A 72089-nucleotide genomic window follows, 5' to 3' on the forward strand; every position below is an offset into this window, starting at 1 on the left:
CCAATATCAATGTCAATGAACATAGCACATGCTACACTGCTAATACACATCAGGTAACTATGGAGTCGGGTGTGTGCAATACATCCAGGACACATATGCCAACTTGCTGGCACTCCTACAAAAAGCCAGAAACACCTGTTGATTGTTAAGTCTACATGACATGCCCTGAAATTAGCTGGTGGCCAGTCTGAGTGAAGAGCCACAGATATCACCGGAGTGATACACAACCACATAGCTGCATTGGAAGGATGTCATCTCATCCACACAGCTGACTGCTAGGCACACACACAGGTCACATGGAATGTCAAATGTACATATCAAACACATTGCGATGAAGGGGTACACGTGACAAGAGAAAGACACAGCCATTGAGACAACGCAGACATTTATGACTGGGAAAATATGATGTCCGATGCACACAGACCCTACAGCGGTGGGAATCCACATGTGGCATGGTGTGCGTAGATGTGTTCCATGCCCATCTCCACACAGACCCATGTTGGATGCACCAACAGCAGATGCAGTTGACGGAACACTGACATCAAGCTCATGGGAACACATGACACACACCTGACATAGTCACAAAGGGGCACGCTGATCGTGACATGTCAGTTGATAGAGTGTCCCTGTCCCTGGCATCAGGAGACAGGTGCGGGTGTTGATGACTGTGCCATCCCACTGCTGCTGCTGTGTATGACACAGTTGGACTACAGACACACATGTGGCAAGTGTCAAGGTGATGTGTGCCACATAGTGCCCCATCACACATGACATGTGTACACAGGTCATCACACATCAATTGTGCAACTAGATGATATGAGCTGTGCAATATCACTGACTGCCACACCTAGGGCCTGCACATGACAGTATGCAATGACAAGTACTTGATGGACATCCTTGTGCGACTCGTAGCCCTCCATTCCTGGCATGTGTGCGCCTGTATTACCATTGTAAGCGTGTGAAATGCATACCTCTATGTGTGAACTAGTGCTTACCCGTACGTGTCAAATGCACTTTACTACTAGTGCGTACCCGTGCGTACCCGTACATGTGAACTAGTGCGTACACGTATCTGTCAAACGCACTGTACTATTAGTGCGTACCCGTACGTGTGAACTAGTGCGTACCCGTATGTGTCAAACGCACTTTACTACTAGTGCGTACCCGTACGGGTCAACTAGTGTGTACCCGTACGTGTCAAACGCACTTTACTACTAGTGCGTACCCGTACGTGTCAAACGCACTTTACTACTAGTGCGTACCCGTACGTGTGAACTAGTGCGTACACGTACATGTCAAACGCACTGTACTACTAGTGCGTACCCATATGTGTCAAACGCACTGTACTACTAGTTCGTACCCGTACGTGTGAACTAGTGCGTACCCGTACGTGTCAAACGCACTTTACTACTAGTGCGTACCCATACGTGTCAACTAGTGCGTACCCGTACGTGTCAAACGCACTTTACTACTAGTGCGTACCCGTACGTGTGAACTAGTGCGTACACGTACATGTCAAATGCACTGTACTACTAGTGCATACACGTACGTGTCAAACGCACTGTACTACTAGTGCGTACCCGTACGTGTGAACTAGTGCGTACACGTACATGTAAAATGTAATTTTCCTACTAGTGCGTACCCGTACGTGTCAACTAGTGCGTACCTGTACGTGTCAAACGCACTTTACTACTAGTGCGTACCTGTACGTGTCAACTAGTGCGTACCCGTACGTGTCAAACGCACTTTACTACTAGTGCGTACCCGTACGTGTGAACTAGTGCGTACACGTACATGTCAAACGCACTGTACTACTAGTGCGTACCCATATGTGTCAAACGCACTGTACTACTAGTGCGTACCCGTACGTGTGAACTAGTGCGTACCTGTACATGTCAAACGCACTTTACTACTAGTGCGGACCCGTACGTGTGAACTAGTGCGTACCCGTACGTGTCAAACACACTGTACAACTGGTGCCGTAGGGGTACGTGTCAAACGCACCGTACCTGTGTGTGGATTTCAAAATTACATAGGGGACACATAAGGGACAAGTATTAGGCCCTAAATGCATGCTGGTTGTCATGGAGACAGAGTTTTCAGTTGAAAAGTGTCGATAAGGTGTCCTGGAACAGTCAGTTGGCCACAAAATACAATGTTGCAAAGTGGTTGTTGACTTGACATGATGCTCAAAATTTGAACGATGCGAATGCTGTCATTGGTGTATGTTTGAAGGGATTGGAGTAAACGTACAATGCTAATGAGTCTGACCAATCACTATGTACTCCTCAAAATGAATGCTCCTCAGCAAGACAGATATAAGGCAGCCAGAACCCATGAGAGGGCACTTGCCTGCACAACTTTCCAGTCGACCACACTGCTGCTGTCTTTGCTTCCTCTGGACCATGTCACGTACTGTGGAGAGGGCCCAGCTATTCACCCAGGAGGAGAATGAGGCCTTGCTGGACTGCATCCTCCCACAGTACACCAAGCTGTATGGGAGACCAGGGGAGCAGGTGAGTGCTGACTCCACTACCTTTGCCTATGCACCTGTTGTGTGACTGTCAATATTGTGTCCAGGTGGGACAGACATGCAATGTTGTTTAGAGTGGGTCCCGCGGGGGGACATGCTGATGTCTCTCATGCAGAGCATGAGGTAGTTCCTGTGTGCACTCCTCACTTGCATTGTGCTTACTGTGACTTTCACTGCATAGTGCATGACACTTTCAGCCTGGCAAATCCTTGGAGGCATTTTTTCCTATTGTCCTGAGGTGATTCAGTGGTCCCCCCAGTGTAACAGGTGACTGTACCCACAGATGTGTATGAGTTGAGTGGACCTGTGGTGAGAGTGTCCAAGTGATGTGTACGACCTCATGGACATTGATGTGTGTGAATGTTCCTTGTCATGTGGGTGAGTGTCTATGTGAAGTGTTGCACCACAGCTGCATGGAGGAGGCAACAGATCGACCCATCTGATGTAACAAGTAAGCCGTGCTGTGTGTCTGACTTGCAGAGCTAGCATGACACCTGTGACACCCCACTGGCAAGTGGCACATGTGCAGAGTGAGGGTTGTATCCGCTGTTGTCAATGACAGGCGAGTGATCTGTGCTTGGGTGTGTCTGTCTAGTATGCTGATGGTGCATCAGTGAAGTGGGACATGTGACTGCTTGGCACGTGCTGGCCATCAGCCTGCTGTTGTATGTGCTGCACAGTGTGTGGCATGATCAGTGAGTGTGTCGCACCCCTCATGCGAACCTGTTGACTTTCAATGCCATGTAGTGAATTGGGGCTTGCACACAGGCCAATTTCTTATTGTGTATGATGTAATTCCTGTCTGCATCCTATGCCCTGTTCAACATTTCAATGATGTTCAAATGTGTGTTTCTGGGACATGGAGCAGGTGTATTGATGTTGTGTCACTTTGTCATCCTGACAGGTAACTGCCTACGAGAAGGGGGTGATCTGGAAAAACATCGTCAGGGCCGTGAGATCTGCGGGGGAGCATAGTCGGCAGCTGCCACAGGTCCGCAAGAGGTGGCAGGACATCCGGTGCTGGACCCGGCGGAACGCCCGGGTCTAGCTGGGGCTCGACAGTCCTCGCCCCCACGGTGGCCGCCGACGCCTGACCCCCCACATGAGACATGTCCTGGCAGTGGTATTCCCTGAGCTCAATAGGCAGTTACAGGAGAGACTGCAGCAAGGAGGGGGTAGGTACATGGCTGTTTGTCGTGTTATGTGTCACTAGCTTTTGGAAGTGCTATGTAGCCTGGATACACTCCCAGAGTTTATATGTGCAGTGCATTTTCTGTTCCCCAATGTCACCTGGTGCTCTTTTTCATCCCTTCCCCTCCTTGACATATGTCCCCTGGTCGGTGTGTAATCACATTTGCACATGGTCATCTAGGGTGACAGTAAATCTAAGTGCAGATTGCTTTCTGCATCATGTGGGAGGGTGGTCTGTGATTTGTGTTGGTACCTTGTCTGTGCCATGACCTGTTCACTATGTTGGGGGTCCATATTTGTTGTCACTGATGATGATTCTCAACATAGGAGTGTGAGCTTTCAACTGAACACCCTTGCAGCATGCATGGCCAATGTTGTGGCCTCAGACATGATGTGCATGAGTGGGAGATATGCATATTGCCATGACGGTTGAACATGGTACAGTCAGCTCATTCCAGGACTACGGAGCAGTGTGCCCACTACAGTCTCCTGAGACACCCTGGCCTCCTAATCATGTGTGTCATCCAACACTGTGCACATTCTCTGTGGGTTCAGCATTGGTCTGCCTCTGTGGCATTGTTCCCTGGCCTAGTTAGTATTTTGCAAATGTGTGCTACATGTGTCCACTGGACAGGGATATACCATTTTGCTTGTGCATACTCACACTGGGCAGTGCCTGTGTGGCTATTCACAACAATCTATTGATGGTTGTTTGTCACAAATATGTATTGGCAGCCCAACGGGGTGATGTTGGGTCAATGAAGCTATTTTTCCAGTACAGTTATTGTAACCCTGAATAAGAGGTGTCACTTCATAATCTGTCTCAATCACATTGACTCAGGTATGGGGTGGGGTGTGCGGGAGAGGCATACATGTGCAACCCTGATTTTTCATTGCCAGGTCTGACTTGTGTGTGAGACTTGGCTGTACAAAGAATCACCCTGCAGTGCCCCTGTGATGCTGGCCAGTGCTTAATGTTCGTGCTTTGCAGCCTGTGTCAGTCTTTTAAAAACATGATTCCTGCTCATACATTTTTTGCACCTGTGTGTGGTTCAGATGCAACGCAGTTTGGACTTTGTGTGCTGACATCTGTGTGTACATTCTGGCTTGCCATGAGGGTGTCCCCACAGTACAGCTAGGCTTTTTTTCAACTCAATTGTAGGCCCATTAGCTTATGCATTGTCCTGGGTGTGGACATGTGTGTCACTCAAGATGACAGGCAGTAGGTCAGATGTGTAGCCAACTGTGTAATCAGGTGACGGATGGCCATGTGACAACTGACATAATTCAAGTTGTTACTCTAAAAAAATTGTACCTTGGCACTCACAGCACTTGTCAACAGTTCTTCATGTTTTAAATGTGGAAATTTTATGATTTGTGTTAAGAACACTGATGTGCCTGCATGAAAAAAGTCTCCCAAGAAAGTGCACACCAAACGACATTTCCACTTTCATGGAACACACTGGCACATTTTCTAAGAAGCCACTGTTAGAATTAAATGGTGTTGCAGATTCTCCATATACATGTTCCCACAGTGGTCTTGATTTAGTGAGACTCCTTTGTTGTTGGTGATACAAACTGACGAGTCTCAAGACATCAAGACCTCCGTGGGCCCATGTATATGTACTTTCTGCAACACCATTTATTTCTAACAGTGGCTTCTTAGAAAAGGTCACAAAACACACAAATAACCTCTTGGGTCTGAGCGACCTTAAAACATGAGCATGGGAAAAAAAGAATACTGTAATTAATCTGTGTCTAGAATGACAGTGCCGTTGGTATTGGAGATGCCGACGTATCTTCAGGATACCAAACATCTATTGCGCCTCCTGAACGAGATTACTTTTGACCCTGAGCAAGAATTCTTGGTCTCCTTTGATGTAGAGGCTCTGTATACTTCTATACCACAAGATGAAATGCTAGCAACAGTTGAGATGCTGTTACAATCAAAACCAAGAGATAGCATCACCCCAGTCCACTTCATTATGATGTGTGCACGAATGGCAATGAAGGAGAATTTATTTAGATTTGAAAAGGACTTGTTCTTGCAAACATCTGGAACATCTATGGGCAGCATTTTCGCGCCGAGTCTGGCAAATTTATATGTACACGCCTTTGCACAGTCCTTTGTGCTTAAAGAAGATAATCCCTTCAGAAGCCATATACGCACTTGGAAACGTTACATCGACGATGTGTTTGTTGTTTGGGGGGGATCCCCAGATACCATCGTGGCTTTTCATACCTGGATGAACACACAGAACCATTTTTTGAGATTCACAGTTGAATACTCAAATATCATCTTACCATTTTTGGATATTCAAATTTTTCCTGAGAACGGAGGGCTCAGTACAGAACTTTATCGTAAACCAACAGCCCGGAACTCGTTATTGTCTTTCGAAAGTTTTCATCCCAAATCCCTTAGGGAGATCCTTCCCTTTGGTCAATTTTTAAGAATAAGGAGGAATTGTTCATCTATTGACAAGTACAATGAACATGCTAAACTATTGAGTACTCAACTCAAAGAGCGGAATTACCCTAATAAAGTTATCCGCATGTCCCGAAAAAGAGCTGCCAACAACAATCGGGAAGCCTTGATTGACTTATCCAGTCCCAAAGAACCTTCAGATAGACTTACTTGTGTGAACACTTACAACACTCATTCTAACAAGATCAAGAGTAGTATTCTCAAACACTGGAAGATTCTTAACATTGGCACAGAGGTTTTAGCTCCTCCACTCTTTGCTTTCAAAAGAAGTGCGAATATTAAAGATCATATTGTACACACCAGACCTAGAATTACGCACAGTGTTAGAGAACAACAGTCATTATGGGGGTTGCCACCTGTGATAGGACATTACCCTTGTGGTTCTTGTGCAGCCTGCCCACAGACTTCACATATGACAGAAGTCGACATCGGTACTGTTAAACCATGGTTTTTAAAAAAACACACCAACTGTAATAGTGATAATGTTATTTATCTTATTACGTGCCCTTGTCCCATGCGATATGTGGGTATGACCACATGAAAGGTGAAAACAAGAATCCTCGAACACAAGAGCACCATTCGGTGCAAGAGGAGAGCAACTAAAATGACAAATCATTTTTGGGATTTCAACCATCAAGCAGATGACCTTCGTTGGACAATTTTAGAGCAACCTCCCATTCCTCAACACATCACAGACATCTCTAAATTCTTGTTTAGAAAAGAACAGCGGTGGGTGTTCCGTTTAAAAAGTGGCACATTAGGATTGAATGAGGATATTCACTGGCTGTCCCTATAAGGTTGTGTGCCCTTCATTTCAGATAGTTCATCATCTGAAAATTAAAAGAACCGATGATTAACTATTTCTCTGTTCATAAATTGGGAATTGTCCTAAATGACATTAGAGGGTCGTGATCTCCATAAAGATTATATTTCTATAATATGAGACCTCTCTTTGCTCATCAACTGAGTTCGCTATATTTTGAATGATTCTCTAACTCGATGTTGATAATGAAGAATGACTCCTGTCAACATTGCGATCTTTGTGGTTATTGGTCCCTTGTTTGTCACCTTGGGACTCTGCTAAAGCTCTATATCAATAAAGTTTGCGCTCCGATTTTTTCTTAAAAAATATACTTCCATCTGAGTATTTTGGTCTTATCCAATGATTATTTGTTCATGCAGGCTTACCATTATTGCCGCTTGGTATTGGTTGTCAGTCTTTACATCCTGACAACTATATGCCTTTGTAATACGCATGCGCTATCTCGCAACACTACCCCTACGAGTTAGCGTCAGAAACGAGACAGGCACTGCGGGTAGATACCCATGGGGTCCTGATTTACTTTCACGGAGCCAATGTCATATGGGTATTTAACATCACTTCCACCACCCCGTCGGTACCTCCGGTTGCAACTTCTGTACTACGACGGAGTACCGACGGAGAGGTGAGTTCAGGAGTACTAACGCGATGCAACACTGCTTTTAAAGACTGCTCGGCTTCGTGGTGTGTGCGCTTTACAATACACATCTGTTGGTACTTTTTCCCGGTTTGAAGAGATGTACGTGTCCATTCCTTATGAATTTCATCCTGAATCTTTAGTCGTTTGACTAACATTAGTAAACCTCAGTTGAGGACAACTATGAAGTGTTCAGCTCACTACTATTAGTTTTCCTTTTGACCATTACGCCAAAAGATTTTGTCGTGATTTGCTCAATCATGAATTCTCAACCATGATCTTTTGAGGTCAATTAATGTTATTTGTGCCATATTGTATGCCTCTTTTCTTGATCAGTTCTGTTGGTGAATATTCACATAACTCACATTTCCTTGCACCAATAAACAGCAAAACGTACTGATTAGCCTACGTTTGCTTATCTTTTCAGAGCGGGGCTCCCTTTCCTGAGTTGTAACCAGGTTGAGGTGGGCATACTTGTCCTACAGATTGGGTGAGTCATTATTACTTGAGCTTCTAAGAGGACTCGTTAATTAACTATGTTTGAGACATCTATACTATTGCCTTAAACATTACCAATAATTAGAAAAGGGATTTGAATACTTACATTGTTTCTTTCTGTGTTTCTGTGTTTTTGCTTTTAGACAAGTTCCAGCGAGATTGTATCCGCAAGAGCATAAACTGGTTTGGTCTTTTTCAAACTTTATTTGCACATGTGTTACACTTCTTAGCAGCAGCTTTGTTTTGGTCCTGATGAAAGCCACACATACTCTTGAGATGGTTATTGGCTGAAACATGTTGACCTTTGTCATCAAGCAGTTTTCAATAGTTACTGCCTTGCACTGTTTTTTATCTCTGGCAGGGCTAATGAGCCAATAAAAATTATTTTTCACTAGCACTAGCCAGTTTTAAATCACATTCACCTTTCTTCTATTTTTTTGCGCTGCACCCTCACATCACACAAGTGCTCTTCTTTGGGATTTTAGCATCCTAATTCTCCACATTATTGAAAAACATCCCTGAGCTCCCACCTCTCAGTGCGGTGGTTGTAGCCCTCAGTGGGACTAGGTTTTGGTGAGTGAGGGCATTCATCCTGTAAAGGGATCCCTTTCCTTTTTAGGGCACTGTCATTCTAGACACAGATTAATTACAGTATTCTTTTTTTCCCATGCTCAGGTTTTAAGGTCGCTCAGACCCAAGAGGTTATTTGTGTGTTTTGTGATTACTCATGGGGTAAAACTTCTTGCAGGTCTTTAAACCTATTCCCTTGGACCCCCCATTCCCTTTTTTGTGTGTTATCTTCTTAGAAAAGGTGCCAGCTTCTTCAATGACAGTGTAAATGTACTTTTATGTGCACTGCCTTGTGCAACATATTTCATGCAAGCACATGAGTGTTCTTTTCACGAAATGGCGAATTGGCACATTCAAAACATGTAGATTATGTAAAGTATTGTGAGTCCCAAGGTAGCAACATTTTTTCGTTTTGTGTTCCAAAGTACTTACAGGTCTCTGAGTGTGGTGACACCTTGAGTATTGAGGTGTGTTAGTTTACGTTGGGTGCACCACTACTGTTTCTTTCAGGGTAAACAAGAGGTGGCATGACTTTTTTTTTTACAGTTTTATATAGCGCGAACCAGACCCGTGAGGGTATCAGAGCGCTTTACAGGATTGAGGGGGGAGTAAGACGTAGGGACGGGAGGGATCACACTGGGAGAGAAAGGGATACAGGGGGAGATTCAATTTCAAGTTCAAGCTACCTGAGGGAGAAAAATTAAAGTATGCAGAGTAACAACACAAAACAAAGTTTCCAATCCACGAGGTGCATCCTAGCTGCAGTTGACGCTACAAATGGGATAAAAAGTTTGAGCAGGCAGTTATAGGGCACACGCGGCAAGTCTGAAAGTAAGGGGTTCACTAGATGAGGTATTTTCCCATTAAGAAAGTTTTGGTCTCCCTCTTAAAGTGTGCCAAGGACGGGAGTCTTCTAACGGCGGGTGGGATAGAGTTCCAGATTCTTGGAGCGGCTCCAGAGAAGGCTCGATTGTAGGTTTTTTTCTTCCGGAATTTTGCTGGCTGCAACAGCAGGTTTTTGGCAGATCGGGAATTTCTGGCCTGTCCGGATATCACGAGTTTTTGTGCAAGAAATGTCGGTGAGTGGATGTATGACGTTACAACGCATGCTTTTACACCGCATGCCGTTACAACGCATTTTTTACACCGCAAGATCTGTTACAACGCAAGCCTTTACAACGCATGCTTTTACAACGACGTACACTAGATGGAGTGCTGACATTAGAAATGTATAATTTACTATTCTAACTCCAGTCCACGTTGCAGTAGGGAAGGTGTTTGGATAGTAAAACTACACTATTTCTAATGTTAGCACGCCATCTAGTGCATTTCGTTGTAATGGCATGCGTTGTAATGGCATGCGTTGTAACAGATCTTGCGGTGTAAAAAATGCGTTGTAATGGTAGTGCGGTGTAAAAGTTGCGTTGTAAACGTTGTATACCGTTCAGAGCTTTGAGGTGGGGAGAGATGTGGTCAAATTTTTTTGTGCCCGTTATGAGTCTGGCAGCGGAGTTGAGGCAGGCTTTCAGTGGGGCCAGAGAGTTCTTGGGTAGCCCTGCGAGAGTAGAGCATCCATATTCAAGCCTGGAGATGACAAGGGCCTGGGTAGCCATTTTAAGGTCGGACCTCTCGAGGAAGGGTTTTAGGTTTCTTAGGTAGCTCAGGTAGAATCTAGCCGTTTTGGCCATCGCGTTTATATGGCTGTGCATATTCAAGCTGCCGTCAAGGGTTATTCCCAGGGATTTTGCAGAGTCAACAATGGTAGGCGGGCAGTTTAGTGCCGTGATTGTCTTGATCCATTCCTGGATGTCTGGGTTAGGTTTGGGTGGGGAGATCAGAAGGAATTCGGTTTTGTTGGCGTTGAGTTTAAGTTGGTTGGCAGTGAGCCAATGAACTGTTAGCTTCAGTGCCATGTTATTGCTGTGCTCACCAGTTCACAGACACTAGCTTCTCAGTGTATTTCTCATTCAAGTTGTGGCCTTTTGTGTTCTTTTTTTCCTGGTGTCCAAGTGGCATAGTGGATCTACCAACCTTACAGTACAGGGCTTACATATGTGCGGAGTTATTGAGCTGTTACTCATGATGCATTGCCTGATATGCACTGTGACCAATTGTTCTTGTGCTCATGTGTCAGATGTATACAGGTGACTGATGCATTTCGGTTTCTTCTCCTTGTCCACAGCATCATCATCCGCAACCGAGGGAGACACCTGCATGGACCTGGAGGAGGGACCCAGCGACAGTGCCACCAGTGCTGTGGATTCAGAAGGACCCAGTGGCACGGAGGGCGAGGGGAGTCAGTCGGAGGACCTGTCTGGAGGCGAGAGCAGCTACGATGCCGACGGGTCCGAGGCTGACCTCCTTGAGGAGGCGGAGGCTGTAACACCAACTGGCAGCATCCCCACATCTGTCCCCGCCTCTTCCATTACCATCTCCGCCCTCCCAGTTGCTCCCGTCCCTTCTGTCTGTGCAGAGGCCCACCATGTCTCCTTCGGCCCAGGCACCGCACCCCCTGCCCCTGTCACCCCTGCTGCCCTCAGTGAATAGTCTGTGGACATACTGCGTCAGTTGCAGGTTGGGCAGGCATCGTTGCTGAATGTCCTCCATGGACACACTCAACTGCTCACACAGATGGTGTCGTTCATGGAGGGCATGTCAGCAACGGTGTCTGTACAACGCAGGTTTCTGCGGTCCATGGACTCTTCCCTGACGGCAGCAGTTTCTCTCCTGCAGCGCTCCATCCCCCCCTCTACCCCAGACCCATCCACACTGCCCTCTCCCATGCCTGCCCAACGCACACCCAGACAGTCACGGGCACGCACCCCACCAGACACATCCAGCACACCCCCAAGTAAGGCACAGCGCACAACTCCTGGCATGCACACTCAGGGGGATGTAGGCACACCCACAGGGTCTGGGGGCAGACGACATACAAGCAGTCACAGTTGCATTCCGCAGTCCTCACAACCCTGTTCCTCCAAGACCACTCCCCTTAGCTCCCCTGCCAAACTCTTACCCAAGGAGATCTATATGGGTGGGCTGGACCTCGCCCCCACTGAGCCACCACCCCACAAGCGGGCGAGGAAGTCCCCGGGCACGGGAGTTGAGTGCCCCACCATGTCCACCCCCTCCCCCAAGAGCGCTGCACCCCATCCCTCACCCACCACACCCTCCGTTGGCCCTGGGGTATCTTCAGGTGCAGGGGTTAGGATGGACGTCCTAGCAGCAGTGTGCAGCGCCGAGCTTACCTCCAACTTTGGCGCTGCCCCACCCCCTGTGGTGGAGACGTCTACCCCTGCACCCACCACACCTACCCATCCCCCTCATGTCCCTGCGGTGCCTGGTACTGCCACAGATGATGCCCTCCCCCCGGTCGACAAACCTTGAGGTTCCTTCGGCAGGCAAGGTAGGGGTGGACGCGGTCCCCTACGTCCACCCTTGGACTTGGGAAATGGACTGGCCATTGGCCTTTGTACATAGTCTCATTTTTTTTTTTTTTGGTGCTGAATAAAGCCTTTTCTTTTACTTTCAACACTATTGCATTTCAGGTACTTGATGTTGGTGGTGAGGCTCCTGGAGTTGGTGTTCTGGTAATGTGTTAGGGTTCTGAGAAATGTTTTTGTATGATGGTCATGAGGTGGACCATGGTATCTGTGTGCCGTCACAATGTCTCTGCAAAGAATCATTGGTAGTGTGTGTTAATTTTGTTTAGAGACATTGTCCCAAGGAGTGTTCTTTCCTCTGTGGTACCTGACATCTTCCCTGCAAACAGTTGCATAATTGTTGTGCTGACTTGTGTCAACATTTCCTTTGTTGGTGAGGGATACCTTCAACAATGGCCATGCCTGCTCACCGATGTCTCCTGCTGAATCGTCTGTGCCATCCTTGCTAGTCACTGTACTTGTGTTTTGGGTATGTAGGAATGCCTTCAGGGACAAATTGGCCCTTTTCAGCACTATGCATAAGTGTTATCACGGCCTACCACACAAATGGTACTTGTTATGCAGGGTATTTGGGCACCTGACTCACAATTGTGGGCACACCTTGGTGGCTGGACCAGCACATGAACATTCCTATCACTCCTGGGATGTGCGTGACAGTGTGTGTTCCCTTTGGCTATCTTAGTTTTGTATGCAGTTACATGACTATACAGTCTGTTGGCATGAAATCAGGGTGTGTATTGTGCTGCATCCGCCATGGGTGGGTATGCATGTGTTATATGTCCTCACACCCACATGTGGTGTGTCATGCAGTGTGTGAAAGACATCCATCCTCCTGGGAGTGGGACACTGCTGTCAGTGATGTGTTGTATTAGCACTAAAATCATAGTCCAAAGTTAGGGATGCGTCGATACCACCATGTAGGTGTGGTCATCTGATAATGATGTACACCCCCCCATAACTCTGTCCACTGCTGGGAGTCATCTGCACCCACCCCTCATATCTCTGTCCACTGCTGGGAGTCCTCTGCACCCACCCCTCATATTGCATGCCACTGCTGGTAGTCATATGCACCCACTCCCATGTCTCTGTCCACTGCTGGTAGTCATATGCACCCACCGCTCATATGTCTGGACACTGCTGGTAGTCCTCTGCACCCACCCCCATATCTCTGTCCACAGCTGGTAGTCATATGCAGCCACCCCTCATATGTCTGGACACTGCTGGTAGTCATATGCAGCCACCCCTCATATATCTGGACACTGCTGGTAGTCATATGCACCCACCCCTCATATGTCTGTCCACTGCTGGTAGTCCTCTGCACCCACCCCCATATCTCTGTCCACTGCAGGTAGTCATATGCAGCCACCCTTCATATGTCTGGACACTGCTGGTAGTCCTCTGCACCCACCCCCATATCTCTGTCCACTGCTGGTAGTCAAATGCAGCCACCCCTCATATGTCTGGACACTGCTGGTAGTCATATGCAGCCACCCCTCATATGTCTGGACACTGCTGGTAGTCATATGCACCCACCCCTCATATGTCTGGACACTGCTGGTAGTCTTCTGCACCCACCCCCATATCTCTGTCCACTGCTGGTAGTCATATGCAGCCACCCCTCATATGTCTGGACACTGCTGGTAGTCCTCTGCACCCACCCCCATATCTCTGTCCACTGCTGGTAGTCATATGCAGCCACCCCTCATATGTCTGGACACTGCTGGGAGTCCTCTGCACCCACCCCCATATCTCTGTTCGCTGCTGGTAGTCATATGCAGCCACCCCTCATATGTCTGGACACTGCTGGTAGTCCTCTGCACCCACCCCTCATATTGCATGCCACTGCTGGGAGTCCTCTGCACCCACCCACGCACCCCCTTGGAGCAGTACACTGCTGGCCTGGACCTACACACACACCAATATGAAGGTAACATGCTGGGCCAGTCCTCTAAGCCACATTCCTGGTGTGTGTACGCCTTGTATCCCAAATGTACTGGTGCCGTAACGGGGTACGTGTGACACGCACCGTACCCACGCATTCATTGCGTGTGTACGGTCCATATCACAGTTCTACTGTGCCGTAGGGGTACGTGTGGTACACACCGTACCCACGCATTCATTGCGTGTGTACGGTCCGTATCACAGTTCTACTGTGCCATAGGGGTACGTGTGGTATGCACGGTACCCACGCATTCATTGCATGTGTACGGTCCGTATCACAGTTCTACTGTGCCGTAGGGGTACGTGTGACACGCACCGTACCCATGCATTCATTGCGTGTGTACGGTCCGTATCACTGTTCTAATGGTGCCGTAGGGGTACGTGTGCAACGCACCATACACATCCACTTCCGTTGTTGCGGTACGCAGGGGTTGCTGGACACGCCCCCCCAAGTGACCACACCCTGGTGGTAATGTATAGCCTCCATATTATAGGTTTGGCTTTGAGTATGGTGTTTGTGTCCTGCCCCTCACCCCCACCCTGGCCCCTGGGTGTTATTCTCACCTTCTGCGGCGTGTGCGTCAGGTGCGGTGCACCATGTCGTAGGCCAAGAGGACCGGGATGACACGTACGACGGGGTTCATGGCGTGTACGTCGCGTACCGGGACTCCGTTGCGTAGCGGTTCACGTCGAACTCTGCTTTTCCGGCTGTGTTTGACACCCGTAAAAAAAGAGCCGTACGGAGTGACGTAGGGACGAATCGTACTTGCTGGGCTGGAAACCGCTGCCTGAATACGTCCGAACGTCGCGTACAGGCTGTTCCGGATCAGAATCGTAGTTTGTTTTTACCCGTGTGTTCTTTTGTACGATTCGTACGGATATAGGCTTTCTAGGTTGTAGGGACAGTTTACCGGGTACGAGTCGTACTGAGAAAACGCTCCGTACGACAATTCTTACGGCCTTTTTCCAGGATTGGAATCGGACCCTTAATGTGCTTTTTACTCACAATGTGTACTTACACCCTGAAATATAAATACAAAAAGGTCTCCTACAAGGGAAAAGTTGTTAGGTAGTGGATAGGTGAAGTGAAAAGAGGAAAATCAACAGTTATGGACATCACATAAAACAAATTTGCTTCTCTAATGCACTAATGCTCTATTTTTCACATAATTCAAAGAAACATTTCAGGGAAACCAAGTGTCCCATTACTGTTGAAGATCAGTACACTATTTAAATGCAGTCATTCATCCATCACATAACTGCAAATCATTTCCCTGTGTTCCGGTGCAACCTGCCAATCAGAAGCTCCACCGATTATACTCGGGGAGGGTTTCTTTTTCTGGGGAAAATCTGTATCCCATCCTGGCACGGGCTTTTCTGTAGTGGATTTTATAAGGCCTCCGAAAGGCCTAGCCACTTGTCAGTATTTACTGACAGAAAGTAACTTAGGGGCATATCAACAACAACTGGCGATAATTATCACTCAGCGCTCTTAGCGTGAGGATAATTATCGCCGGCTAGCGTGAATTTTGATCGCTGAGATAGCGTGCTATAAGCAACGCTTATCTCAATAGCGATAAAAATCTACACGCTAACAGGCTAACGTGAGATTATCGCTGGAAACCCAGCGATAATCACACGTTACCTTGTTGATAGGGACAGGCACACTTAGCCATGATATCCTCCTTCCATAGGATATCATGGCTAAGACGTAAAAAAGCAGTGTTAACCGCGGTTAGCGCTGCTTTTTTTGTCTCTAACAGGGTTAGCGACATTCTTGATAATAGGAGAAATGTCGCTTAGCGACATTTCTCCTATTATTTAACTCTGGAACGCCCCCTTTGTATCTCATTAGAGATGCAAGGGGAAGCGTAGAGTAAAAGGGTGCTAACATTCAAATTTGTGTGTTAGCACCCTGTTGTTGATAGGGTGCTAGTTTTATCTCTGCTTTTTTGGCTTTTAAAGCCAAAAAAGCAGAGATAAAGCCCTTGTTGATATGCCCCTTTGTTACTTATCAGTCTCCTGTTTTACTACATCTCAAATGTGTAGGTACACCTCAATTAAAGCAAGGTGCCCCACTTCTGACGCTATTCTGTTAGGGAAATAATGGCCACCCTCCCAGGAGCAAATTAATAAAACTCACCTGACAAAGCAGGTTTCTCACAAACAGGATGATATGTGTTTATTGGTACCCGTGCATGCATCATTGCTGATCAGCAAGGAAGAAGTCAGGTCTCCTGCCTTAGTGGCTCTCAGCCTGCTTCTTCCCAGAGTGACTGGTTTCTTGGTGTTATATACATTGTCGTAAGGCCATGTCAGCAGAACTAGAATAAGGCACCAAGCCAAATATGGCTAACAGGGATGTGCAAGATCTGCGCCATGCCAATTATAAACAGCTAGATATGGGCAAACCATGAAAGGCTGGGTCGGCACTGTGTAAGCAAATTGAACAACCAGATAAGGAAACTATCATGAAGTCAGGACAAGCAAAGTGACCTCTAATGTGGCTCATAATAGCTGTTGAAGCTTGCCCAGTCAAGGTCAGATAGGAAGCCCTTTGGTGCTCCATGCCTCATGTTAGTGTGATATATCTAAGCATGATATCTTTGACGTGCATACATAAGAATTTATATGAACATTTATATATATATTTCAACACAGATGGCCAACAATTTGCGGTTGACCACGAGTACACCTAACATAGTCCTTGACAAGGTGAGCAAAGAGGTTGCTGAGGGCAGAATAGTGGGTCCCTTTCAAAATTGTCCACTGTGTGCCCATTAGGAGTAGTTCCCAAAAAACAATCTGGGGAATTCCACTTGATCCACCGCTTGTCGTGGCAGGCCGAATGGCTCTGTGGTGAACTACTTTATTGTTGCCAATGATACAAGGGTGGAATATGCATTGGTTTACGATGCTCTATGCCTGATTCAGGTAAGTGGCTGTGGGTCTTAGTTGGCCAAGTGTGACATTAAGTCGGCTTTCGGGCATTTTCCCATTCATCTGGAGGATTTTCCTTTGTTGGGAATGCAGGTCGAGGGGGACATTTACGTGGACAGAGTGCTGCCTAAGGGTTGTGCCATCTCATGTGCCCTCTTTGAGACTTTCTGTACCTTCCTTCAGTGGGCCTTTGTGAAAGGTAGTGGACACTGCAACACATCTCACTATCTGGATGACTTCCTTTTCGTGGGGAAAGCAGGGTCAGGGGAGTGCCTCAGGGCTCTGAGGCATTTTGAGGTCATAGGAACAGCTTTCATGGTCCCTTTGGTGCCTGAGAAGACTGAAGGCCCCGCAAACGTTCTGACATTCCTGGGGATTGAATTGGACACACTGCACATGGTGGCTAGGCTACCTAGGGCAAAGGTGTAGGAGATTCAGGCTTTCCTGGCCAAGGTGTTGGGTTTGAAGAGATTTGAGCTCCAGATGGTGCAGAAATTGTTGGGATTCCTGAACTGAACTGAGCTTGTAGGGTGGTATGGGGAGGCCAGACTTTTTGCAGATGGTTGGGCCTGGCAATGACGGGGCGATGCGTCCTCATCACAGAATATGGATTTCCAGGGAAGTGCGGGCTGACTTGCAAGTTTGGAAGTCTTTCTTGCAGGACTTCAATGGGGTATCCATGCACTTTCTTGATGATAACACTGTATGGCAGGTTCAAATTTTCTCCAATACATCAGGGGCTCAAGGTTTTGGTCTCTTCTGGGATGGCCACTGGTGCACTGAGGACTGGCCAGGGACCTGGTTGGCACAATGGCAGAGCATTGCCTTCCACTTGGACAATATGACCGTGGTGGAACTGGTTAACCGTCAGATGGCAAGGGGCTTGAGAGTTTTGCATTTGTAGCACAGATTCATGATGTTGTCCATGCAACTGAACATATTTTTCAAGGCAAGGCCCTGGGGCCAACAATTCTATCACTGATTCCCTGTCTCTTTCACAGTGGCAGCGTTTTAACAGTTTGGCACCTGGAGCGGAGACATGCAAGACATCAGTCCCGGGGGATATCTGGGATTGGGCGGCTTGAGAGCATTGAGGCTAGCCGAGAACTCTTTAGCTGTGGCCACAAGAAGAAGCTATTGTCTGCCCTGATGTGAATTTGTATAATTTGAGGGCCATTCCAAGAGGTGGTCACCCACAGATGGGCGGAGCAGGAAAGGAGGGTGATGGGTTTTGTGTTGTGTCTTATTGACAGAGGTTTGTCGCCTTCCACTATAGCTGGTAAACTGGCTGGATTGTCCATTTATGGGAAGATGTTTTGGGGGTTTGATCCTGCGCATTCTGGGAAAAGTTCTGAAAGGTTGGGGCAGAGAGAGGTCTGGGAGTGATAAGCAGTTGAGAGAGGCGATCAGTTTCGAGCTGCTCCGTGACCTGCTGTGAGTTTTGACTGATTGTGTTGACCATTTGTAAGTTGCACTGTTTCTGCTTTGCATGATATGGATGTTTTTTGGCACCTTTCAGGTGTCTGCACTTATGGGGTTGAAGCGAGAGGGGGCGTTTTGGGAACTGAAGTGTGTCTGGAACGGGGAAGGTTTGGCATTTGGCTCCAAAAAATCTAAGACGGATCAGTTGGGGAGGGGCACGTGAGTTTGGCTGCAAAAAAGGGAATTGTGCGGAGGCATGTCGTGTTTGAGAGTGGAGTGATTTCGCTGTCTGGTCTGGGCTCCGGCAAGCGGAGGACTTTTGTCATGAGAATGGAACTAGGCTTACCTCATATCCCTGTTAAACGTGCTTCAGGGTGTGCTGTGGTGACTAGAGAAGAATGGGCTGCTCTATGAGACTCACTCCTTCCAAATTGGGGCGGCCACTGTGGCTGCTCGATTGGGTTGGAGTTGGTCACAGATTCGCCACATGGAGATCGAGGTGCTGTGAAAGATATGTACGCTAATAAGCAATCAGTTAAAGGGGGTCGAGTTGGTAGGAGGGGCTGTTGGGAGTACTCGCTAACATTCTGCCTTTCTTTGCAGGGTGCACAAGCGGCCCCAGCGTGACAAAATGTCCACATGGTTGGTAGGACACTCCTTTATTTACTGGGCAGATAATATGCTGCTCACCAGCTCTACGGACTTAATCTGGGATTTCCTAGCAGTCAGCATGAGGTGCACTGGTGGGGCAAGAGTGGTATGAGATAAGGCAACTTGCCAAAATGGGGAAGCCTGGACATGTTGCTGCTTCATTTAGGTGAAAATGACTTGGTATGGCTTTCTGGGCTCACCCTACTACAACACTTGCAAAGAGACTAAGGGCCCCATTATGATGGCGGGCGGATCGCCACCGCCCACTGGCGGTGGCGATCCACCCACCATCACTACCAGATTTACCCCCCGCCATGGCGGGGGGTACCGTAGCAGACAAAATGTCCGTCCCCTGCTTTACCGCCGGTCGGCAATCGTCACGATTGCCAACCGGGCGGAACTCAGGCATCGCCATCCATATTATGATGCCTGGCGGTACATGTCTTTCCATGCCGGCGATGCCGCCATGGAAAGGCAGGTGGGAGTTGCTGTGGGGGACCGTTGCGGACCCCGGGTGGGTGGGGGGGATGGGGAGCTGCACTTGGGGGGTACCTATGGTACCCCCCTTCATTGCCATGCACAAGGTGGCAGGCACCGCGCGGTGCCTGTCCCGTTGTGCATGGCAATGCACAACATGCCTCTTTGGCATTGCGGCGGGTGCTGCTTACAGCACCACCTGCCGCAATGTCAAAGATGCGGGATGCGACTGCCAGGGTGGCGGTCGCATCCTAATTGGCGGTGCAGGACCGTTGCACCCCTACCGGCCGGTCCCAGCACCGCTAGGGTGGTGGGCAGACTTTAATGGGGCCCTTGGTGTTAATACAGCAAAAGTTGGCAGGAGTCTGCATCGTATGGACCGAATTTGTGCCCAGCCAGAAATGGAGGGGGGCTTTAAAGCATGTAGCAATGGATAAGGCCAGACAGAAAATGACTCGGGCAATGAAGGTCTTTTGCGAATCACATGGCATGTCAGTATTGTCGCATGTGGGAATTCTTGAGAGGGAGGCAGTTTTGTATTGAGCGGATGGGGGTCCAGCTGTCTAAAATGGGCAATGCATATTACTTGATGGAGTTGCGAGACTTGCTGTCTGTATTATGGTGTGAATCGATATGGTGCCACTGAATGTGTCCTTTGCAGTAGGTTTGTTAGTGGGACAGCAAAACACTTTCCAGGGGTTCTGCTGGGTGACAGGAGAGTAGGGGGGGTGGGGAGTCAGATACGGGCCTACCCACCCCTTTGGGGGTGGTGTATGCAGGAGAATGATGGCTGTGTTTAGGAGGCCCTGGGATAGGGCAAGTAAGTTCTCAGAAAGGAGAATGAGTCTGAGGATGGAATTTACTGATGGATGCAAGAGAGGAAGAAGAGCGATGCTACTGGATGAGTGAAAGTTGGGGGAATGTATGAATGGGGTGAGGGAGATTAGTAGACATTGATTAAGAAGTTTTATGCTGTTTTGAAATGTTTGGAGGTATTGAAAATCCTGTCCTAAATAAATGGCCTTTTTCACTTTCATGGAAGTGACAAGTGGTATTTGCTTCACAATGGAGGGTCCTATGGGAAGCTGGGCACAGCCTCGTATTCCCATGGGATCGTTTGTGGGGAAGAATGATGTGGCAGGGTAGGATAGAAAAGTTAGTGGATGGGTGAGTGGTTAGTGTAGGACTACATATGGGTCAGCCTCTCTCTGGCTCATGCCCCCTTGCGCAAAGGCTGATCTGTTTGCCACTCACCCATCTGGCTGACGAGGAGCAGATGCTGGGGTACAGCATTGAGGGGGTCTTTTTTTCCATTGGACGCGATGATTAGGATGGGTTGTTTGGGAAGATTAGGGCAGGAGAGTGTGGGGGTGGGAAGTCAGATCCGGGCCTACCCACCTCTCAGAAGGGAGAGGGGTGTATGCAGGAGAACGATGACGGTATGCAGGAGGCCCTGGGATTGGGCAAGTAAGTTGTCATTGGGAGGATGCATGGGGAGAAGAAGGGAGAATGAGTCTGGGGATGGGGATGGGAGGAGCTCATTGGTGCAAGAGAGGAAGAAGAGTGATACAACCCGGATCGTTGAAAGTTGGGGAATGTATGAATGGGGTATGGGAGGTAAGTACTGAGACTGCATTAGTAAAAACCACAGAAGGAATAAGAAGGACATTGGGTAGTGCAGGGTCAGCAGCTCTTATTTTATTGGACTTATCCACAACGTTCGACACTGTGGACCATGGGCTACTGGTCCACCGTCTGAACGCCATAGGAGTTAAAGACAAAGCCCTTGCACTCCTATCATCCTTCCTATCTGGGAGAACTCAAACTGTGACCGGGGTCATTTTAAATCTTCATCTTTTACATTGTCATGTGGGGCTCCCCAGAGCTCCTCATTGTGCCCAACTTTATTTAATATATTTGTCTCGGAACTCTCCTCCTTGATGAAAAGTTTCAACGTAAGTTCTACCTCCTATGCTGATGACACCCAGCTGGTTGTATCAGTAGTGGACAAAGATGCCTCCGGTTTTTTAAGACTATATGACTGTATTATTGCCATAAGCAGTTGGATGAGCAGGCATGGTCTAAAGCTGAAGTCGAGTAAAACTGAGGTTATATTTTTTGTCAACCTCTTTCCAGCATGGTCTCCTGCCTTGGACGATAAGCTTAGATATGAAGCCCAGGTATCTAAGGTAGTTTCCTCTTCATTCTACATTATTAAAATGTTGAGGTCTCTGCACTTGTCCTGTCAAAGTTAGATTACTGCGATGGTTTGTACATGAACCTTCAGGAAAAATTGCTTACAAAAATCCAATCGGTTCAAAACGCAGCAGCTAGATTGATCCTGGATATCCCCAAATTTCAATTGGTTTCTACGGACATTCAGAAACATCATTGACTTCCGGTCCGAAAAGCAAATTAAATTCAAAGTGCTCTGCGTGGCCTATAAAGCCTTGCACAGGGAAGGACCGGAATTTCTATGGAAGCTTTTTAACTGGTAAACTCGAAACCGACACCTTCAGTCTGCCAGTACCAGAATGGTCACCACCGCAAGATTCAGGAAGGTGAACTGGGGATGAAGAACCTTTGCCAACAGTACGGTCAGGCTCTGGAACTCTCTTCCACCACATCTCAGGGCCATCTCCACCCTCCACACTCTCAGAAAGGAGTTAAAGACATGGTTGTTTAACAACTAGTGGTCCCCGTCTCGGCATGTTTATGTTCAGCAAGCGCCAAGACACCCACGGTATATAAGTCTGTTTAACATAACATAAGTAGAAGTTGATTAAATGTTTTACGTTGTTTTGAAAAGTTTTGAGTTATTGGCAATCCTATCCTAAATAAATGACCCTTTTCACTTTCATGGAAGTCTCAAGTGGTGATTGCCTCACGATCTAGCTTTTAAAACAAGTAGTACAACACCAATAGTTTTAACGTTTGCCCAATCAGACCACGCAGGCTTACCAATCATTTCTTTTTGCATTTGGTTGGCTTCTGTCTCCGCAGTATCGCAGCGACACCACGAGTAGTGCTGACCTATGCCTTTAGGGCTCTAGTCTGACAGATAGCAAGGGGAAGGAGGATGAGGAACCTGCTGCTGCTTGGCTCTAAGAGCCTGATCACGAGCCTAGCCAATAAAATATGTGGAATTTAAATTTTGAAAATGCAACATTAGGCATTTTTTTTATAAAGTGACGCATTTCATTTTAGCAGATTACATTATACAACTACATTGAGTATTAGATAATAAAAGTGATGGCTTCTATTTCTAAACATGAATTTAGACATATTCATGCCCTTACCCTCTCTGCCCTGCCTTGTGCCCTCTATACACGACCTAGGATGATATCATAAATAGAGTAAACTCAAAGAGATGACCGGTCCCAGGATGCGTGTTTCCGGTCCAGGGAAGACATGGCTTGGCAGTTTGGGCTGGACTGTTCCATGAGGCATAGGGTCAAGACTGATTTGCATATAGCTGGGTCTAAACTGGGGTGGCGAAGTGAGCTAAAGAACGATGATGGATTCAACTCAGATCTGTGACTGGGGGTGAGTGTCTGAAAAGTTTAAGCGCTTCGTCCATCATACCCTTGTGTTTGCATCATAACTAGAGTACCATTATCGTCCTTGTACAAGAGAAGGTTTGTACAGCGCACATCTGGAACTGATGTAGTTTAAGCAGCTCTCATGTGATGATCAAAGAAAAGGAGGCACAGTGAAAAAAGAAAACAATGAATTGCCTATGACCACTCCTTTTGGTCAGGTGGAAGCAAGGATTGATGCAAATTTTCCTGGGTTCACACTTTGTAATCCAGCCATTACATGGTTATCTCTTTTTTGCTCCCGTTTTAGAACCAAGCTTAATGTTTTAAGTTTAATTCATTGAGACATCAAATCAGTGTGTAGTGTTAAATACATACACATATTAAATGTTAAATAAGATTGAAGCAACAAGCCTTGCTGAAAAAGAATAGAAAGTTAAGGGAATCCGAGTATGCTATTTTAATATTTATCTCACAGCTTCCCCTCAAATTAACATATGTGAACGAATTTAATACAGACTCAAAACCCCAGTGATGGAAAATGCATCTATTAGCAAGCCAAATGTTCTGGGAAATACAACAGAGAAACATGTCTTCACATCTACACAAGTAAAGTGCAGCGTTCAGCTGTCGACAACCTGATGCGATGCTCTTACAGTGTGTGCTGTTTTTACTACCTTCATGGGCAGGGGCAGCTGAACCAGAGCCTCATAGTGATGTAAAAGTAAAAAGATCACAACTTAACACTGGACAGCACATCTGCTGTAGGACCGGGTGGGTGGAAGCCTTTGAAAATGAGGCTTTATTATGGCTCTGCTCTTTTTGGCTTGAGTTTCAAAGAGGACTTTTAGTTTAGCCAGAGCCAGGCTTGAACCATGCTCTAGTGACTGGGCATCCAGCAGTCTAACTTAGGAGGGTGGAACCAATCACACACATGTCCCCCACCGTCCAGGTAGTCTTGTTAGCTGCTGCAAACAGGGGTAAGGGGCCAGAGTTCTTCTTAAATATTCTATGTGCTACAGTGCCAGGCAGGCATCATATTGGGGTGGTTTAGTAAGCCCAGAGACCTTTGTTTCCATCACACGGCTGCCCTTTTAGTTTAGGCATATTTCTTCAGACGCCTGCAGCATTGTACAGGTGAAGGAGAGGAGAAAGTTACACAAGGAGAAATGGAGAAGTTCTGTTTAGGAAGGTAAGCTAATGATGCAGTGTTATCTACCAGGTATGTGCCTGAAAAGGCTGAGACCCTTCATTCTGGAACTTTTCTAGAGACACACTCTGATGGTTCTTCTTAGCAGCATGAAAGTGGGAAGGGGAGGAAAATCGTTAATGCACAATCAATTTAGGAATAACTCTACTTGATGCATAATAACCAGAGGACAATTGAGGAAAGTTAGTTGAATTTATCACATAGCTAAAAATAACTGAACATAAACACACCACAATACGAGAGTGTAGAAATACAAAAGAACAGCATGATGAAGCCAGATCTACGCACCCAAATAAGACTGTGCAGCATGAACAAAACTATTAGCTCGAGAAGTAAGATACAGGAGATGAAGATGCAAAAGTCCAAATTTCCCTGCATCAAGGTTTGGTATACAAAGAGCATTTAAATCTGTCCCTACTCTATCACTAAGATGACGTTCCTACGTTAGTGAGTAACCATTTTGAATAATGAGAAAAGATGTCAGTCGTGGAGTCTTTCTAAGAAGTCTCTCCACAGTTGATATGGGTCAAGTAGCAGATAGCCACTATCGCAAAAGAAAGAGCTCATTCTGAGATGCTCCCTCTCCGAAGGTAAGAAAGTTGTGGGCACTATCCCTAATTCCAACAGCCAACTATTCACAGGTATGATTCCCAGGGTGCAAATATAACAAGAAGATGAGAGGCAATATGATCCTAGTAGAAACATCCAAATTTTAATGATATTCAAGCCACTGTTTTCAATGTGAGCAGGAAATTTTAATTTTAAATTCTTCAATATCATGTGGACACAGCCAACGCATTTTGCCCTAGAAGGGCTTCTTGAGGGCTGTATGCACATATAAAAATACACATGTATATGCCAATTTTAAACTAGAGTACATTACAAAGACATATACATAATTTAGACATTTTCACACAAATTAAAAAACACATAACAAAGTGTAAAAACCAACTTTCAACAAAGAAGGAAATATAACAATCCAACGGATTTAACAAATTCATGAGACATACATTAAAATACATTTCTTTATACAAATACATCCAAAATATGTGTTTCAAAATCTATTTCCATATATCTTGTGTCCAGATCTCATATGATACACAGAACAAACAAGTGCTCATATAGGGTATTACCTAAAGTAAAAAAGAAGAAAATCCCTTGATAGCTTACAGAACGTTGTATGCAGAAAGAGTTTAGAACAAAGAAAACCTACGTCTGAGGAGGTTCCAACAAGCGACCAACCTGGAAAGGGTCTAAGTAAATAAAACACCAACAGGTGCACTCTACCACTGTATAGCCCAAATAGTGAAATAGAGCCATTTAAAAATAGGCTCGGGATAAAAAATGCCAGATCTCTGCCACAGTTCTTCAATTCCTCTTAGTATTCCTAATACGGTTGTTCTTCAAAGATTAATAATCACAAAAGTATAAGATGAGGAAACCTCTACGTTAAGTTTTATGATTCCCAGGGTGCACTTCTCACAGATACATCACAATGGGTACAGTCATATGTGTACTTTTCCACGGTGTTCTCTATGTACATCTTTTGCAACAATTCGTCCTTGGTTTCCATGCAAACCCAGCTCTTTCCTCGATTGCCTCCGAGCCATGTAATTGTAACTTCTTCTTTACTTGCTTAGCTGCTAAAACAAGGACATTACTTTGCCTAAAGGAATGCTTCTCCACCTTCAATGGAAAACATGAGTAAGAAATGATTCCACAGTGCACATGAATTTTAGAATATTAATCCTAAAGAGAGAGTTTGTCAGGGATTGCATTGCAGGCCTACAGCTTTGATTAACATAAGAATACATCACTTACACATTACGAGTCTCATAACTACATTACATTTCGAATAGCACATTTACCTAATTATGAAACACCTTCTTAATAAACAGATCCATTACATGAGTAGTGTCAAAACTTCACAACACAGTTTCTTCATGTTAAAGTTTTCTACTAGTTACATTTATTTCCTATTTTAGTTCCTCCTTCTACTTGAGCACTCCATCTGCAGCCTCTGCATCACCTGCATCATCTACTGCTCCCTACCACCTACCTCTTGCCTCCTGCATTTGCCATCTTTTTCAACTTTTTTTTTTCAACATCCTTCGATTTCCTTCAACGTCAACAGCAAAATCCCATAGCACATCCGCATTTGATGTACCTCCGCACTTCAGTACTGCAGCACTAAGGTTTGTCACCACTGCACCCAAAAGACCCTCCTTGGAAGCTAAGAGAGCTAGCGAGGCCTAGCAAGGTCAACTGAGCTATCACAGCCCTCACCCCGTACACCCAAATAGATCACAGGACAAACTCTATTGAACCAACTGAATCGACTGAACGACTCAGTCATGAGATCGTTCAGAGTAAGAAAAGCCCCAACACAGACAAAACCGCAATCCTCGTCAAGACCACAACCCAAATCAAACAAACAGAATATTGAGGGCAGTAGAGGTCCTAGAGACATTAGCCCACTGGACTCTGAACTCGAAAGACATAGGAAATAACGCAACAAAATTTGATGTCACACAAAACAGCTCAATGGTAAATACAGCACACAGTCCTCTGAGCAGCCTGCACCCCATTGTTTACAACAGTAACGTCTTCTTGCCCTTGGAAGGCAGCCACATAGCTGTAGCAAGGGACAACAAAGGCATCACCAACACAAGCCTGGTAGAACAGGACCTAATCGGGGTAGAAGGAACAAGGACAAGAAGAAACCCTTGCTTATTCCAGCCAAAAATATATACAAAGTTATCCTTCCTGAAAGATCCCGGAACTGCAATATTCTCAAAAAGCTCTACTATAGAAGGGCTGCAATCCCCTCTCTGCACAGCCCAGACCACAAATTACATCCACTGGCAGTGAAGGAAACCGCAGCACAAATTTATCTTAAAGTCAGTCTTCAAAAGAGTCCTCAATTCAAAACCAAGGGACACTATCCAGCAAGGCATTTAGTTGAGGAAACAAGCATGACATGTATAAATAAGGCGAGTGGCTGCGATCAGTTGGATCCCCCACTTGCTCTCCAGAAGGACAACAACAACGTGCACCCCTCCTCATCACAAAATAACCAATTGGAAAGCTCAAACAACGTTCAAATTATTAGCCCACACTCTCAACTATTCAGGTCATCATCTGGGGACCCATTGAAGTTAGCAACATCAATTCTTGTCCAGCAAGGGGGTTCAGGACATGGTTCAGAACCTCAGAATGCCCAATTCTCTAACTACACAGTTGAGAACACCATAGGCGAAGGTGCCTGCTTTTTACCTCAACAAATGAGGTCTGACACGGAACTGACACCAAAGTTTCAACAATGCCTTTTACCTGCACCAGACCAACTGGAGGACCAAAAACAAAGCAAATCGGTGCCACCACTAAACATCTCTCTCCTACAGACTTCATCACCTACCAGCTTGGATGACAAATTGCTTCATGCAGGCTCACCGGTCCCACGAAACAACACACCCAGCGCAAGGACAGCCGCCACAAAATGTGGATCAGTCTGCCTCTAACGGCGACATGTCCTTCCTAGCCTCCCAAGAGTGGGAAGAACTAGTCGCCTCTTACAGCCATTGGTCCAGTAATTGTCCAAAAAACGCACAGACAGGAAAAAGTGACACTTGTCACAACAATAACATTTTCATTTGGGAATCACTGCTAAGTACTATGCAATACTCGACTGCGGCTTTGCGATATCAGTCACATAAAATGGACCTGTAGTTCACAGTTCTACAAACCCAAGCTGACTTTACCTCGGGGATAGATAGAAAGCTAGGCGAGTTGAATGGTCTAATGAAGAGAGGGCAGGAAGCTGTCTCCAAAACACAGCTAGTACAACAAGAGTGCCTATGCTCTCCGATTGTGGACAAACTACAAACGCTTCCAACAATATTGGCTGACTTGCTGTCTGATCTGAAATTAACAACTACATTCCAAAATACAGACAACAACGCGACATCTTGAAGGAAGACACAACAGTAAAGAGTCCACAACCACCAGTGCTAACATCACCAAATAGTGAATCTTTATCCGAAAGAAGCAGTCCCTTGCAAAGTTCTAAAACAGAACCATCATGTAAAAAAGGGCTATCAAAAAGTTCTGGACGCAAGCAAAAAAGGAAAGGCAGGAACAAGAAACCCACAGTTCAGGGCCAATACTCAGCCATCTGTTTGAAGATTGGTTTAACCACAACAGAATTACTAAACGATGAAATATTAAATACAGAAGAGCCAGCTCAAGAAAAAAGCACAAAAATCTCGATCGCAAGTACCAAATCCACTAAGTTGCAGCAAAGGACTTCTTACCCCCAGTACGTCTTAGCGATAAACAAGAAGACAAGAACGAACAGACAGGGAACCCATCTGACAGGATTTCTCCCCCAACTGCCTTCGTCCCGGAGAAGCACCCGGCAAGCATTAACACAAGGCAAGAGCTACCAACAACCACATTGGGTAGAATGGTGTCAATTGAAGGAACACACCAAACAACAATAACGCTAGCCACAAACCCTCGGGATGCTCAAAAAGAAAGCCCACAATCCTCAAGTCAAAACCAGGAGCAAGATGCCACAGTGCACGACACAGTTTGGGGTTCATCTGACCAAATGAAGCACTGAAACCACAGTCACAACCCTGAAACAACCACAGCAAATTCTCCTTATCAAGGGCTTTTTCCCAACATTGCAAACAATAGCACAAGCTTACTTTACTATAATGGGGACACTCCTGCCCACAGAGTAACTAACAGCGACAGCTCACAGTCCCAAGATCAGGCAACACTCATGGCTGCAGGGGTAGACACTATAATATTCCATCCTCAATATAAATCTAGAGGTCGTGTGGATATACTGAACAGAGGTAATATTCTACAGCTCTTACATTCCATCATACCCCTATCAAACATTGAATCCCCTGACTTATTGTCAATAGAATTCCTGCCATCCAACACTATCCAGTGTGCAGAAGCAACAAGAAGAAGATGGCAAAGCTCAGAGGTTGCAGGCAGAATTCTCCTGGAAAGAGACAGATTCTTAAACTGGGGGATAAGATTGGAATCAATCCCAAAACCTTTATATCCAACTTCTTTTCTTAAAAAATACACAAACAACCCAAGTCAGATTACCTTTTCAGTTCTGAAAGTAGCAAGGAGTAGAACACCAGGCCTAACGACCAAGGCAAATTTTACAATCACCCTCATAGTCCTCCTGACTCATTGCCTCCTCCAGCATTTAACAATTGGACCGGTACACATCGGCAAATAGCATCTGCATGTCCAAATTGACAGGCGACAGTCATAGCACAGTCCCCACAAACAAAACGCAACGGAACCTCAGTATGTGTCTGGAACATTAATGGCCTAGCTTCCAAAATGCATGACCAGGAGTTAATAAAGTATTTGAAAACCTTTGACATTATCCTTCTTCAAGAGACCTGGGAAGATAAGCCAATTGATCTGCAATGTTACACCACCTTCTCATTTCCGGCGTGCAAGGTATCAGCCTTTGGCCGCCGCTCGGGGGGGGCTTACTGCTCCTCGCCTCAATAACTGAAATTGGAGACCTTCTTCCCGTTACTATACACTTAACACCACCAAGCAGTATTCAAGCTGCAAAAGTAACACTCATGCTTAATCAGTTCAAACAGGACATAATAATAATGTTTATGTGCAGCCTAAACATAAATCAAAGGCAGCGAAGGAGTTGCTAGCAGAGTTACAGAGAGTAAAGAAGAGTCAACAGATCTCATCATCGTGGCTGGTGACTTTAAAATGCACCTCTTGGGGTTTATTCAGGATGAGGATCTAACGCAGGACCTCTTGGCACATGGGGAATTCCAACACAAGGCCAAATAGAGTGTACCAAGCCTTCAAGGATTGCAAAGAACCTACTCAGGGGCCTGGAGCACATAAATATGAGAGCTTTAAACAGTCGGTTTAAAGACGACAACCCACCAGTAGCCACGTATCACTCCCCTACCGTATCATCACATCTAGACTTCACCTTTACAACTCTGACTCTGTTTAATAAAACTGCTACCTTCAAGATTGGCAATAACGAATTTAGTGATCATCTCCCGTAAGAGTTGAGTCTTCAAACAAGATCGTGCCACACACCAGAAATTAGCAACTCCATCGTGCTGGAGGAAATTTGCATCCTTAAAAGAATAAGGTGCAACTCAAACAACATAGACAAAATAACAGCAACTGCTAAAGCTCTATTCAGCCAAGGAAGTGCCAATTCTACCCATCCACTGGAAAGCTGGGAGAAATTTGTCACATCCCTAGGAGATAAATACTCAAAAAGTAAAGGCCGGAAACAAGGGAGAGTGGTAGCTGCTCCAATCGACGCATTAAAGAGCACTGTTACAAAAAACCTCAAGCAAGCTATAAATCGAACCCTAAAGCAACAACGCAGATCTCCAAATAATTAGAGTCTGCAAGGCCCTCTCCATGAGCCAAAGACCTCATTAAAATGGAAAATATGGGAGAACAAAAGGGCAAAGGAAAATGAACTATGGGCAAAACTTATGTACGAGGCAAACCAGAAAAATAGCGGCAAATTTTGGCAAACAGTGAACAAACTGCATCATGGCATAGACTTCAACTGAAGCTACCTGGGCTGACTATCTTTCTAAACATTTTAATGATCAAGAACTAAAAACAGCAATTTCTTCAGCTTCTTTGATTCATCAAAAATCTAACGAAAGCAAGAAGAAATCAGCACCACCCAAGTGATGCGGGCAGTGAACCACTCAACCCGTCGCAGCAGGAGACAGCTCTCCCACTAAGCCCATACTGCCCATCTAGTGTAGAAGACGTGTAAAATGAATCCCTGGTCGAAGCAATAAGAAAACAAATATCCAGAGGTAGGCGGGCAGGAGCACCGGGCCCAAATGGCATACCACTGTTGCTATACAAACAGGATTCTGACTTTTGGAGCAACGCACTAGTCCCAGTCATAGGACATGCTATAAATACTACAGCAATCGCAAGTTAATGGAGAATCTCAATCATCAGTCCTATATACAAGCAAGGAGTGAGATCTGATCCCAAAAACTATCGTCTGATAGCCCTCATAGATACCGAGGCTAAATATTACGCGGGGATTGTAACAAAAGTCTTGGTTAGCTGGTCCTCAAGAAACTGCATTATACCAACAACTTAAACAGGTTTCCGTCAAGGGCAAGGAACCATAACTAACATAATGGCCTTAACTATGCTCATGGATGCAGCGAAGCACGGTAAATACCCCCTATACCTCTGCTTCATAGACTACTCAGCAGCCTTTGAACATGTCGACTGCGCCAGACCTTGGCAAAAGCTGAAAGAACGGGAGATACCACCACCCCTCCTAGACCAACTTATACAACTGCGCACCAATACATGGATTAGAATTAAACCAGGCACAGGGAAACATCTCTCAAGCAGAATTACTACTACAAAGTGTTAAAGCAAGGATGCGTTTTGGCCCCTCTGTTATTCAGCCTTTTCCTGGCGGACTTGCCGGCTGAACTTGACAATTGATCCTCACATGCCCCGAAATTAGGTGGCATGACATTGACAAACCTACTTTACGCTGATGACTTAGTGCTGATGAGCAGAACACCAATAGGACTCCAGCACCTTTTAGATGCCACCTACAAATTCTCAAACCATAAGGCTTTAAAAATAAACTTCCAAAAATCAAAAGTTATGGGTGTAAACCATCACAAGAAGGCAAATCCTAGCTGGTATCTGGCCGGCAAATGCCTAGATCAAGTAACAAACGATAAATACCTGGCCGTGCTTCTAGATCAAAACAACTCTTTTAAGCCACAGCTGGAAACCTTACGAAGGAAGGGAGCCATGACCTGCTCGGCACTAAAACCCCTGAAGAAACTGCTGCTGGATTTAACGCTTGATCCCTTTCTAAAAATCCTGTGAGCTAAATTGCACCCAACAATCACCTATGGGAGTGAATCCTTGTCTGGAAGAGATGCTGTAATTCTTGACAGCATAATAGCAACCTCCTACCGAGCGATATTCCAGCTCCCCAAATACGTTTCACCTGCCCAAATGAGGCTGGAATTTGGCCTCCAGAACCAGGTCACAAAGGATGGGAGCGTTTGTGATAGGCGCCTGGAACACCTCAATGGCCCACTTGGTTTTCCTAAAACTAGTGTCAAAGTCAACAAGACTCATATCAGCCATAGAGGACAAGAAGGAGGTATCCAAACAAGCTCATGGGTGGGTCATGCTCAATAACTATGATATTCTCAAACCTCAACCCTACCTCAAGGTCGGAACCAAGCTTGTGACAAAGGAAAAATTCCTAAGACTTTGCTTGGGAGTTGCCCCAATCAATTCTTTTTTTCCACCATGGGAAAGAAGAGGGTGTGACCAACCTTGCCGTCTGTGCGCTAGTGACACTGAGACTCTGATCCATATTATATGTATATGTATATGCAAGAAGCTAAAGGACATACGGAAAACTCTGTTAAAACCATTGTTTAACCAGCACGGAGTTAGGTCCTGTAGGCAGGCGGTGATGTTGTGCTTTAACCCAACTTTAGTACAGCTAAACTGTAGCCTAACCTGACCAGCAGTTCCATCGTCCAAATCACCTGGATTTATTTCCCGGCATTGCTGTTCATTGTGAAGTTTAAGACACAACCCGACAGAATAGTGTTCTACGGTAAATTATTTTCGCTTATTATAGGAGCGACCACATTTTGAACTAATTATCTTGGTTCTGTGTTTTGATCCACCTAATATCATTTTAGGTGTCCACCACTCTCTATGCCCGTTTGTTACCACCGAGGAGTTTGAACCCCTCTCTCTCTGACGACCTTCGGACGTCTTAGAGGCCTGTCCTCCGACAGACATGGTAACTTTTGCTGATATTTTAATTCATTTCAGTTCCCCTGACTAAGAGATTGATGAGTCTTATACTCCTTCATTTTTTGTTTCTTCAGGTGCCCAACCTCCTTTCTTGTTTACCCCAGTCCTGATGAAGACCCCATTTCGTAAGGTTGCACCAAATACCTACAACACTCAAGGGGTCGAAACGTCGACACAACATCTTTTGCCAATATCATCAACAGTACAGGATGCACTGTGATCGTCTATATATGGCATTACTCAGAATTGTGGATATTGTGACTATGATTTAATCTGTGTATAATATGCGGCAGAGATTCAAGTATGCCGATCAATTTGATTGTAATTTAGTATATTTACCACTGTGTTCACTTCCTCTCAAATCCCGCACTAATTCACTCACTCTCCTATCCCTCTCTCTGGGCACGTGTTTTTCTTACACAAATTGTTGCTTAAATTGTTGATTCCATTTGAAACATCTTAACCTATTCGATGTGATTAAATGGCATTCGAACTTCTTTGAGCCGTTTGGTCAACTGTGTTTTTTAATGTTTCGTTTTGAATGATCTGTATGCTGGGACCACTTTTCTCCATACTGTTCTCTACCCAGGTCCCAGTGACTTCATATGGGTTGACCCTGTACTTTTACTACTTCAGAGCAGGTGCACACCTGCGAGGTCCTTTTGGTGATTAATCACCTTTCAGAAGATGGCAGAGAGTGAGACTCTTTCATACACAGAGGATTATATTAATCGGTTGTTACAGGACCCTGCTAATCAATTTTTATCGTCAGATACCCCTAATATTGACTTTACTCTGAATGATAAAGTGGCACGTTTAGAACGCCTTGAGAAGAAGTTAATACGTACCCGCCTTCATGGTCACCTACTCACTAAATATCTCCAGGCTAATGTAATACCAGTCGGTTTACAGATTAAGAACGAACCAGCTATTTTTGTTGATATACTGAAATTTAAAGAAGGCTTTAGTTTTGTGGACAATAACGCCTCACGACACTGGATGGTGTTGGGAGTTGAAACGGCAGCGGAACAGGTACAATCATTGTCCAGAGAAATTTCTTCCCTCAAACAGGAAATTGCCGGTGACTCAACCCTAACTAATGCCAAGGAGGCCTTGGCAAATTTGGCTAAATCCTTAAAAGACTTTGAGCTCACAACTCAGAATAAAAAATTGGACAAACTTGCAAAAGACATCCGCTTCTATGAGAAAAAGAATACCTATCCCTACCTAAACGAGGATTACTTCAAACAGGACAACCAAGGGAGATTCACGGGTAGGGGCAGAGGCTCTTATAGAGGTAGAAGGAACTTTACCACCTTCTCTGATTCTTCATTTAGCTCTGGAAGTGACAACGAGCAACCATCCACTAGCTCTGACCAGAGCTACCGTGATAACTGGTATCCCCCACAAGGCTACTACCCTCCCTCTTTTTTAGACGAGGGTCAATGGAGACCCCCCAGAGGACGAGGCACTTGGCAAATGGGACCGCAGAGAGGTCGACAATCCAACACAACCAACTGGGAGAGAGGCAGGGCATCTGCAGGGAAGCAGGTGCGTTTCCAGACGGAGAACCATGGAGAAATATCAACAAGACGAAAGGTCTACAGATGGTAGAAAAGGATAACCCATTGGTGAATATTTCATCGTACACATTGACTGAAGATGAGGAACGTATTCTTTCCAAGGGGCTCTCCTTCATACCCACATCTCATCCAAATAGCTTTGATACTAGGGTTGAATTACATGCCTTTTTCAGGAAGATCCGTTTGAGATATTTTTTTAAACATTCTGTGTCTGATGTATCACAGTCGGCCACTGGATTAAGGGCCCCCTCCACCTTTGTCCCGCCCACTAATGCGATGACCAGCAAGATCTTGGCATATGAGAACATGGTATTAACCGACGTGACAAAACTATTGGCTACCTACAAACATACCATCCCCAATACCAGGAAATTGGAACGAACAGCGTTAACCAAATTGAAGAACAACAGAGATATTGTGATAAAGGCTGCTGACAAGGGTGGTGCCATCGTCATTCAAGATACAACTGCATACAAGGATGAGATTTTGAGGCAGCTCCAAGATGGTGTAAGCTACTCCAAATTACGATCCGATCCAACTAAAGAACTGGCAGAAGAAATTTTGCAAGTTACCTCCGAAGCCTATGGACAAGGCATTCTTAGCAAACTTGAGTTTGACTATCTCAACCAGAAATATCCTCGTTTGCCTACTATATACACCCTACCCAAAATTCATAAGGATTTCCATAAACCACCTGGACGCCCGATCGTTTCAGGATGCGGTTCCCTACTGGAACCATTATGTAAGTATGTGGACTTCTTTTTGAAACCACTGGCGGAGAAAACTGAGGCCTATCTAAGGGATACGATGCAGACGATCAACCTGCTCGACCAATTATCCTTTGATCCAAGCAGCCAGCTACTGGTGACCTGCGACATCGTGTCCTTATATACCAGCATTCCCCAGATACCTGCCCTGGAGGTGATGAATGAAGTCCTTAATACCAGACCAGCACCTATGAGAGTTCCAACAGAGTTCATAATCCTACTTTTGACGATTGCCATGCAAAAAAATGTTTTTGTCTTTCAAGGAGATTTCTACATTCAGACCAAAGGTGTTGCCATGGGAGCAGCCTTTGCTCCTGATCTAGCAATAATCTTCATGGACCACTTTGAACGGCTATTCATCTTTAACAACAATCCATTCTCTGGCAAGATCAATTTATGGAGACGTTACATTGACGATATACTCCTGATTTGGATTGGAGACGCCACTGAATTGGCGGTGTTTCATGAATGGCTCAATCAACGTAATGATAACATCCAGTTCACGATACACTCGGATGCCAAAGAACTTGCTTTCCTGGACATCAAAATCTACTGTGAGGACAACAAATTGCACACAACATTGTATCGGAAACCTGCTGAACGCAATTCCCTACTTAGATACAGTAGTCACCACCCACGCGGCCTTAGGGATAACTTACCTTTTGGACAGTTTTTGAGGATCCGCAGAAACTGCACCAAAAAAGAAGATTACCTTGTCGAATCTGAGGATTTGAGCAATCGACTACTATCAAGGGGATATCCGAGGAGACTGGTTAAGAAAGCACGCAAGAGGGCATGGTTCAATCCCTGGGAAACCCTCCTAACACCCAAGGCCAAACAAGATGCAGCATTGCAGAGAATGATTTGTGTCACCACTTTCTCTACACGAAGCAATGCAATTAAGAAAGTGATCAATAAGCATTGGAAATTAGTGGCTGATGACATTGATCAACTGAACCCGCCGATGCACTCCTTCAGGAAAGCGAGAAGCGTGAAGGACTATGTAGTCCACTCTTTCCTAGAAACAGCAACAACACCGACCATCCAAGAACTTTGGAGTCTGCCACCAGTGATCGGACATTTTAAGTGTGGTCACTGCAAGGCCTGCGATACCACTGACACAACGAAGATCTTTACGTATAGAGGACACTCGATTACTCTCAGTTCATTCACTAACTGTAACTCTCTCAATGTAATTTATGGTATTGGTTGCCCTTGTGGCTTACTCTATATCGGACAGACACAACAAAAGGTGAAAGCCAGAATTCTACAACACCACAGCAGAATCCGGTGTAACGTAGCGGGAGCTCCCCTCGTTGAACACTGTGTCTTAAAAAATCATAAGCCGGATGATCTTAAATGGCTGGTACTTGAGAAGGTGAAGGTGGGCCCCAGAGGTGGTAATTTATCAGCTATCCTCAATGTGAGAGAATCTAAATGGATGTCTATGATGGACACTGTGGCTAATGGGCTTAATGAACTTGATGGCAGCAACGCCCAATTAGCTGTCCTCCACATTTAATCATTGGGTACTATATCTGTATATGATATATCTGTTTTTCTTCTCTCCCTAGGTCAAGGAGTTAACGTCTTGTTTACCAACATACACTAATGAGAACTGATTTCTAATGCTAAATCGTTCTCAACCTACATGTATACAAATGACAACGTATAGTGCGGTTTGAGTTGGGCCATCAATGCTATCTATGTTTTGTGCTAGACTTTGACGGTCATTTTATAACATACAGACACATTAGTATGCGCTACAATGTTCACATGCCCGTCTTGTTTATGAACTGCAATACTCAACGATTTTGTTGACGCCTAAATTAGCGGTCCTTCGAATTTAACCATTTGGTATTATATCTGGACATGTTATATCTGTTTTTCTTCTCCCCCTAGGTCAAAGAGTTAACATCTTGTATTTTTATTGTTCACTAATTTGCACTAATGAGAAATGAATTCTATTGTTAAACCGTTTTCAACCAATATGTAAACAAATTACAATGTATACTGTCCTTTTTTTGTTGGGCCATCAATGCTATCTATGTTGTTTGCTAGATTCTGACGGTCATTTTTTAACCTACAGACACATTAGCATGCGTTACAATGTTTACACTCCTGTCTTGCTTACGAACTGTAAAACTCAAAGACTTTGTTTACTTCGCGATTGCACTTTTCCAACCATAGTCTTTTCTTCATTACGTTTGTTAACCGGCATCTAGCGCCAGCACGGTAACGGAGATCACGCGTTGACCTCGCGTTTCCCTACTTAATAATATGAGCTCCCGGCGCGCTTTTTCCATTCACTTGTGCAGCAGAAGCAGAGACTCAGGGTAAGCAATTTCAAACTCCCAAGTTAACATTGGGGTTTTGTATACTGTCCGCGATACCCTGAACTGCCCCTTGTGGCCCCCTATTCTAGTGCGACTTGTCCGCATTTTGTTATATAACATGCTGTGTCAGTTCCCGATGCTTTGTTTCGATTTAGTGCCCCTCATTTTTACTTTCTTCGTGATCCTACTGGATTTACGCACAGGACAGAGATGTCTCACCGCAACCCTTCCCAGAATAGCTTTAAGTTTGAGAGCAATTCTGTTGACCTTTGGTATCTAGTTAATTCTTCGATTGTTCACTTGCAGGGTCCCCTCTCTCCACTCAACCGATTTTTTATTTTCCTTCTAGATTTATTCCCTGATGGTGAACTAGCGGTGTTTAATTCCCAGCAGTTCCATCGTCCAAATCACCTGGATTTATTTCCCGGCATTGCTGTTCATTGTGAAGTTTAAGACACAACCCGACAGAATAGTGTTCTACGGTAAATTATTTTCACTTATTATAGGAGCGACCACATTTTGAACTAATCATCTTGGTTCTGTGTTTTGATCCACCTAATATCATTTTAGGTGTCCACCACTCTCTATGCCCGTTTGTTACCACCGAGGAGTTTGAACCCCTCTCTCTCTGACGACCTTCGGACGTCTTAGAGGCCTGTCCTCCGACAGACATGGTAACTTTTGCTGATATTTTAATTCATTTCAGTTCCCCTGACTAAGAGATTGATGAGTCTTATACTCCTTCATTTTTTGTTTCTTCAGGTGCCCAACCTCCTTTCTTGTTTACCCCAGTCCTGATGAAGACCCCATTTCGTAAGGTTGCACCAAATACCTACAACACTCAAGGGGTCGAAATGTCGACACAACATCTTTTGCCAATATCATCAACAGTACAGGATGCACTGTGATCGTCTATATATGGCATTACTCAGAATTGTGGATATTGTGACTATGATTTAATCTGTGTATAATATGCGGCAGAGATTCAAGTATGCCGATCAATTTGATTGTAATTTAGTATATTTACCACTGTGTTCACTTCCTCTCAAATCCCGCACTAATTCACTCACTCTCCTATCCCTCTCTCTGGGCACGTGTTTTTCTTTCACAAATTGTTGCTTAAATTGTTGATTCCATTTGAAACATCTTAACCTATTCGATGTGATTAAATGGCATTCGAACTTCTTTGAGCCGTTTGGTCAACTGTGTTTTTTAATGTTTCGTTTTGAATGATCTGTATGCTGGGACCACTTTTCTCCATACTAACCTGACCTGACAGCATTCAGACTAAAAAAATCAACTATTATTAGTTAAGATCCATCATAGAGTGCTGTAATTGGTATACTGGACCACGCCACTGGTTTAAATTGAACGGGCCTGATTCACAGAACTAATTTAAGACAAAATCCTAAACTTACTACCATTTTCGTATTCACAGAAGGCACTTACTCATTTTGGTATTCACAGAAGACACTTACTCACTTCGGTATTCACAGAAGTTAGGAGTCCTAACTTTAGGACTCCTAAATGCCTTCTGTGAATACCGAAAGTCTTAAAATTAGAATTTTTCGCAGTTTAGGTGTCCTAAAGTTAGGACTCCTGACTTTACTACTACTAAACTGAGAAAAATCCTATTTTTAAGGCTTTCGGTATTCACAGAAGGCATTTAGGAGTCCTAAAGTTAGGAGTCCTAACTTTACTACTACTAAATTGAGAAAAATCCTAATTTTAAGACTTTCGGTATTCACAGAAGGCATTTAGGAGTCCTAAAGTTAGGAGTCCTAACTATACTACTACTAAACTGAGAAAAATCCTAATTTTAAGGCTTTCCGTATTCACAGAAGGCATTTAGGAGTCCTAAAGTTAGGAGTCCTAACTTTACTACTACTAAATTGAGAACATTTCAAATTTTAAGACTTTCGGTATTCACAGAAGGCATTTAGGAGTCCTAATGTTAGGAGTCCTAACTATACTACTACTAAACTGAGAAAAATCCTAATTTTAAGACTTTCGGTATTCACAGAAGGCATTTAGGAGTCCTAAAGTTAGGACTCCTAACTTCTGTGAATACCGAAATGAGTAAGAGCCTTCTGTGAATACCAAAATGAGTAAGTGCCTTCTGTGAATACCAAAATGGTAGTCAGTTTAGGATTTTGTCTTAAGTTAGTTCTGTGAATCGGGCCCAACGTTTTTATACATTTGACTTCTAACAGACTAGCAAATCTGTGCCAGAGGTGCTATTACCTTTGAGACAACTTTATGACTTTTAATCTATAAAACAAATGCATTTTAAATTTTGTAGCTTTTTAAATAGTGCAAAAATTCCATAATTGTATTGTTAATGTAGCGTATGCAATGCTTTTAATTAATCGCGCATAATATAAATTACTTACTTACTTACTCCATTTACTTGTCAGTAACTAAAATGTCACATAGTTACTTGAACAGAGTTCATAATTCTAATACTCATGTTTACACAAAGCAAGATTCCATGCGTGTGCGTTGTGCGTGTGATTATGATGCACCCCTACACATGAATAAATGCAAAGGCGAAATCTCTGCTCCATCATGCCTAATGCATGTCTGCCGACAGTGTGGTATTTTACGCTTGTGGACTAGCTGGGTGAACTTGTTCTATCATATGGGCTGTCCGGAATGGGGAAAGGGAGTAAGAGAGCAGAGTGAAATAATAGGGGCTATGGATGTTTCACAAGGATTAGAGGTGGTAGGGTTTAGTGAGGGTGATGTTTTAATGCAGAAGCCAAAACGAAAACCCGAGCACCCACCCTTGGTCAGACAATTGATACCGTTTGACTCACGTAGTTAAATATGTTTATTCATTGTTATCCATTCTTGAATTAACTCATCCACCCATTCCTCACACCCCCCCCCTAATCATTTGTTCATTGAGCTACACAATTACGTCTCCAACCTCCATCCATCCATTTGTTAATTGGACCTCATTCTATGATGAAACATGTTGCAATTCACACAATTGTTTTCATTTATTTTCACACTTTTCTTGGTGAGAGAACTACCACAAGGACCCCTGGCAGTAGTCAGGCTTGCTCTCTGTGCTTGCTCCGCATCTGGTTCCCAGTGCTGCCCTGGTCAAAGGACCAGACTGTGACTGGGACATGCTTGCAGCTATCAACAGGGGCGTAACACAGGCCCCCGCAGCCCCCGCGGTGCGAGGGGGCCCCAAGCTCCAAGGGGCCCCCTCTGCACTGCACTCTGGCTGGAGAGCTCCTGATTGAGTCCTGAGGGGGGCCCTCTACGTACCGTGCAGGGAGGCCCCCTCACTTTTCATTACGCCAGTGGCTATCAAGAACCTCTGCACTATACCCTGCATGTTGTAGACTCTTGTACTCAAGTTTAAATCCTCTCTGCCTTGTTCAGTTCGTGCTTCACACTAGAGGATATGCCAATGCATGGGTTTTTTAAAGTCAGGGAGCTTACCAGTGCCGCAGGTCACTGACACGCCTGACAAGTCATTAGCACAGAAAGAGGCATTGGACGTAGAGAAAAAGGTACTGAGGCTAAAGCCACTGAGAGAAGGAGGAATACTGGCTCTTCCCGTTTTGGGTTTAACCAAGCTCCATCTAAAAAGAACCGGAAGAGGTTGAGAAAATGCGATAAGAGCAAGAAGGCCTCAACAAACATAGACTCTCCAAAGACAGTAAGCTCTCAGTCTCTACCAACAAACTTCCCTTCATTTACAATGGAGGTAAGAAAGAGGAGGCAGGATCTCTACATTCAGCAAAAGGCGCAATGCAGAATCCTGGACTGGCGAGCTCAAAGGAAGAGTGCTTTGCCAAAAACTCTAAGCAGGCCTTGTGTCCTTCCCACCCCCAGAGCAAGTAAATGGAGCATGCCACACACAGCGCTCTGGAACTGATGCCTTTATTCTTCGGCATACAATCACGCAACACCCTATCGGTACACATTGCATTCTACTTTTAATAACCACAGCTTTACACCTCCCAGCAGGTTACACAATTCTTGATTGAAGTCCGCTCAGAACCGCGAGGGTCCTGCTGCTCATAACATCACAACTCTACAGCAGGTGCAAGAGTGTTTCTGCAGAGAACACCAACTTTTCGAGCAAAAACTCACCAGTGTTTATCTATTATGTCAAGATACTCCTCAGTGGTAAAAACATAGAGTAAGGTAATAATATTACTGGACGCAGTGAACCACAAAGACATAAGCAAATTGATCAAAGCCAGTTAAAATAATGCCCTGGGAGAGACGCTGGTTTTAAATCCCCAGCAGGAGGAGTTTACCAGTTATGAACAGAGACGAAAGACTCCTCCCTAAGTGCCCAGCCAGATTCAGTGGTGTGCATTAGCTCTACGGGGTTTAACAAAGACACTAATCTTTCGGTAGATTTACATTTTAAGTTTCTTGTGAGCAGAGCTGACCAAGATGAGCCTCTCGGCACCAGAGAGCCAGCTTAACTGCCAAAACAGCCAACACAAACATTCCAGCACTGATCTCACAGCATTCCACGGAATGATCCCCATGCAATTCTTATCCTAGAATACTTACCTCAATGATTGCAGAGAAACAGTAAACGTTAGGGTTAAGGTTGAAGCAAACTGATTATTCTGTGCTACAAAAAAAGGGAGAAACATCAAGGAAAAATTCCAATTACTTAAATTATATTGGAATCATATCAGACATGATGATGTACCTGGCAGATGGGAAACCGCCAGAGTAATCATGTAGGTCTTAAAAGGTCATTATTATAAGGGGGAGATTTACAAATAAGTCACACAATGCAGCGCAGTCCCTCACGAGGATGCGCTGCATTGCGGGACAGGGAGGGAGCAGGAGAGCACCAAATCTTCAGAGATATGGCTCTCTCCTCCCCTTTCTCTTGCGCCCACGCTGATTTCAGCAGCCGTGCGCCATGCACACACCTTAGCGTCATAGAAAGAGGAAAAAGCCTCTTCTGGTTTTTTTTGTGCAGAAAGGTTCTCACTTCCTGCACAAAAATAATCATCCCTGCAACGCAGGCACCCTTGCACCATGGTGCAAAGGTGCCTGCATTGGCGCATGGCAGCCTATTGTGTGCCAGCACAAGGGAAAAAGACAGGCCAGCTTTTTCGGATCCCAGTCAGGTCTAGAAACAGGAAGAGTCCTCCCCTGAGGGATTGACTGCTGCACAGTCTCGGGCTTTGTTCATAGTTCTGCTTTTGTCGTCTAGGCTTATGTTTTTTCTCCTCAATTTTTCTGTCCTGCCTTGGTTGCTTGCACTTGATAATATGTTGTTTCGTAGAATCTGAGTTAAATTCATAGTTTCACATTGCTAAAATAGTGCAATTGTATCATGTATCCGATAAAATTATTCATCTCTGCTTCTTTAGTTTAGTTCTTGCATTAGCCTACAAGGATTATATTTACCAAAATTATATTTATATTATGGTTACTTATTCATCCAGACCTGCTCATCCATTGGTCTGTTATTGTGTCATTCACATTTTTCACAATATGGCATACAGATTAGGGCAGGGGGTCAGCCTACTTAAGCCATTTGCTAACTTCACTATGTAAGATGACATTCTATTTTTTCACAAAAAGCACATCAGCACCCAATATAGCTCCCTTCTGGGCCATGGACTAATATGATAATGCGTGCTTTTTGAGGCCAACAACTGTCTTGGTTTTCACCATTTTTTAAATATATATATTGGAGAGCTCCCCCACCAATAACATTTTACAAAAATTAATGGTGAAACAAAGCAAGCATTGACAAAGCCAAAAGTCTGACAGTCATCACTAAACGTATTGACTTTGTCAAAGCTTGTTTGTTCTTTCATCTAGTGATTTTCCGATTTGACAAATGCAACACTTGTTTTTTGGGATAGCCTTGCTTCCACTTTTCAACCACTAAATGCTGCCATTCATTTGGCTGCACTGTTAGTGATGATTTAATTTGCTGAGACATATTTCTTGATGCTTGTCCTGGGAAAATATGTGTATTTGTATCAGAAGAATCAGAATACTGGTGGTTTAAAGCAACTCAGAAGGGAATCTTAGCTGCTCCTGGAGATTAGAAGAGAAACTCCAAATCTCAGAGTGCAATTTACCACAGGCTAAAAAGAAAGAAATGGACGTAGGTGTCTCGCAAGACATTAGCCTTTTGACAGCCATGTACTTGGCTATATAGTAGGTAGGCTGAGTCCCTACTTCATCTATGTATGTATAACAAGTGGGGAGTGAAGCGAATTCGGCCTTTCTGGATTTTCCTCAGATCTCATAGTGCAGCGTTGTAATGCATTTTCTGTAGAGATTTAGGTTTACTTACACACATTCTATTCATTGTAAACTCATCTGTTTTCCTTTACTGGTCGATCAATTGATTATTCTTCAGTTGGATGGTAACATTCACAGCTGCTCTACCACATAGCTTACAAATATTGGCAAAGCAAATTCCTCTAGCTAAACACTTATAAAGTCCCAAAAATGAGACCTATTGGCTATGCCAATGCTTGTTGCAAATGTGTAATGTGTTTCTGGTTGAAGTGCTTCATTGGTTGAAAGGCGCCAGTACTTAAAAGGGTGAAACAGTGAAGACAATGGTCCTCATTCACAGTACTTCAGCCTTTGGGGATATGGAAACTGTGAATGCTAAAGGGAAAATGCAGTACGTTTCAGTGAATAAAAAGGAATTAACAATAATTGCATTTAAAATGCTCAATTTGTACTTAGATGTAAAAAAGTGAGAAGCATTAAACTCGAAATACATCCGATTTGAAAACTAAAGATATATAAATTTCATTTGTAATGCATATGTAAGTTAAAAAAAATATTAAAAAACAATAATGAAATAATGAATAACAGCGTTTGAAATGGGAAATAATTTCCGTTGTACACAAAATCCAGTTGCTCTTTGCACTCATCCCTAATCTTGGACACTTCTGACCCAAACAAGTAAGTGTGCTTCATTTTTTTAAGGTTCAACAATAAAGCGCTAAATATCTTTCATGCTGAAGTAATCAACACATTTCTATGGTACATCCCTGTGCTCCCACGCCACCTCTGGGTGACCCCTCCAAAATGTCTGAGGCTGTATCTTTAGGTGTGGCGCTAGCCAAGACCGCTTGATTTTACAAAAAATTATATATTTGTAGTATACTTATATAAAGGGGCTTTCAAGCCAGCCCTCTTAATTCATTGGTCAATTGTTGTGAATTGAGGAGACAGATTTGAATCCCAGCCTCTGTTTTACATCCTATCATTCTGGACAGATCATTTAGGGGCATATTATCTAGAGACATATCGCTGCTCTTTCGGCACATAGCGCCGAAAAGCGGCGATTTTTTAAACTCACTATTTACAAGGCCTCGCTAACAAGCTTTAGCGCGAGTTTCCTTGAGTTAGCTGCCTTTTCCTTTCCACTTTGCATGTCAGCGATATTTATCGCTAATGACATGCAAAGTAGGCGTTCCTCACCTAATCCTCATGGAATCGGTCGCCAACATAACATCGCCCTATTATCAATGCGGGTCAAGCGATAAAAAAAGCCGCGCTAACCACGGTTATCGCCGGAATTTAACACCTGCTTCAAACTTAACTAAGCTATATTCACAATGGGAGGTGGATTGACATGTTAAATCCACACTCCCCTATCAGCAAGGTTTTCAATAGCGCACTAACATTATCGCTGCTTTTCTCACGCAAATGCCGATTATCGCCGTCTATCGCTGGAGTGTACATCGCCATTGTGCAAAGCGTTGCTAATACGCCACTAACACGGTGATGTGCTCCAGCGATAGACGGCGATAATGAGAATCTCGCAAAGCGCAATTTGTGATAATTATCGCATGTCCTTGATAATATGCCCCTTAATCTCTCCAGCCTAAAAAAGATGTGCTAGCATATTTTGGTGCTCTTGTAAAAATGCACCAATGGCCTCAGCCAGGATTGAGCTAGATGGGACTGAAACAGAAATGAACTGTCACCAGGTCACATCAAGCAAAAGATCCGATTTTGGGAACTAAAAAGTTATTAAATAGCCTCATTTCGTAGGGTGGATGTTTACATGTGGTGCAGACACGTGTTTGGTGCTGTGCTTTGCATGGGTATTTGTTGTCTATTTTGAAGGTTCTGTACAAATTGTTCATCACGTGTGTTCTGGTGCTTCCATGGTAGCACATCATCTGTGGGGGCTAGAGACTTTCTTTCTTCTTCAAATAGTATGTAATTAAAAGCAGGACAGCAGGCAACCAGCACCGGCCTGAGTTAAAGTTCTGTGTTTTACATTGTATTGCTCTGTAGATGAGTTAATATGGAAATGCTCTGTTTTAACACCATTACAGAAGAAATAATCACTGCCAAAGACAGAAGACTGGCAGCCAACTCTAGACCAATTGGCGTTGCTAATGCTTGCTCAAAATGCAACACAACTTACATTGATGACTCCATGAAATCCACGTGATTATTGTGAAGGATTCCATTTGAACATGAAGGATGGAAATACTCATTTGTGAGTAATAGTGAGCTTTTCGTGTTTGTCTTTTCGTGGCAAGCTACGGATCACGTTACTACCACAACTTCATTGACTGGTGTACTACAGCCATAGAAGGAAGCAGTCGCCCGGCTCTGGTTTTCTGGATTCGAAACTCACCCCTCCCCCCCCACCCACAATGTGGTAAATAATTTAATTACCGGGACTTAATTTGATACAGAAACATAATAAAATAGCTCAGTAAATAAGAGGCAGAATCCGTGGTATTAGAGGTTCGGAATGGGCTTTATTCCAATGGTCGATTATAATCGGTTGCTCCAGGTTCCATCACCACGAAGGTTCAGGAAGTGAAGTACATACGTTATTGACAATCAATTACTTTTATACAATAGGCATTACAGTGAGGCCAATACAAGAGGCGTAACAATTGATAGTGGTGATAATATATTCATACGTAGCAAAAATAGGCGTAACTGGGAGTAATTAAAAAACGTCATCAGATGTGATGTCATAAGAGGGTGGTTACATGAAAGAATTTCGCAATGTCAGCAGAAATACTTGGCAGATATGCGCGCGCAGCAGCATGACGTGTAATTGACGTGCAACTAGGGGGTGAAGGGGACTTGACATTTAGCTCTACATGTGGCGACAGAAGTCTGGAGGGTCAAGTCAACCTAATCCCAAATCATATCTAACATCCTATGTTTAAAGAACTAAGTTATCCAAAAGAGAGGTCTCTTAGAGTAGAATCTTATTCTATACTGACTATACTGACTGTTAGTGCGTGTACAAGCGTCTAAGTGTCTACACTAGATGCGAGGGCGGAATCTTCCATAGTAACAGGGCTATGAATTACTTGCATGAAGACAGAGAAGTCGGGCCTTTGCTTGGTAGCTGGAAGAATGTTTACTTAAGCTACTAGACAGGAATGCATTGGGCAGGGGGCGGAGCAGATAATGTTCGAAGGTGAAATACAGTTCTTGGCAGGCAGCAAGCTGATGTCAGGCTTCGTGAGCCGCGCAGAGAATGAGACAAAGTTCATGGTCACAGATGCAGGCTCAGACTGGAGCTTTCAGAGGCAGAAGTCAAGAAGAGTTTGATGACAGAATCAGGGCCTTCTTGCCTGGACTGTAAAATGGCATAAGTGAACCATATAAAGGCGGTGGCCTTTTGTACTTATGAATGGAATATCCAGCCTATTCATGGCGGATCTGAAAGAGGACATGTTAACGGTGGACGCACATGTATTTGCGTCTTCATAACTGGAACTGGAGGGAACATACATGTACTTGTCACATGCACATAGAACCGTTGGGGTCCAAGATAGGGGACATAACTGACCAGAAAAATCCATATTTCCACATTCCCTCCTTGTCCCCTACTTGCCCGTCAAGAGATATCAATCTTCATTAATCCATTGATCTGTTCATATAGCATCATTTGTTCTTCTTTCTTCTTCCGGGATCTTGAATGAAAATCTTGATGTGGAATGCACGATGTGGCACACAGACCACAAATCGCTGGTCCACATTGTAGACATAGACAGCAACTGAATAGTATGAGAAGGCCAATACCTAGGAAAGATAGGACTCTCCATCCCCAGGCTGATAACACGCTCCAAAACCAACCGGACCAAGTCCAGGTGCCTGGATTCTGGTGTATCTGGTTTACAATCTTATGAAGGCGAGTTATGGCTTTATATACAGATGGTGAATTTTCTGGTATGAAAATGCAACAGCTTGATCCAATGACCCTGCAAGCTCCGCCCCTATCGGCCAGGATGACGTCAAGGACAAGACGATTTTGAAGCACAACAATCCGCATAGCAGACTGCTCTTCTGTTAAATTGCCTAAGGCGGAAATAGTTTCGTTCACTACTGCTTCAAGGGTTCTAGTTAATCTACGTATCAGCTTACTATTAGTAACGGTACCTATATAGGGAAAGAGACCTTTATTGAAATCTGTGTATTTTTCCCATGCTGTTTCAGTGTAATCGACTATTGGGAGATCTCTCCTTTCTCTATTGTGTACTAAATGAGTATTTCTGTGATAATCAGGAGGAGCTAGAAAAACAGGTGGCAAAAGGAATCCAATGTAGCAGGTACCATCCCAATCTAGAGGCAAACGTACATATGCCGTCTGACCACATATAAAATAGGAATGGCGGGAAGCTCTAAATGTAGACTTGCCTTGATCACTAAATTCTACTACAGTGGTGCATCTACTATGGCCCATATGTATGGAACCATTTTTTCTTACACATAATTCACCTTTTACTGGAAATATTGACATAGCGGGCAAAATTGGAGTAGCTTCGGATTCGACATTTAGGATCATAAGATTAAGCGTAAAATTACCTAATCCATATACTTCATTTTCTAGATCAGTTCCTGTTCTTTTGGGAAATCCCTCCTTGTTAGGATAGCAGACCTTAAGTAAAACTAAATTCAAATTTCCCCATACCCAGTTATCTTGATAAACTGCAGAATTCGAATCCAGAGAATTAATTAAGCTAAACCATGCTCCACAGGAGCCGTTGTGTGTGAACGGGTATGGAAAAAGAGGTAGAATTCCTTTATAGTTCTGATAGGGAGGGAGTCGGCCACATATCCAACAATTTGTAGCATTGCTAACCTGATGGGAATGATGTAACATACTAATAAAAGTGTTATTGCGCAGCGCAAATCTGTATGACAATTCAAGCGGAGGTAATTCACTAAAAGAATGTTCAGCAGTAACATTGTAAACATGTCTAGAAATAGGATAATATATGTGCAACAATATACTTGCAGTAATTATTAAAAGACTTGAGAAAAACAAAATTAATAACGTCACTATACAATGACTACGCAGAGATTTACAGTACGCCTGTCGTTTCAACATTTTTCGGGTGCTTTCTCTGTTCAGGTCCAAGGGATACATGTCCGAGACAATTCAACCGCTTCACCTTGGAGAGGACTTAAACAATCAAATTGCTCGACTCATTGGGCCTGAGCTTTAATTTATAAAGTTCGGAATCACTTTTTTCCACAAAAGGAAGTTTTGAGTCAATGGGTGAAGACACACAAGGTGTGGTATTCACATCTGATTTTAGTCCATGAAATTTCTTGATATGACTTGAATGAATCCATCCTTTTCTGCCTTCGATCTTCACGGCTGTTCTTGTGGTGAGCAACACCAGCTGAGGTGACCGCCACCTAGGTTCCAGCTGAGTCTTTCGATCAAAGTTCCTCACGAGGACCAGGTCTCCCGGAACCACGTCATGGGGTTTCACCTCAGTGTTGTCAGGAAAAGCTGCGGCTACCTGTGAACGACAAGATTGTAGTGCAGCCATCAAGGAAGCCAAATAATCTGTCAGCATGTTACAGTCAATATCAGTTATTTTGCGTGGTATAGGCGTCCCCCACATATTTGGTGGTCTGCCGAAGATCACTTCATACGGGGATTGCCCTGTTCGAGAGTGTGCTACCATTCTTGTGTAAAAGAGTGCAACTGGTAATGCTACTACCCAGTCGACACCTTTTTCTCTGCATATTTTGGATAATCTTATTTTCAGAGTCTGATTATGTCTTTCTACGAGACCTGCTGCTTCGGGGTGTCGGACACAGTGGAATTTCCACTGATAGCCTAACAAAAGTGAAACGTGTTTCATTAATTCGGATGAGAACGGCTGGCCGTTATCTGAGTGAACAACACGTGGTAAACCGTATCGTGGGAAGAATTCTCGAACCAACTGTTTGGCAGTAGTCGGGGCAGTGTAATCTGAAACCGGGTATGCCTCCGTCCAACGGGAAAGAGCACACACAACTACGAGAACATATTTAAATCCTCTACATCGTTCCATCTGGATATAATCCATCTGGAGGACTTCAAAAGGATGATCAGGAGGATGAAATCCACCTTGTTCTACGGGAACGCTTTTTCCTGGGTTGAACTGACAACAGATCATACAGGTACGAACTTTTTGTTTCGCTGCTGCTCGTAAATGCTTGTTGAACCAAATATGTTGAATGCTGTCTAGCATAGCTTTCTCTCCTAGATGCGCTGGACTATGGATAGTGTTAATAATGACTTGGACCATTGAATCAGGAAGGAACCACACAGACTTTTCCTTCATCAACCATCCTTGATCCGTTTGGATCCCTCCTAATTCAGTCCATTTCTTTATTTCTTCTGATGTAGCATGTGTCTGTATATCAATTACATCAAGAGTAGGATCTTTAACCGTCATACAATGTGTTGGCGTCGGGACTATTGTCTTTGTCATGTCGGATGTTTGAGTTTGGGCAGTCTGTTTAGCTGTTCTGTCAGCTAAATCATTGCCTTGAGAAATGATATCAGTAACTTTCGTATGTGCTTTGCATTTCATAATCGATATTGCAATGGGTAAATGTATTGCATCTAATAAGGCGTGAATGAGGGGTCCGTGCTGAATGTGGGCACCGTGAGAAGTTAAATAACCTCTCTCTCGCCACAGCACGCCGAAGTCATGTACGACTCCGAATGCATAACGTGAATCAGTGTATATGTTGACTTTTTTATTTGTGGCTTGAATACAGGCTTGTGTCAGAGCGACGAGCTCTGCTGCTTGAGCGGACAAGGTATTTATGCAATTTGTTTCAATAATTTCAGTGTCTGTTGTGACTGCGTAAGCGGCCACTAGTTCTCCTGTACCTTTTCTCATACATGAACCATCTACATACAACGTCAGGTCTGGGTCTGACAACGGGACATCGGTTAAATCTTGTCTGGGTTTCGTCGTTATTGTAATAACTTCAATACAATCATGTGCTAGTGGGTCTGTTCCATTTATAGGTAAAAGTGTGGCAGGATTCAATGTGTTACAACGTCTGATTTCTATATGTGGCTGAAACAATGTTAGTTCATACCCTGTAAGTCTTGCTATAGTCAAATGTTGTGTTTGCGTTCGATTCACAAGAACCTCCACTGCATGTGGTACTTGTACTGTCAATGGATGTCCTAACACTATGGCATCGCTTTGTCTTATTGCTAAAGCGGTCGCTGCCACTGATTTCAGGCACGCAGGCAGAGCCTGAGCTACGGGATCTAATATACTAGAAAAATAAGCACATGGTTTGTGTGCTCCTGCTTGTTCTTGTGTGAGTACTGACAAGGCAGTACCTTCGCGTTCTGTAATAAAGAGTGTAAACTGTTTACTGTAACATGGTGTTGCTAAAACAGGTGCTTGACATAAAGCTTTCTTTAAGCTTTCAAAAGCTTGTGTATGTTCCTGAGTCCAAGGGAGAACAGTCGATGTGGCTGCCTCCTGTGTTGTCAACTGAATGAGTGGTTTTGCTAGAAATGCATACTGAGGGATCCACTGCCTACAATATGAAGTGAGGCCTATGAAAGCCCGTACCTCCTTTTGTGTCTTGGGTATTGGCATGTTAGCTATTAACTGAATGCGATCTGGTGTAAGCTGCCTTCCCTCCTTGGACAGCGAGTGTCCAAGATAAACAACTCGCTGGACACAGAATTGCAGCTTAGAAGGGGACACCTTGTGCCCCTTTTCGGCTAGAAATTGTAAAACTGTCAGTGATGCTTTCTCACATTCGGGTTCGCTTCTAGCGGTGATCAGTAGATCATCGACATATTGAAGCAAGGCAGTGTTAACTGGCATGTGAATACTGTCGAGTTCTCGTTTCAGTGCTTGGCTATAGATGCTGGGGCTTTCTGTAAATCCTTGAGGTGCGCGTGAGAATTTGAAGCTACGTCCATTTAAACTAAATCCGAACAAATATTGGCTTTCCGGATCTATTGGGACGCTGAAAAAGGCATTTTTGAGATCAATTACAGTAAAGAATGTTGCTTCGGAATCAATAGCTGTCAGTAATGATGAGATATCGGGGACCACAGGGAATTGTGGCACAATACACTTGTTTAATTCGCGCAGATCTATAACCAATCTATATACTGGCGGGGCCTTCGGATCTGTTCGTTTGAGAATCGGAATTATCGGTGAATTACATACATTGGAGTCTGTTTCTACAACCACTCCTTGGGCAATGAGCTTGTCAATGATTTGTAGTAAAGCCACTACAGCATCTGGTGGTAACTTGTATTGTCGCATTCGTGGTAGTACCACTCCTGCCTTTAGTGTAACTCGATATGGTGTAATATTCATGCAACCAACATCAGTAGGGCCTTGTGCCCATAGATGGGTAGGTAAAGTCTGCAATCGGGGATCCATGTCTCTAGACACATAATGACCTTTAAAATCACGTAAAAACAATCTTACTCCTTCCGGAGAACAACATATTATAGCTCCTAGAGCTTTCAATGTCTTTATTCCTAACAGGTTTTCTGGACATGATTTAGTAAGCAATAAATCTGTAGTTCGGGTCAAAGGTCCTATCGTAAGTGGAAGAGGTTGTGACACTTCATTAACAATAGGTTTTCCTGAAAAACCAAGGGAAATATTCTGTGAGCCTGAGAGGGGTGCCCCTGGAACTTCACTACGTTTTATAGTTGTTCGACTTGCCCCTGTATCGAGTAAAAATTTTCTGTCTTGGCCTAATAATTCACTATGTACATAAGGTCCTTCTTGATCTACAGGGATCTCGATAAGGGGTAAGTCAACTTCCCTCTCTAGGCTGGTTCATGCATATCGTTGATAATCAGGATAGTCATACTGTGCGGTCTGGTACAGTTGTCGTGTCGTGGTTTGCGTGGCAGCAACAGGCAACGCTGGTGCAGCTGGCACAAACTGTACAGTCTGTTGTGGAGCTGGCATGGACTGTGCATGCTGCAAGGCTCCTTGTTCATTCTGATCCTGTCTAAGTGGCCGTGGTCTTTCTTTTGTGATACCTGTGGCGATATTACGCTTCAGGACTGGACAATCGTGTACATGATGACCTAGTTGTTTACAATAGTTGCATGTCCCTTTTACAGGTCCTGCTAAATCGCCAGAATGTGTCGTACCCTTTTTATGTCCTTCAGCTGGAACTGTTTGGGAGACTAGCATTTTCATTTTCGTGTCTTTCATGCGTCTTTGTTCATGATCTTGTTCCTCTCTAATTCTATTGTGATGATACTGTAACATTTGTAACATTTGTGATGGAGTGTTACCTTGCCAGGTACTCTCGAATTTTAATACTCTATTCTTCACTTGGGGCAAGGAATTTTCAACTAATTTTGTCACAAACAGATGTGGGTAGGACTCGCTACTTGCTTTTATACCACTATTTATACCAAAACATTTTTCGAATCGGGCATAGAAATCACTAGTGTCTTCATCTTGCTTTTGTTTACAGGCTGAAATTGCACCCCAGTCTTCCTTTTTCGTAGTTAATAAACGTGGCAGTACCTGGACTAATAAACCTGGCAGTGCTTTAGTTTTGTCCCCAAGCCCCGAACCTGGACCTCGGGCCTTTTCTTCATTTTCTAAAGCTGTCCAATCTATCTTTTGGTCTCCTACCTCCCACTCTTTTTCTTGAGTTTTTCATAAATGCCAGCAGGCATTAATACCTTTAATATTGTCATAATGTCGGGATAGGTATACTCTCCCATGAGTAACATGTCTTTAATTTCTCGGTGGAAACCCGCTGGGTCTTTGTCATGACTGGGTACCACTTTCTTCATTTCTAACAATTCTATTTTCGATATGGGCGTATATACATATACACGTTTAAACTCATTGTCCTCGCCCTTTATTTGGTGCACTTCTCGTAAGGGATTCTGTCTGTCCATGTAATACGTGGTTCTTTCCTTGATGGGCAGTGAGACATGTTCTGGGTATATAAAAAGAATGTACTGCTTTCTTGATTCTAGTATCTCTTTAATTAACTTAGTACCTGAACCTCTCCATCTATTCTTGAGTAATTCGGTCAATATATTAGGTAAGGGACCCGGATCTGAATGTTGGCTTTTAAATAGTATAAGAAGTTGTTGAATCATATAAATCCCAGCTAAACGCTGTTCATCTGGGGTGAGATTCAAAAATGTGTGTGCTACTGTATCATCACTATACTTCCCGGGACTGTCAACCCAATGGACAGCTGACCTGGCTAATTCTTGTTCATCCATAGAATCGAGAAAATGATAACCCCTTTGTTCTCGGAGTAATTTATCAGCTGCTTGGAATGAATGCTCGTTAGACCTTATATTTATTATTGGTGTTTGAAAATTCCTGTTATTTTCTAGACCTATCGGATGTATCGGATCAGTAAGACATCTAGTACTATTACGAGATCTTCCTCTACCTACATAGGCTATAGTTTCTGACTGTCCTGTGGGCAGTCCTGATGCTTCTTCCTCGCTTCGTTCGAACTGGTCTACCGCTAATCTTTCTTCGTGTAGGCGTTCTATTTCTTTACGGATCTTTCGGCACATGGCTATTATACAGTTTTGCTTATCATGTCTCCCTTCTGATATATTCTGGCTCCATCTGGTAAGAATCTGCATTGCTTCCGGGTCTACCCCCGGTCGGTCTTGATTTCTGATCACACAATTTATGAGGAAACGTAACAGTTCCCCCTGTATCTCCACTTTCTGGTATTCCATAGCTCTGTTAATACATTCAGAATCTTGCCCTGTTTGGACAAAATGATATATATTATCTAGATGCATAGTCATTCCTGGTAACTTCCCTAAATACACCGCGGCTCGTCTGATACGTAATGATGCCAGGGTCATTTCGTCCTCTTTTCCGGGCACAGGGTCATATCTACAATCTATAGGAAGTTCCTTAAGCGTACGGGCATTTATGAGTTTGGGGGTACGTGAATGTGCTGACTCTTGAAAAGTAAGTTTATTTATTCTAGGTGGCGTAGAAAAGATATTGGTAGCACCTCCGGTAGCCCCGTCTGGAGTATCGGGTGTGAAAGGATTCGTTGAACGTGATACAGCAACTATAGGTGTGGATACAGCTATAGAAGTAGCTGTAGGAACAGATGCAGAAACAGATGTGCTTGCCGGAACTTGTGTCAGAACCTGTTGCTGTAGGGATACAGGTACTGGATCTTGGCGTTGAACCTCCCTGGCAAGCGGTCTCTGTGGGGCGGGATTAGCATACTCGGGAGCTGCGTCATCTAAATATGAGGAAAGAAAAACATCTTCTGCTGTTCTAGGATGCCCCTTAGGATGTACCTTTATTGGAAATAATGGGGGTGGCAAGTCTTTTGGTATCCCCGCAGTAGCCTTAGGTAATCCCTCGGCCAGAAGGGGATACATACCCTTCATAAGGGCATGTCTTTGTCTGTCTACTTGTTCTGATTTTACTCGTGTACCTTCTTCAATTAATAGATTTTCTTGAACTTTATTTGAATTCTCTTTACTCTTCTCTTCCTGTCTACGTGCTTTTTCTGTGCGTCTATACGATTCTTTACGCCATAATTCAATGGCGTCCTTCTGTGATTGTCTAGCTTTCTTTTTCCATAACTCTTCCTCTACTTTCACGATGCACTCTGCATCCCAGGTCCCAGCTGCGGGCCACCTCTGACTTTCTGGTAATTCCTTAGTGTAGTCTACCCATAAATCAAGAAATAATATAGCGTCTAAGCCATGTTTATGATACATGAAGTACCCTGGAGTGTCCCTAGGAGGAATAGGAACAGCTTCTTCGAGTACCCCTTTTCTTGTTGTGATCTGTCTTAATTTCGAAAAGAGCGGCATATTGAAAACTGATCTGATACTTGATTTTGAACAAACTTAATGAGAACTGATCTGATACTAGATTTTGAACAAACTTAATACAATAAACACAATAATGAACAGTCATTCATACCACAATATACCGAACGTATTTAAAACATTTAACATTTAACATTTAACTGAGCAACGATGATCTAAGAAAAACTTAATCACTAAACATAATACTCGACTTGAACTGAATTATTCTGAATTTATATACTTGATATACTAGATATACTGCTAAACAGTACAGATACACTGCTGAAACAGTGCAGACCGGATTTGTGTACCCAAACCCGTCTGGACCGGCACAACTTATGTGCACGCCAGAACGCCTCCCCAGTAATGGTACTCACCGGGTAGCTCGGAACGGAAGGCCTCGGAGACTGAACTGAACTTGAACCGGACTGGACTCGACTCGAACACTTCGGACACTGGACTCGACTTCGGACTTCGGAAAACTGGTGGGCCTCTGTATACCTCGGATCTTGCTCTCTCAGCTAGGCTCTGGTCGGGATACTTCGCACTTCTCACCGCCTCGTCTGGGTGTTGATCGCAGCCTCAGTCGCCCCCGCTTGACCGGAGGGAGATACAGGAAATCCTGCTGGTACGCGTTGTTGTCCGTCCAGCTGTTGCAGGAGACCGGGCCTGCAACGCACCACCGGCGCGTGAGATGAGAAAGTGTCCCTGTTCGGGCGCCATTCATGTGGTAAATAATTTAATTACCGGGACTTAATTTGATACAGAAACATAATAAAATAGCTCAGTAAATAAGAGGCAGAATCCGTGGTATTAGAGGTTCGGAATGGGCTTTATTCCAATGGTCGATTATAATCGGTTGCTCCAGGTTCCATCACCACGAAGGTTCAGGAAGTGAAGTACATACGTTATTGACAATCAATTACTTTTATACAATAGGCATTACAGTGAGGCCAATACAAGAGGCGTAACAATTGATAGTGGTGATAATATATTCATACGTAGCAAAAATAGGCGTAACTGGGAGTAATTAAAAAACGTCATCAGATGTGATGTCATAAGAGGGTGGTTACATGAAAGAATTTCGCAATGTCAGCAGAAATACTTGGCAGATATGCGCGCGCAGCAGCATGACGTGTAATTGACGTGCAACTAGGGGGTGAAGGGGACTTGACATTTAGCTCTACATGTGGCGACAGAAGTCTGGAGGGTCAAGTCAACCTAATCCCAAATCATATCTAACATCCTATGTTTAAAGAACTAAGTTATCCAAAAGAGAGGTCTCTTAGAGTAGAATCTTATTCTATACTGACTATACTGACTGTTAGTGCGTGTACAAGCGTCTAAGTGTCTACACTAGATGCGAGGGCGGAATCTTCCATAGTAACAGGGCTATGAATTACTTGCATGAAGACAGAGAAGTCGGGCCTTTGCTTGGTAGCTGGAAGAATGTTTACTTAAGCTACTAGACAGGAATGCATTGGGCAGGGAGCGGAGCAGATAATGTTCGAAGGTGAAATACAGTTCTTGGCAGGCAGCAAGCTGATGTCAGGCTTCGTGAGCCGCGCAGAGAATGAGACAAAGTTCATGGTCACAGATGCAGGCTCAGACTGGAGCTTTCAGAGGCAGAAGACAAGAAGAGTTTGATGACAGAATCAGGGCCTTCTTGCCTGGACTGTAAAATGGCATAAGTGAACCATATAAAGGCGGTGGCCTTTTGTACTTATGAATGGAATATCCAGCCTATTCATGGCGGATCTGAAAGAGGACATGTTAACGGTGGACGCACATGTATTTGCGTCTTCATAACTGGAACTGGAGGGAACATACATGTACTTGTCACATGCACATAGAACCGTTGGGGTCCAAGATAGGGGACATAACTGACCAGAAAAATCCATATTTCCACAACACACACACACAAGCCTAAAAAGTTTAATTAAATGTTATAGTAAACGAATAGATAAATAGTTTTTTACAACTATTTTCATTTCTGAAAATGCTCTCCCTGTTGTGGGAGTGCTCTCGGAGGGCTTAGGATGCTTTTGACGAAATGGGACCAGACACAAGCCATAAGCGATGACTGATATCTGCAAGGATGGAACTCTGCAAACCGGTAATTGAGAACTTACTGGATTCTCAGGGTTTCCTTAAGTGGCCACGTTACATACCTTATTCTAAGGTTCAGGTTCTTGTTACAGAAACGCTGTTTCGTCAATATCCTATTCACACGAGGTTTACACCCCCCCCCCCCCCCCCCCCACCGGCACTTGTTTTGAAGTTTGCTTTTGCATCCTATGTGATGAGTACAAAATGAGATGAGAAAAAGATATTCTTTGTACTGATGAATCTTCATGGGTCTGCATTTCTTGCCACTTTTGAATTACTTCTTTCAAGCACACATGAATGTGCGGGAGTAGCTCTATTTGCATACTGTAAGTGCCTTTCCTTTCTTTGTGTGACACAGAGAACGCCGGTATGTGTCCTAAATATACATTAGAATCCTCAGCACTAATCTTCATTCCCCAACTAAAGATCTGAACTTGGCAGTGATCAGTGTAATATTGATGCAAGTACTAACTTATTAATAAATTATCTTTATAGGAAGGATACCAAATTAGTAAGAGCCAGTGTAAAGTCCCGTTTCTCTTACCTTACCCCCCGGCCTCCACGTCATAAGCACAAGTTTGCCTCAATGTAATCCTGGTCAATAAAGTTGCAGTTTTTAAAAGTTGGCTTCATAATGCAAGAAACAGAACTTGCAAGGCAGTTGATTTTGCAGAAAACAGAGGGGTGGACAAACTGTCTGGAAAATTTGTGGTCTAAGGTGCAGATTAATCAAGACTTGGTAAATCTGCAAAGTCAGGCAAAGTGATCAAAGTGGCATAAAGTCTTGATAGGGTACGTATGTACCATAATACATTTAATTTGTGTTGGAAAAGTACCCTTTTTAGCGCAAATAGTGCTTTAAGGTACTTGGTGCTATTTTGCATTAAGGGTGTGTTCCATGGGTGCGACTTGGGTTTGCCAGCGCCACCAACCATGGTTTTTGACGCAAAACCCCATCTACTAAAATTGATAGACCATGCTTTGGAACAAAAATAACGCCTCCTTGAGGTATGTGCAAAGGAGGAGACATTACTTTATTTCTAGCAACATTTCACACGATGGTTGTGTGCTGCACTGTATAGCATAAATCCAATGTGTGGAAGTTTGTTTAGGCATAGAAGTTCCTTCTGGAAGGAAACCTTTCGGACTTGGCCCTTTTTTGCAGGTTCACCCTTGAACTTTTTGCCTTAAGCTCTGACATGGTGGTAGTGGTTTTAGGCCTCTGGGGACTTTAGCACTGTGGCCCAGTGTAAAGTGTGTGCGCTCTCTGAGTGCGTGTGGTGAGATTGGCCTTCCCTCCCATAGGTAGACATGGGGGATAAGTGTGTCCATGGTAATTCCTCGTATGAGATGAGTGCATGGTCAAGTTTAGTATGTATGAACTCGTGAGGATAAATGCTGCGCCATGGTGTGCGCAGATTTATGGTGACTGGTGGAGAAATGCCACTTTTAGAATTTGGTATTTCTGTGTGCTATGTGTCTGCCTGCCTGATGTGAATTCCATGTCTGGCTTGTGATTAACAGGAGCTGAGGGGTGTGGGTGGCTCCAGGAGGGGCAGGGTGAGTCAGCGCTAGGCTGAATGGGACACCTGGGCTAAGAGTAGTGGGAGGGGTAATCCCCTGACTCTGAATAGGACTGTGCCCAGGCTGTACAATGCTGGCTCCGTCCCCTGTGGTGTGTCTGATCACGGAGCCCCCACCTGACAAAGGGGAAGAGGAGCTTCAAAAACAAAGTGGTCCAAATCCCCCCTGAACCAGTTGCATCTGCTTCCCCCATTCCCCACACTTTTAGACAAAGGGAAATGCTAGTATAAATATAGGGGCTTTGACCCCATGAAGATATTCAGTACTGTGTTGTTATCCCGACTTGCGGGGGGCCTGCTGCTGCCGGGCTCCAGGAGGAACCGCCACGGTACTGGCTCCCTGCATGAGGGCCCTGTGAGCTGGCCTGCCTGGGCCCAGCCTTTGCCCCCCTTCATCCTAAAGGACTCCCCTGGAACGCTTGACGTTCATTGCCACAAAATGGCGCTTCCTAGCGATTGACTCTGGTCTTTGGAAGCGCTATATCTTTATTTGCTGAGAGAAGCACTGTATTTCTCCCTCCCCGGGACTGGGGGAGTGCTGGGGCTATGCAGCACACAGCTGCCATCTATTCTGAGAGAATCCCGACGTAGGGATTCCCTTCTTTGCTGTGGGAAGAACGGGTGCCCACCCCACACTCCGGCAACCTTTTATGCGCATCGAAGTCGGCGGGTGCCCACCCGGTGTTTTGTGCATATTTGAAAGAAGCGGGTGCCCGAGAGGAATCACCGCCCCAGCCCGAGACAAAGCAGAGTTGCCGGGCCGCTGCCAGTGCGAACCGGAAGCCAGGCGGCCTTGCCTGGGTGTGGGTGGGGCCCAGGAGCCGTCTGCAGGAAACGCCGGTTTGAAAGGAGGAAGCGGGAAGTCCAGAGCCACGTGGGCTCTACCTCGAAGTCCCGGGTCCCAGGAGGGTGCCCGGGTGAAGTGAGGAGAGGTCCAGAGAGTGGAAGACAGGCAGCACTGCACCTAAGTCAAGACGGGGCTCCCGAGTGGTGAGGGGAGCCCCGTGTGCAGTTGCCCAGCCACCGCCGCCGAGAGATCGGAGGTGAGCCCGAGCGAAGAGCAGAGTTCTCCCAGAGAAGTTCCCGGTGAGTGGGGCTTCACCAGGGTATTGTTGGTGCCTATCGAGGCACATTGTCGGTGCTTATTTGTTATCACAGCTGCCCCATCTGATAGCGGGCAGCTGCCACGAGTTGGGCATTTTTGCTTAACTTCAGAGTTCCCGTGCGGGATTCTGCCGTGCGCCGTGTTGGTACTTGTCGGTGCCCACATTTCTTTCCCAGCTGCCCCACCTGATAGTTGGCAGCTGCAACGCTGGGCAGCAGTAATTTAGGAGTCCCAGAGTGGGGCTTCCCCGGCGCGCTGAGTGCCAGTGCTTGTTTTCTGGTTGCCTTATTCTCAGCTGCCCTGCAAGAGTGCAGGCAGCTACAATGCCTTGGGGGCATTTTATTCCTCAGGAGGAGGGAGAGAGGAGTGAGAGACACTTATGCATTGCCCCAGCGCTTTGCACACTTTTGCTTCGCTGCATCGGCAGCGCGCCTTGCCATTCTGGACACCGGTCATTTGAGCCCCTTTGGGAAGGCCAGTGGGCCAAGGGGTCAGTGATTTACATGATATTGGAAAATGTGATGCTTTACTATGATTCATGCTTCTAAATGCTTTTGAGGATGAGATTATGTGCGTAATGTGTTTATGCCACTGAGATTATTTCCTAATGTGAGTATGCTTAGGAGGTTATGGTCTAATGCGTTTAGACTTATAAGATGATTGCATAATGTATTTATGCTGGTGAGGTTGGCACAGAGTGTAATTTGCACCTAATGTGATACTGTGCATAATGTGGTTTATGTTACAGGATGATGCTGAGTTCAGTGGTTACCAGTGATTACTGATTGTATGTTTATGTGATGTCCAACTTTTACTAAGTTCACTTTGTGACGGTTCTGACAGTGGTCCAGTTGACCCTGTCAGGTGTACATAATCCCTTGTAGATATTACCTAGTGCCAGGTGGCACAATATATATTATGTGATTACTATTCTAATGTGTTATGAGAATACAAAGGCTATTTTTGATTTAACCTCATGTGGAGTTCCTTTTGTGGTGTGCCTAGTTTGTTGCTGCTGTGTGTGTGTGTGTGTGTGTGTGTGTGTGTGTGTGTGTGTGTGTGTGTGTGTGTTGCGCAAATGCTTTACAAATGGCCTCCGGGATAAGCCTGACTGCTCGTGCCAAGCTACCAAGGGGGTGAGCAGAGGTTATCTTTGGTGTGTAACTCCCTTGCCCTGACTGGAGTGGTGGTCTCTGCCTGGCTTTGGCACAAGCCTTAGCCAACCAGAGATCCCATTTCTAACAAAGCCCTTACAAAACAAAACCTATGCTGCACTTCACCCACACAGCTGCTTATGTGCCAAACGAGAAGAGAGCAACAGCAGGCCATATTGGGCTAATAGGGCTCTGTGTTGTGCTATAATTTAGTAAATCTGCCTATAAGGATGTTTTTTAGAGTCTCTAGTGAATTGCCAATTCACTTCAGGGTGGGAGTCTTGCTCCACACAAATCTGCTTCAAAACAAAAGTATCTTGCCAGAGGTAATCGGTAAGAGTTTGGGACATGCAAAATTGGCAGGTAAGTGACATCTAACTGTCAAACAGCAAGTATGAGCCAAGTTTGTGTCCAGAACTACACCACAGGCACAAATGTCTTCTTATTGGATTTTAACTTCAAGCAAAACGCGCAGGACCGAAATATGTGTGTACAGTCCTTTCAAATAATAGGGCAACCATTAATTCATTCCACTGTTATATAACAACCCTCAATGGCACTTGTTTTAGTAACCTTAGAAGAAAGAAATGCTACATCATGCATGCTTCACAGTGATGACGCGCTATTGTATAGGCTTTTCAGGTGTACACACCTGGCATGTGTACTCCCCATTGTGATATTTCTCGCCTCATTCATATACATGTTAGTGAGGTTAGAAGAATGATGGGCTGGGCCATCCATGACCTGTGACTTAATCTTCCCCACTCCCACTGGTCTTTTACAGGCCCCGGCCTGCCTCGAAAGCTACCTAAATGATGCTCGTTTAAATGTCCTAATACGAATACATGGCTACGTAAACTACACCGAACATGTAGCTCACACATATTTTTGTAGAATTGCAGATAGCAGCTGTTGGCAGGGCATCATGTGTCTGGTCTAGGCTGTGGTAGATGAACCCCAATAATAGTCTGAACCCCAATAATTTATACACCCTGAGTTTTAGCTGTGGCAGTTCGGCTCCAGTGTCTCTTGTTGAACTAGCAGTATGAGACTACACTCCTGATCAATAACACATCAAGTTAGCAGACTAAAAGTAAGAGTAGATCTAGGATCATTTAATAGCTGAATTTTGGATCAAAAATAGAGAAAAATAGATTTACTACAGAATTACTAATAAGAGAGATACAGAAAAATGCATAAATCCCACATGAAAGCCCAGATACAGAATCACAAAATATAGCAAAATTCATATTTAAGCAAATCTAGGACACCTCTAAGTGTCAAACTCATATAAAGTACTGATAGCATTTCAAGAGAGGAAAATCTCAAAATAATCAGACAGAGTCTCAGGAGGAAGATGGAAAGGCACCCACGAAACCTCAAAACGGGTTTATATACATAATTTATGCATAACAATTAATAAAACTGCGAATTCAGCATGGCCATGATCACGGTTAGGCTGCTACGCAATTTATAACTTTTCTTAGCATTAACCCATTCCTTAAGGTAAAATAAATAATCCACTTGCTTCCTCAGCAACTGCACTCTGGAGATGTACAACATAATATGAAACATTTCTCAAACAATAACTCATAGAATTATGTTCTTCTGCACATCTGTTTCTGAACTTGCAGCAGATGGAAAGCTTCATTCTCAATACATGCTTTCTAATACAATTGTCCTATTTACATCATAACATTCAGGGCCATACGTACAAGGACTGGCAAAAACGACAGCTAACACTAGTTATCAGCAGTTTTCTTACCACTGCGTACCGCTGAAAACTATCGCCTTGTTTGCGACGTCTGTATAAGACGTCGCTACATGGTAATAGCTTCGGGGATCAGCGGTTAAAACTGCCACTAACATTAGCGTGATGGCGATAAGAATTACAGCGTTAACGTGCGAAAACCAACAAAAGGCCCACTAGCGGTAAAAAAAACGCATTGGGTTAGTCAGCCCAACGTGAGGTTTTTTTGCCTCTATTGGAAAAATTAGCCTATCAGTCGACCTCCAGTAGAACATAGGCAAAAGAAACAATGAAATGAAGAATGGAGCATCCAGGGACAAGTGTTGCACACATCAACAACCCCCTCAAGCCACCCAACTTCCAGGATGACCAGGATGAGAGGCTGGATGCCTCACAGGGCCTGTGCCTGGAGCCTGGATGCCTCGCTGGACCTGTGTCTGGAGCCTGGATGCCTCACTGGACCTGCGTCTGGAGCCTGGATGCCTCGCTGGACCTGAGTCTGGAGCCTGGATGCCTCGCTGGACCTGCGTCTGGAGCCTGGATGCCTAGCTGGACATGCATCTGGGGCCTGGAGTGGGATGCGGAGGAGCTGTGGAGTCGATGAGCCGTGGCGGTAGACATTGAAGCGCAGAGATCACCCGTACCTGGTGGTGAAGTCTGGCAGGTCGCATGGAAATACGTTGCTGACCTGTGTGAGAAGACCGCCTTAAGCCCCTTGGAGATGTGAAAGATAGAGGCGCTCCTGCGCACCAATGTAGGGAGGTCTGCATCTCATACTACGATCCATCACTACACCGGGGTGCACGGAGGGGAACACCAATGGTGGGCGGCACCTCTCTGCATCACAGGCCGGATGATGTTGCGCTGGCCGGATGGTGTGGAGTGTGAGGCCCCTGAGCTGCACTGTGTGGTGGGAGTGCTGCAACTTCACGCCTAAGGGGGCACTGCTGCATCAACTACATCGGGACGTTCACCAGCGGACTTGTCGGCGACTGCTGTATCCAGGCTTGTGAAATCCCACCTGGCTGGTTCACGGATTTGGAGAGAGTGCAGCGGATTGCGCCACGGTGTCAATGTCCAGATAAGGAGAAGGTGGGACACGTAGCGGAGGAGGCCCGGGGATGGAGTCGCACAGGCCTAGCACCTGTAGATGACACACCCCAAGTGTTGGCTCATCGTCTATGGAGGAACAGTGTCGCCCCACTGCTTTCAAGCAGTGCAAGAAGAGGAAAAATCATCACTCACGGAGCAGGGCAGGGCAGAGTGGCATGCTCACTCAAGTGCGCAATGACTGTTTGGTCGGCCCACTTCAAGTAAAAAAGTGTGTAGAAGCACAAAGTGCCAACTATGGTTATCTGGTCACACAAAACAGGACAAAGTCACTAGTTCAGGCCAACCATGATGGAACATGGGCTGTGTACATGGACCAGTTAGGCCAGCTAAACAAAGATACCTTAATTCCTTTTTTCTGGAGCTTTGCGAAATCCCTCATCATGGATGCATGGATGCATTTGCGCATTGGCTGTTTAGAGGAGCTGCAGGGCTGCAATGTGGAATCCTACATCGTCGCCGAGGCTGCCATCAATGAGGGGCTTTCATTAGTAAATCCTGAGTCTAAGATGCATTGCGCATTAGCGGTTCCAAAGAGGTACAGAGCTGCGATGCAAAGTCCTGCGTCAAGGATTCATCATGCAGTGGCAGTTCCCAGGAGACTGCGGGCTGCGATGCAAAGTCCGGCATTGGAGATGGATTGCAATGTGGCTGTGAGGAGATGCATTGTGCGGCATCAATTCTGCTTTGCAGGATACTGCTGGACTGGATGAGAATCTTCAGGCCCACTTCCAAGAGTCCTGTACTGAGGTGGCACCACTTAGCAGGGTAGGACTCACAGCAGACCAAGTGCTGGGTTCAAGGTGATTGGAGTATTTTCTGTCCCTGAGGCTTTTTTAAGGAGGCCAGCCAACTAGCCCTTGGACACTCTGGTGGTGCTGGCTTCAGGATGCCGGTCCTCTCCTTTCACTCAGCAACAGAAAACAGAGTAGCAGTCCTACTTACAGAGCAGCAAGGCAGTTATTTTATGTCTACCACAGGTCCAGAGGTGTACTGCAGAGTTGGGTCTGAGGGTTCAATATGTATACCTGGTGCCCACTTTGAAGTAGGAGAGGGTTCTGGAGGTTTCCATCCACATAGGTGTCTGGAATTTCCTTCTTCCCTGCCCTGGTACCTGTTTGTCTGGGGGTCACAAAAGACAAGTGCCAAAAACTTTGTGAGTGTGGTCAGAGCGTTTGTGATGTTATTGTGGTAGGTCACAGCTCTCCCTCCTCATCAAGTCGGAGAGGACCCACCCTACCAATACCTTTTGCCCTTTTTCTCACTGTCTGAGAACCATACACAAAAAACATCTGTCAGCTACACTTAGAGCCTGAATTAGATCTTGGCATGACTCCCATCATCCCTCCATGGCATAGTTTACAAGCATTCCATGAAGCTGACAGATTCTCCCCCACAGTATTTAGATGTGGGCTGGCTGATCTGCTGTCCGCGTTGATGAAGTGTTTTCTGTCTTGTGAGCAACTCACCACTGTTAACATGGTGGACTCCCCTCCTGGCTAACATTACTCCATCGCCGTCAGGGTGGCGGGATTGCACCAAGCCCATTTAGATTTCACAGTTGTACTGGTATCCTAGCAGTGGATTGCTGACAGAGGAATTCCATTGTGGGACACGTTCAACATTGTACTATTCCTCTGGCTGTTGGATGGATGCTATCATTACACACCTGAATTGTTAATCCCTGCATACCACACAATAAAACACACTCCATTTCAGACCATGATCCTTTGCCATTCCACTGCAGCACAACAATGTTCCAGAGCCCTTTTTTCAGTCAAGTCAGGATGTATTTTTGCTTTCACTGTTTCTTGTTCATTTTGTCTTTTATTTATTTATTTGTTAATTTATGTAAGGAAAGCAGAAATGTAAACAAGCTATATTCCAGGCCAAATCATGCTTCTTCACAGAAAAGATTAGGTTGCCTGAAAGTTCCTCTAGTATGCTGTTTAAAGTTATAAAGTTAAAGTTATAAAGAAGATATCTGAGCCACTGAGGCTCTAGATGCTGAACTCCTCTCAAGAGTTGAGCGGTAAGGTTGCAGTTTATTTTCAAGATAAGGTCCTCAAGATTGTTTGGGATCTTGTCCCTTCTGAAGGAGAGGACACGGTTTTTGTTGACTTTACTCAGGATTCTAGGAAGAACCTTTTCATTACCTTTCCACAGATCTCAGTTCAGCAAACAAAGGAACTACTGCAAGGTTTAAACTCGGGAGCTCCATTGGACCTGTGTATGTACTCTACTCTAAAATAAAAATTGAGAATACTTCTCATTTTTTACAGATTTCATTGCTTCTGTTTTCATATGATATATCAATCTTTTTCTATTATGAGCCATCGAATTTCATCAGATGTATGTTTAAAGTCCATGAAGTGCTTCACTAGCGGTGCATTTGTCTTAGAGGTATGAATCGCAGATCGATTCTCAGTGAGGCGAGCATTGAAGGGACGGGATTTTTCTCCCACATAGCCTAGGCAAAGTAGGAGATAAATCACGTTTTTAGTTTTACAGTTGTAGAATCTTTTTGCTGTAATGTAGTACCCGTTGTGGGTAAAATGATCTCCTTCAATGGCTTTGTCGCATGACTTACATTGCGAACATTTAAAAGTTCCTCTAACTGGTGTCGTTCCATCAAAGGTTTTCTGACTAAACGGTGCGCCTTCTACAGACCTAGAACGTGTGACAATATCTTTGATATTCTTGTTCCTCCGATGAGCAAACAAAGGTTTCGGAGGTTTGTTTTCCTGATCGGCATCACTATTCAGGATGTGCCAATTGGAGTTAAAGATCTGTATAACTCTTTCATTCATAGTTGAATGTTTGGTGACACAGACTAGTTTGAGTGACCGCAGAAGTAGTATTTGATTTTAGAAGTAAATCTCTGTCATAGAATCTAGGTCTTTTATAAGATTTTTGAATCAATCTATGAGGGTAGCCCCTAGATAGAAATTTGGCATCCATGGTAGTTGTTTGTTGGTCGAAGTCTTGCATATTGGAACAATTTCAACGCAATTGAAGGAACTGCCCGAACAGTATGCTTTGTTTCTAGGCACACAGATAGTATTTCGTACAGTTGGCTTAACAAAGGGATCGACCTCTAGGACACCAGTATTGTGTAGAATGAAAAAGGCGCAATTTCGTTTTAGATATATTTCATTTCGAAAAGCGCCATATAAATATTTGCCACTGATGGGGCTACTGAGTCTTTCCAAACTCAAACGTATTTTCATTAAGTACAGTTTTCAGACATTCAAGGAGGAAAGCTATAGGGCATTAGACGTTCATTTGTCAATAAACCACATGACTGCATCCATAGATTCCATCTGTGGGATGCTGCTATATAGTGATTTGATGTCTAATGTTACTGAAATGTGTCTGACATGATTGAATGGAAGATTCTCAACTTTATTAATCATGACCCTAGTGTCCATAATGCATGATGGAATTTTCGGTATGTGAGGAGGTAATTTTATATAATGTACCTCCTCAATCTTGATGTAGAGTTCATCCGATCGTTCTCTTTCTCATGAGTCTTATCAGACCTCGTTTTTTCTTTTAGGAATTTATATATGTTTTCCTTTGCAAAATTGCCATTAACATAATTTAGGGCCTTATCGCCCACCCACGGTAAACTGTAGAGTGCCTACATCTGGTTCATATTTACTAACTTTCCCTCACAACTATACCAGTATGGGAATGCATGTGGCATTTTTCCTCCCGTTATTTTGTTTACGTTTGTGCACCTACCCTTTTTCTTTATTAATCATGTGTCACATAGGCACTGTAATCATGTTAGAGGAGCACACCTCTTTTCTCCTCCTTTTTTGCCATTTTTCTCTAAACCTCTCGAGTCACTGTTTAGCTCTTTTCTTTGGCCATTTTAGACACAATGGTATATAGGCTTATATGTTACGTTGTATATATTAAGATGTTTTCATCAAAGACTCAGTGCACATCACTGCATATTTTTTGTTTGTTTAGGAATCATTGTGGGTTTCCTTAAGAATGCGTTCAGCACACCGAAATTCGCATAGAAGATAAGAAAAATTATCAATTAGCCACTGTTTTGTAAACTGTGATGTATTTGTATGTGTCTGTTTAGTGTTTGGTTATAAATTCATTTATAACTATTGTCTAGTTCTGCCCTTTATACATGTTTGTTTATTGTATACATTAGAGTTGCTCCATAGTAGAAAGTACGTTGCATTGTTGTAATTCAGTTTTATATGTTTATGAAACAATTCTTTTAGAATATCAATATATGATATTGCATCAATAAAATTAAGTTTTTAATAAGAATTTCATGTACACTGAGTCTATATAATCATAAGTATGTTGGAATAGGTCTCATCATTTACTTGACCAATTGTTGCCTAGGAGTGTTATTTTACAGAATAGCAACTTTATCAAGTGCCGGTTCATCAGTTCATTATGGATGAACTTTATTGTTATGGTCAACCATACTACATAAGTTTCCTTTCCATCATTGATACATTCTAGTATGTTGTATTATCAACATGGTTGCTCTGATCCAATTAGGGTGTAGTACCCTTAATTTCATCCTTTTTATCAATGCAATCCCCAAAGAACACAATCTATATTCTTATCCTATTGATTAGTACAGATCATGATATAGTACCTTAAACATCCAAGTCCATAACCAACTCCCTTCTTTCTTGAGGGGATAGTACCCTATAGTCATCAAACAGATGAAGTATACACCAAACTTTTAAAATGTGCTTTCATTTGTTCACCTATAGCCCATTGATGTGCGTTAAATGTTTCCACCTGACATGACCACATTCCATAGGTTTCTAATTCACTTCTAAGTGGCATTACTGATAAGGAGAAGGCTTTTTCCCGTGCTCTTAACTTCTAAGACAGTGGCTACTCTTCCATCTATATCTGCCTCGAGTCTGGATATTCTGCCAAAAGAAGGACAATCATTATTAATTAGTTACACCACTTAGAACATAAGGTCAGTCAAAGGAACAAAAGAGGGTGAACAAGCAAGAAAAACATCTAAAAAACTATAAGAGTGAAAGTGGTAATAGAAAAAGGTTAAATTTCCGGAAACTATAAATGTACATACAACTCTTCGTCCACCCGAAACGAGCCCCAACCCACGTCCTACCATTGCTAAACTTTTAAATTACAGAGACAGGGACGCAGCTCTGCGCAAAGCCAGGGAGCTAGGCTCACTGCACTATGAAGACTCAAGCCACTCCCTGTTCCCTGATTTTACCCTGAAAGTACAAGAGGCCAGGAGGCAATATGCACCTGCGAAGCGTAAACTGCGTGAGCTGAACATTGAATATGCAATGCTTTATCCGGCGCGACTTAGGCTGCGATGAGACGGCAGGCAACAGATCTTTACAGACCCTCGATCCCTTCAAAAGGCCCTCAAAGAATGGGGCAAGGCAGGCGCGTCGACAAGTCCAAGAGAGAGGGACACACAAGCTGCAGGCGCATCTGGCGGCCTAGATGAGAATGACTAATCTGGAGAAAATGATGTGTCACTCCTTACGAAGTACTTATTAGAACCCGTGAAATATTTTGCTATTGTTATGTTCTTGTAGTGTTGGCAATCAGCTGGGGTTAACTACCTTTTTGTTCATGGGCGGGGAATATTCGTTTATCGCCCTGAGCCACTTGGCACATCCAAGTGACGCTTAGTACATTGACTCGCCGCTAATTTCCTGCAAAAGGAGTCCAGTGCCTTATGGTATGGTGGCCGGGAGTAGAGAAGGCCAAATGTTGGGTTGCTTGGCAACATCTGCCCCAATGCGTAACACGCACTTTCTCATGGAGACCACCACAAGGGCCGGTGGTGTATTGATTCTTTGATGTTTGAGTTTTATTGTTTTGTGTTTTCAGGGAGGGATGGGAATTTGACTTTGCAGAGTTGGGTTACGCAAAGCGTGGGAGGAGGGATTCGTATCGTTTCGTTATTGGCATGGGAAATGGGAATGGTATTGCCTTGGATGACCGTCATACACAAAGTGTTACTCACGGACACATACCTACATAGACAAGTGTACACTGCATGCCACAACATAATGTAAAACAAGGTCACACCCACAGTCTGAAGCTCCTGACATGGAATGTCAAGGGTCTCCATGACCACAGGAAACTGCGCAACATAATTGCCTTCCTAAAATAGAGGGACATAGACCTCGCATTGCTGCAGGAAACTAATTTGCAACCAGGCAGCACATTCCTCAAAACTAATTCATTGGCGAGGGTGTCTCATTCCGCTGGGTTCTCCTCGCACTCTAGAGGAGTACTTACATGGGTGAACCACAAATCTGGTTTTCAACTGGAGCAATGTGTCACTGACCAAGCTGGCAGGTATATTATCACCAGATGTTACGATGGAGTGACACATTTTCTCATAGTTAACTCTTCCGGTCCTAATTACGACGAGAGTTATCACTCTCAGCACTTACCAAGGACTGTGGCGCACTACCGATTTTCTGGGTTGGGGATTTTAACTGTGTCCTTCATCCCACCCTGGATCACTCTAAGGGTGCTCTCAGAGCCCCCTCAGCTGCTGTTAAAGCAATAATGGACGTTACATTGCAGCTGCATATGGTAGATGTGTGGAGAGCCAGATCTTCGCACCAGGGAGGGTACACTCATTATAAAGCGTATCACGACATATACACAAGCATTGACTACCGGTTCATTTTGGCCTCCAGGATGGCTCAGGTTCAGAACTGCACTATTCTAGCCTGCACTTTCTCTGATCACTCGCCCATTCTGCTAGAAATCGCAGTGCCGTCGCGACGACCCCCCCCATTCGTGTGGCGTTTTCTGCCTTACTCTCTGCTCGATTCAGTTTTTAAAGCGGAACTCACTGGTGCCATTCCACACCAATATAGGCTCAGTTGACACATTCTCAACAGTCTGGGAACATTTAAGGTTTTTATTCATGGGGTGACTAGCACAAAACATGCAGGGGTGCTTCGATCTATTAGAAATAGGTTGGCCCTACTCGAAACTACACCGGTTAAGCTGGAAGCAGACTTTAATCAGTGATCACTCCCAAACGCAGGAACAATTGAAAGCTACATTAGAGGAATATCATAGCACTGCGGACAGAAAATAAATAAATAAATAAATGTAGGGGTGTACTGCATACCTCTCTTTTCTTCGACATTCAGGCATAAAGGACAGGGAGCTCATGTTTTTACATCATCGAAACTCTAAGAAAGGACTTTTGTTTTATTCCAAACGAGCT

This window comes from Triturus cristatus, chromosome 3_1 (assembly GCF_964204655.1).
Source record: "Triturus cristatus chromosome 3_1, aTriCri1.1, whole genome shotgun sequence".
NCBI lineage: Eukaryota > Metazoa > Chordata > Amphibia > Caudata > Salamandridae > Triturus > Triturus cristatus.